This window comes from Nansenia antarctica (assembly GCF_963989245.1).
Source record: "Nansenia antarctica genome assembly, chromosome: 11".
NCBI lineage: Eukaryota > Metazoa > Chordata > Actinopteri > Argentiniformes > Microstomatidae > Nansenia > Nansenia antarctica.
The window spans coordinates 27060849-27132937 of record NC_137681.1 but is presented as its reverse complement, the minus strand read 5'-3'; the positions used below and the strand labels follow the sequence as shown (position 1 = coordinate 27132937).

Sequence of the window (72089 nt, the reverse complement as noted above, 5' to 3'; positions counted from 1 at the left end):
TTTCCTCTGGCCTAGGCAGTGAAGCTAGTCAGAGGAGAGGAGCAGTAGTGAGTCTATATATAGAAGCCAAGAGGAAATTGAGGGGAAGAGCTTCACTTTATCACCCCCTAGGGCAGGGATGGATTTCTGAACAACCTTTCCACGGCATACAATATCTCTCTCTGCATCGGGCATATCGGCTTACCACCTAAAAAGGGATATGAATGAATTGCATCATGCTAGATGAATAGGACTCACACCTGAGGGATCTTTGCTGCAGCCTACACCCTAGAAATGTGACTTGATGTGGCTCCACGGCATTAGGTATGAAACTAAACCAAATACGGTATGTCTTCTGTCTAGTTTATCCGTTTACCACCTTTAGGCATATGCCCTTTAAATGTACGCAACGTCATTTGTTCACTTTGAATCTATCCTTCCCTAGCAATTCGACGGATAGATTGACGAACACAGAAATTCGTATTCAAGACAGTGCTTTGATTTATTAACTTTTCAGTGTTACAAAAATGTTAACAACTTTGTAAAAACAGTCTGTTCATTCAGCTGAAACGTAACCTCTGTGTTGTGAGGGGAATGCACTTAGGATCGTTCTACTCCGATGCTATCAAAATAAATACAATTTATCCAAAGCCTTGGTGTCTTCTCCTATACCAACACCTCCAACTGATAGCATTAAAAATAGGTGTCCTTATTTGAACACAAATACATACAAAGACAGAAGAGTTCAAAGTTCAGGATAACAATAACACTTTGTTGTGGAGAGAGGAAAAACAAGTGAGTGAGACCAACTTTGTGCAGGGTATAATCTTGTGGTAGCTAGAGTCTATCCTCAGTGTTGTGTATTCCTGCTATACAAAGGGCAGCTGCTGGGCTCATAGAACGTATGAAAGACACACAGCGTATAAATACTGCTGCATGTCACATTAAGGTCAAATCCATTTGCGTTGACCCCTAGGGCCCATCTGGAAGTGTTCCTTTGTTGTCCAAATAGCCCTCCATTCGAAAGGACTCTTCCTCTGCTCAATAAAGAGTCTCATCATCAGTAGATGAAATGTCTTTTTGGCCGCACACCTGCGTCAAATACATGTGTCAAATACTATCAAATACTGTGTATTAAGTCGGTCTGCAGTGGAACCCCATGGAGTCTTTACGAAAAAGTCCCAAACTCCAAGCGAACTAAAAAGGAAGCACACCTTGAAAACTCACTCTCCAGTATTTGGCACAAGTATCTGACCCCCAGGACTGCCTCCTCCTCGGTGGAAGAAACCCTCAAAGTCTCACCGTTTCCTAGTTTTGCTGTGTTTCACCATCTTCTTCCTCTTCAGGATCATCTCGTACAGCTTCTCCAAACCCGTCTGGAGGCCCCGTCCGTCCACGGCGCTGCAGCTCTGCACGTGGCTCAGCGTCGACGCGCTCAGTTCGTGGACCGCCAGCGCCTTTTCCACCTCGCCCACCGACAGCGCCGCCTCCAGGTCCTGCTTGTTGGCCAGCACCAGGACCGGCACCCCCTGGTTCTCCGAGGTGCGGGTGATCTTATGGAGCTCCACCTTGGCCTCCTCCATGCGCTCGGCCTCGGTGGAGTCCACCACGAACACCATGCCGTCCGTGCGGCGCGTGTACGACTTCCACAGGGGCCGGAGCTTCTCCTGGCCTCCCACGTCCCACACCTGGAAGGTGATCCCCCGGGGGGAGTTGCCCACCGCCACTTTGACCTTCTCCGTGTTGAAGCCCTTGGTGGGGATGGTCTTGACGAACTCCTTCAGCTTCAGTCTGTAGAGCAGCGAGGTCTTACCCGCCGAGTCCAGGCCGATGACGACCACGTGTAGCGACTGGAAGCTGGGCAGGAACGGAGTGTTGGGGGCGATCTCGGTCAGCTGGTTGCCCATGGTGACAAACTGAGATTCTCTCTCTCTCTCTCTCTCACCTGGGGAGAGTGAGGTGAAGTGAGGTGGTAGCGTGGATTTCCCGGGGGTAATCCTGTTAATAGTTTGGCATTTGCTCCTTTCTTTCTTCTTCTTCTTCTTCTTCTTCTTCTTCAGCGGAGGAGGAGGTAGGCTGGAGGGCAGGGGAACCCGAGTGACCTTATCAAAACACAAACATGACGTTGAGTTAATATTTAATGAAGAGACAATGCGTTTGTACTTTTAGGTATCACTGTAGTTGAGACACTATTTGTGATATCTTCCTAATATAATAATGATGAGCGGACAGCGGGTAAACATTAACTGGTTTATAGTAATAAGTGCAGAGCATTACAGAGCATGGCCGTTCCCCACATTAGACTAACCCGGAAGCTATACTGCCCCCCCACGGGACCTTCCTGACCCGGCAGATAACCTCTACTACATTCCTCCCCCCTTAAGCTATGAGCTTCTTCTAATAAAATCCAAAAACAAATACCCACACAGTATATACTCCATGAAACAAAACAACTACCTGTGCATAACTACCATTAACTGTCCCCTTCCCTATATATATATATATATATTTTAAACATCAAAGTCCTTCAAATAACTTGGCCTGGACACTCTTCTATGCGACTGTCGCACAGGAGTGATCCGCTGTTGTGACTGCACTGGCGTGCCTGGAGGTAGGTTGTCAGTCACTAATGTTCCCGACTTGTCCGGAGCAGGTTCTGCAGGTCCGGGAGAGTTTTCCCCTGGAACACAGCTGTTTCCCTCAGGAATGGAATTATCTGACATTGCAACAGCTGCTGATGGCAATTCAGGCAGCCCCGGAGGGTCTCTAATCTTCGGGTCCATCAAGTCCTTGTCCTCAGGTCTGGCCAGTGTCTGGTCGACGTGTCTGCGCACAATGTTGCCATCTCCCAGCATGACCTTATAGGAAACAGGACCTGTGATTTTGATTATGATCCCAGGTATCCACTTAGGCCCATGACTGAAGTTCCTTGTGATCACTGTGTCCCCCTCCTGGAAACTTCTCCCTGTAACTTGCTTGTCATGATGCTTCTTTTGGATGCCTTGTTTTCGTTCCACCCTTGTTCGACGGTCTGGATGAATTTGGTCGAGTGTGGATCTTAACTTTCGACCTTGCAACATTTCAGCAGGCGACAGCCCTGTGGTGGACTGTGGTGTAATGCGATAACTAAACAACACTCTTGACACCTTAGTGTTGATGCTCCCTTCACCTGCCTTTTTCATCATTGACTTGAATGTCTGGACTGCACGCTCAGCACAGCCATTGGAGGAAGCATGATAGGGAGCAGAGGTGATGTGCTCAATGCCATTTTTCTGCATAAATTGTTTGAATTCCGTGCTTACAAAACATGAGCCATTATCAGACACAATTGTCTCTGGTAGCCCCTGAATGCTGAAGCTCTTCCGTAGACATTCAATGGTGATGGCTGAAGTCGAGGCTGTCACCGGGTAAGCATCCATCCATTTTGAATGCGCGTCCATCAGGATCAAAAACATGTGTCCCATAAACGGACCTGCATAATCAATGTGCAGCCTTTGCCATGGTTTGCTTGGCCACTCCCATGGGTGAAGTGGTGCTGGAGCTGGCGAGTTGCGGTGTTCTTGGCATGTGACACATCTCTTGACTACAGCCTCGATGTCCGCATCCAACTTTGGCCACCAGAAGTAGCTCCGCCCCAAGGCTTTCATTCTTGTGATGCCAATGTGACCTTGATGTAGCTGCTGTAACAAAGCGTCTCGTCCAGGCGGCGGCACCACCACCCGTGAGCCCCACAGTACGCAGCCATCTTGCACACTTAACTCTGTTTTCCTAACAGCATACGGTTGGAAAGCTGGGTCTGGGACTTGTGACGGCCAACCATGTTGGACAAACTCTGTCACTCTGGACAACACAGGGTCCCTGCTTGTCCATTTCCTCATTTCCGCTGCCGAGACGAGGGTCACATTCTCCATCATCAGCACTCGTTCTTCTTGCTCTCTCTCTGTGGACTGATGAGGCAGAGGGAGTCGACTCAGGGCATCTGCATTGCTGTGGTATTTCCCTGGCTTGTAAACAATCTCGTACTCATACGCTAGCAACGTTACTGCCCACCGCTGAATACGAGGGGATGCCATTTGAGGCACAGCTTTCATCTCATTGAAGAGAGATAGTAAGGGTTTGTGGTCAGTGCAAATGACGAACTTCCTTCCATATACATATTTATGAAAGCGCTGGATGCCAAACATCACCGCCAGACCTTCCTTGTCCAGTTGTGAATAGTTGGATTCAGCCGACGTCAGTGTCCGCGACATGAAGCTGATGGGCCTCTCCTGTCCATCTGGCATGCGATGTGACAACACCGCCCCCACTCCATACGGAGAAGCATCGCATGACAGGATCAGATCTTTTTGGCTGTCATAATGCATTAACACCTTAGATGACTGCATAAGTCGCTTCGACTCCTCAAAAGCTCTCTCCTGTTTTTTCTCCCATTTCCATGTTGTCTCTTTCCTCAACAGTTCATGTAAAGGCGATAACAATGTTGACAGGTTTGGCAGTTGTAGTAGTTGAGTAGGCCAAGGTATGCTCTCAGTTCTGTGACATTGGTCGGTGCTGGTGCCTTCTGTATGGCACTGACCTTGTGTGGTAGAGGATGTAATCCCGAGGCGTCCACCTTATGTCCTAGGAACTCTGCTTCCTGTTCCATGAATGCACACTTGTTGCGTTTCAGACGAAGGCCAGCTTCCTGGAGCCGCGTCAACACCTGGTTTAGTGTGGCCAGGTGATCTTGGTCGCTCCGCCCCGTCAGCAAAATGTCATCCAGATAGACGGCCACATTTGGAATGCCGGCCACCAGACTCTCCATCATCCTTTGAAAAATTGCTGGGCTGGAGGAGACCCCGAATGGAAGACGATTCACCTGAAAAAGACCTTTGTGCGTGTTAATAGTGACATATGGCTTGGATGCTTCATCAAGTGTCACCTGTTGATACGCATGGCTCAGGTCCAGTTTGCTGAACTTCTCCCCGTCGGACAACTTTTCAAACAAGTCCTCCAATCTTGGGATTGGATACTGCTCGAGCTTCGACACCTGGTTGACAGTGACTTTGTAGTCTCCACATATGCGCACTGAATTATCAGACTTTAACACAGGCACGATCGGTGCTGCCCACTCAGAGAACTTCACTGGTTCAATAATTCCCTGGTCTGTGAGTCTCTCTAACTCGATCTCCACCTTCTTCCTCATGGCGTAGGGGACTGGTCTAGGTTTATAGAACTTTGGGGCAACGCCTTCCTTGACATAGATTTTCGCTGGTGGGCCTACCCAGGTTCCCAGTTCCTCTTTGAACACATCCTCATGTTGCTTTAGCACATCCTGTAATGTCAGTTGTAGCTGCTCCATTTTATTCACCAGCACACAGTTCATTCCTAGCTCTTTGATCCATCCCCTGCCTAACAGGTTGGGTCCTGTGCCTGCTACGACCACTACTGGTAGCTGTTTTACTTGGTCTCTGTACTTTACAGTCACTTCTGCTACTCCCAGTGTAGGTACTTTTTCACCTGTATACGTTTTCAGAGTCACTGAGCAATCCTGCAGCTGTTTTGTGCCCCCTGCTGTCCATAGCTTGGCATATTCAGTCTTTGTCAAGATTGTCACACTGCAGCCAGTATCCACTTCAAATTTAACAGTACTCTCATTTATGTTAAGCTGTGTGGTAATGGGATCAACTTTTGTTAACTTGGACTCTGTTAGATTGTACATAGTAAACACATCTTCGTCGCTTGAAACATTCTCAGGAGATTCACTTATGTGATGGGCAGACTGCTTTTTATCATTTCTAAAACTCTTTTGCTTGTACTTCCCTCCTCCCTTAAGCTTAAGTTGATCCGGAGTTGAGGATTTGCACATTTTCTTCACATGCCCATTTTTCCCACAGCCATGGCACTTTTCATTGAGAAAACGACAGTCCCTTGCCATATGTTCACCCCCACATCTATAACATGCCAACAATGGAGTTGTTTGTCCTTGCCACTTCTGTTTTTCCTTCACATTATACACTGGCTCATGGGGTACAGCTTTACTCACAGTACTGTCCAGCGTTCTCGGTCCCAACTGCAGATCCTGCACATCCCTATTTGCAGTTTCCATGGCTTGCGCGACTGTCAAGGCTCTGTCGAACGTTAGCTCCGCCTCCGCCAACAATCTCCGCTGTATGCGATCATCTGCTATGCCACATACGAGCCTGTCGCGTAGCATCTCTTTCAATTTGTCACCGTAGTTGCAATGTTGAGCCAGCTCTCTTAGTACTGCCACATACTCCGTCACAGTTTCCTTTGCCGCTCTAATCCTTGAATTAAATTTAAATCTTTGGACTATCTCGCTGGGCTTCGGGTTATAATGCGACTGAAGCAGTGCGGTCAAGACGTCATATGTCTTCTCACCAGGCTTGTCCGGGCTTAACAAGTTCCTCATTAACCTGTATGTCCGACTGCCTACAGAGCTTAGCAATATTGCCCGCTTCCTATCCGCATCCGCAATCCCATTTGCAATGAAAAAATGTCCCAAAACTTCGACATACTCCTCCCACGTCTGGGTGTTACTGTCAAAAGCAGTGAGTGTTCCGACCATCATGGTAGCCATCTCGACGTCTGGGTTATCACTATTAGCTCCCTCGTCCTCCGACATTAGCCGAGTTGTCCGCGTTCTAGAACTCACAAGTTGTTCGTCTTTTCCACAACTTCCTTCAAGTTCACCGTTTATCTCGTCGCCAGATGTGATATCTTCCTAATATAATAATGATGAGCGGACAGCGGGTAAACATTAACTGGTTTATAGTAATAAGTGCAGAGCATTACAGAGCATGGCCGTTCCCCACATTAGACTAACCCGGAAGCTATACTGCCCCCCCCACGGGACCTTCCTGACCCGGCAGATAACCTCTACTACACTATTGCACAATAATAAACAAGGGATATCACCATCATAGGTGGGAAACTGTCATTAGATACCAATGACCAGGGCAGACGGAGCCCTGCTATCTGCCCTGCCACAGTGCACCACAATAATCAATGATTTTCCTAATACGGTTAACCAACAAACCACATTACTTAACAGTGTTCATCCATCACAATACTAATGCTTAATGCAATGTGCAAGTAACCAAGTAACATTTTGAGCTCTGGTTTTGAATAAATATATATATATTAAAAAAACAAAAACATACAGTAGTAGCCTACACAGAAATAAAAGTCACACTTCAAAGGGCAGTGTATTTGCACAGGCTCACAACCAGAGACATGATGACGCTCAACAGCCAGACAAGATCTTTTTTTATTATTATGAATTGATCCAAACAATAAATGTGCTCGTTTTTAAGACGAGGCTGCGGTCACAAACTCACATGTCATTGTGATCGGTGGCCTGAGGTGGTGCTCGCTGTGTGCCCCGTCTAATCCCTTAATCCGCTAAACCCAAATGGCTTTCTTAAAGGCAGATTGATTTCAAATGGGATTCTGTGCCATGCATCTATTCATGTGTATACTGCATTGCTGAAAACAGCCTGTCAGCGGGTTTTGATTGCAGTTGTAATCCTGGTGTTGTTGTGAGGAGAGTGATGTCTGTCAGGTAAGGATGTACACGGACAGGATACATTCTGCAAAGCCTTCTAGATAAACATCCAACTGTGCTGTAATATTTCTGCGCATGAGAAAAGCGCTACAATGTTGGTTCTTCTGTCATCCACAGCCTGAAATAAGTGAGAGCAGGAATACTGCAGACATCTGCAGAAATGCCATGCATGCATCCTACTGTAGCCTGTCAAAGCCGGGTAGATATGTTACCTGCATGACGCTGCTGAATATATCCTTGGGCAGATGTCACCGCAGTTTACAATTCACTACAGTTCATATTAATAATTTAAATGTGCGGGGGAAAAAAATGCTCTCTGCAAAATCATATTAATTCTAACTTGGAATGGAACATGATTTCTAACATGTGTATTTGTTTCCAAAGTATTCATTTACCTTTCAGGCTTTCTCTTGAACAGACGTCCTCCGAGTTGCAGCAATAGATCCACACACTCTTTTTCCAACAAATAACGCAATGCACTCTCCGCACGCGCAGCACAGGTCCGCTCCTCGCGTGCTCTGACGGAGCGTCGAAGTGGCTCCGCGCGCAAGACCTACAACAACAACCCGAAGTGACGTCACGGAGGAATCTGCACCCTGGTTAGACTCCCTCTGCTGGTCACATTGCTTCACTTAATAATAATAATAATAATAATAATAATAGTCACACTATTATATAATAATTATTATTATTATAATAGCGTTTATTTGTATAGCACTTTCCTGCAAACGTTGCAGCTCAAAGGCCTTTAACATATCCACACAGCATAAAAACAATAATAGAACAATAATAATCAATAACACACACAATAACAATTATATAAACAAAATAACTAAATAACATAAGAATCACTCTTTAAACAAGAAGTGTTATATAGATTAATCAACTAACATTAAAATACATGTTTTTTTATTTATTTTTTGATATAAAAGTGCAAACAAACAAACACTTTAATGCTGTGACATGTGTACACATGTAATAATATAGGCCTACATTTTGAATGAAGACGCTATACCACATCTCAATGCATTACACATGAGAGACCACAGCTGTTTCACTTTTTTTCATAACCTCTGTATTGGGTCATTTCCTCTTCACGACATTAATATTTAATATTTTCAGTTCAGTCATGAATTATTTTTATGAATCACTCATTTAGTGCAACTTGGGACGCTGGGCTAAGAGAAACTACAGATCCAGTCTAAGCCGACAGCAACCACCAGATATCTGACATGTTCCAGACTTTGGTGACACCTTGTGTCCGTCTGTACCACTTGGATCAATATTTGGAAAGAAATTGGCTATTTGGAGTCAGAAAAAGCTGTTCTAAATCTACACTAGGACGGCTCATACTGATTTTACCCAAAGGAAATCAGGTGAAAATGCGCCAATTTTGTTTCAGAATCCTCCTGTGATGTCACAATGGAGGTTGCCGAGCGACACATCAACTTGTTTAGATTTGGAGGACAGTGAGGAGGTCAGAGCTGTTTTCACTACCTGCTGTCCTTTCTCTGTGAGCAGAGGGTCATACATAACAGGCAAGTCATATTTCCACCTCATATAGAGATAAGAAATCAACACAGGGGAAATCGTGGATTATGTTTGTCTTTATTTCAGATTCGGTCACATACACACAAAGTTCAGCAATGTTTTGTCATTTCATATCACCTACACATTTACATTTACGTTTACATTTTTGGCATTTATCAGACGCCTTATTCCAAAGCGACTTACAATCGATACATTTGACTAAGCAAGTGAATCATCAATTCACCAGTCGTAGCAGGAAGAGTAATCTAGCTCAGGCCAGCGGCCATTGGCAGTCGTCGTGAGTTTATTTGATTTTTTTCATTTAAAGCTGTGGCTTTTTTTTTTACTTCTACTAATATAGGAGGCTTCAGTATATCAACAGTCAGGATTGTCAGCAGGCTCACATTTGTGTGGTAATCCTAACGAGAAGGCTTCCCTCTCCCCCAGGGTGCTGGAACATGGCAGCTATGCACTGGGAGGCAAGGCGCAGGCAGGACATAATCACCAAGCGGTTGTTGGTCGCTCAGAAGGCGAGGGACAGCAGTCCTCCACCCGTCAGCGATAACACCGTATGAGCTGCTCTCTGATGACTCTTACAATCATCATCATCATAATAATAATAATAATAATACTAATACATTTTATTTGTAATGCACTTTACATTTGGAAATCTCAAAGTGCTACAGATTAAAAACAAGAAAGTGCCAAGAATAACAATTTCAATAAAAAGGCTAATAAAAAGCATAATTTAAAAGCATCCACAGTCTGTGGTGCCCTTAGGTGGTCAGGGAGAGCACTCCACAGCCTGGGAGCAGCCCAGCAGAATGCCCGATCCCCCATGGTGCGGAGCTTGGTCCTGGGGGGTCCTTTCAGTCAACGTGACAATGCTACTCTAGATGACTTGCTTTACATGTCCATAAGATATACAAAACAGCATGTACTATCCACAACAGCTATCAACATACTAGTATTGTGTATTTTGTGACTTTTGTATCTTTACTGTCTGGTGTGCTTTCTTGGCCAGGTCTCTCTCGCGAAAAAGAGATTTGAATCTCAAGGGACCTCCTGGTTAAATGAAGGTTAAATAAACTAAAAACAATAAAGAGGCAGGTTTAGTAATGGACATGTTCTCTTCTCTGTTGTGTGTCTAGAAGGGGACATGGGTACCAGCTGCTGTGGAGCCTGGTTCTGAGGTGCCCTCCGCTGTGCCAGTCCTCTCCCCTGAGGCTGCGGTCTTGGAGAGACCTTGCGGTAAAGCTTTATCACCAACTCATACACGTACTGGATGAACACGGCCATGTTCACATACTATTGAAATGTATCCTTCCTTCCTGCCTTCCTTCCTTCCTTCCTTCCTCCCTTCCATCCTTCCTTCCTTCCTTCCTTCCTTCCTTCCTTCCTTCCTTGAGGTAATCGCTGGTCCTGACATGACTTCATTGGTGAAAACAACAATGTGGAATATGACCAACCCAGTCATGTTAGATCAGTAACTTCAAGGATATAAGTATTTAAACAGGGCCTTCAATCAAATACTCTCTGGTCTGAGTCAACTGAGTGAATATTGACATCTGAGTGAATATGGTCTTCTCTTATCTTTCAGAGTCTGTCACCTGCACATGTGTGCTCAACAGCAGCAACAGCAAGGAGCAGTACAGCGCCAAGATTGCCAACAGATACTCTGTGAGTTGAGTTCTCCTCCTCTGCTAATCTAGCCCTACTAAAGGACCACAGGTGTCAGGATGATAATCGTTCACAGTATTCAAACTGTAGAAAAAAATGATAAGTGATTCTTATAATTCCCCTTTGACTAACAATGTATAACAGTATGATGAAAGGCGGTGTAAGGAAAATGCAGTAACAAAAAAAAAAGGAAAAAAAAAAGAAATCACAACAACAAAAGTGATTATTTTTTTGTTGGTCTAAAAGAACAAAGTGCACTGTCATTGTTGAACAATGGTTGTTTCCTGTGCTGCAGTCTATCCAGTACTCACAGCAGTGGTGAGTGGGTGTGTGTGGTGGTGTGGTCCAAGTCCAACATCCTCAGACCACGAGATGACACCTACAGTTGACTACAGTTGAGTCTCCATGGCAACACACAACCTCTCCTACAGTTACAAGCTCGCCATGGCAACACCTGTGACCTCTGTTGCTGTCACCCACCCACCATCACACACAGAGACACGGAGAGAGCAGCCCTAACAGTGGACATCCATGAACAACAACCAGGGGAAATAAACAGACCACAAAAACTAACAGAGCATCTCATGACATTTTCTTTAAAACTTGTGCACGGTAGTAATGATATGAATGCTATTCCAGTCATGTAGATAGATAGATATATATATATAGATAGATAGATAGATAGGTAGATAGATAGATAGATAGATAGATACAGATATCTGGAGGTGTGGAAGGTTCAGTGACCTAAACCCTGTCCAGGAAATGAACACACTGACAAATTCCTCCCTGTGCAAAATGAAGGCAACCATGATCAGTACTCCTCATGTACTCACTCCCTTATAGGCCTAACTCCCAGTGACTCAACGCAGTCAATTACACAGCATTGCTTGAGATGTATTCATATGTTTTCAAAAATCATCATGTCAGGGCGTACAGAGCGGTCCAACATATAGACGTTTATGATTGTTATGATAAAGATCTACAATAGAACAATTTGAGTTATTTTTTCCAAGTCAACACATCATTGATGGGGTGGGGGACAGTGGTGTTGGCTCCACAGTCAATGTACTCATATGCATCCCTGGAGATCTGTTCTGAGTGGGCCAGGTAGGACATGTCCAGCTTCATCCTGTGGAACAGAAAAGGGCAAAGCGGCAGATTCATTAACACTAGAACAGCCGTGCCTTTTTCACCTACTATAAGAGCCGCCTCAGGGGGTCAAATGACCATAGTCTTTACAATGGGAAGCTGCTATTTACACACAACGACCACTAGTTAGCCGCCTTGTAAATTAGCCTGCCTCCTACACAGAAAAAACTGCAAAATAGCTTTAAACTAGCTTATCTGGATGTGATTTTGAAAATGTAAGGATACTGGGTGGTAGAACGCACATATCTAGGAAAAGTAATGAAAGGAAGGTCCTGAAATTTGATCGAGTGCAAAGATATCAAAAATGTTTGACTCACAAGGTCAAATGACCCCACCCATGGCTGTTAGTGTGAAGGCAGTTAAGGCACAGATAAACTGTCAATGGAGATTCTCCACTTAAGATGGATGCTAGGAAGCTGAAGGAAAGCAGCCCTTGGAGACCTAAGATGCACACAGAGTTAAGCCTCTGTAAACAAGTAGGATTGTATGTGGGCAAAGTTGTAAATGTTTGGTCCACACCTTACAGTAGGTTATTCTACATGAATAGAGAATCAACGGATGTGAATTGAGTTGGTTTATTTGGTTTAGAGGACAGTGTGAACATGCATTAATTGTCTACAGGAAACCAGAAGATGGGTTTATGAGCTACAATGGAGGTCAATGGTTACTCTTACTAGTGTTACTGCTTAAGAATGGTTAATCTCAAACAGACACAAAGCACATGAGTACGTGACTCAACATGCTCCGTTTGTGACTCAACATGCGCCGTTTAATATACCCCATACTTTTGTTTGATGCTGATCACTGCGTTGAGTATCGATGAGGATCACAATGGAAATAAGTCCTGGACTTATTATTGTGTAATATCCTGAGGGCCGGTTTCACAGACAAGGCTTAAGCCTAATCCTAGACTAAAAAGCAACTTCAATGGAGATTTTACATTGAAAGTGTGATTTAGTCCAGGACTAGGCTTAAGCCTTGTCTGTGAAACCGGCCCTGAATGTTTCTATTCATGTACATGAATGTTTTTGTAATACTATTATACATATTATAAATACATATTATGTGTGTTTGGTTTTCAAATGGTAAAATGTGAGGTAGTTTGAGGCAGAGAAAGATAATAATAATAATAATAATTCATTACATTTATATAGCGCTTTTCCGAGGCTCAAACACGCTGACAATATGGGACAAACAGAAAACACAGAAACAACAAGCAACAGATAACATGAGCACATAGAACACAGAGTTAACGAACGGGGAGGGGGGGTGGTAGGGATAGGGGAGATGGTTAGGGGTAGGGGAGGTTGTATGCATGTCCAGGGGGGTGGCAGGGTTAGGGGAGATGGGTAGGGGTAGGGGAGGTTGTATGCATGTCAGGGGGGGAGGGGGGTGGCAGGGTTAGGGGAGATGGGTAGGGGTAGGGGTAGGGGAGGGAGGGGGTGGTAGGGTTGGGGGAGATGGTTAGGGGTAGGGGAGGCTGTAGGCGTGGGAGAACAGGTAGGTTTTGAGGTGGGATTTAAAAGTGGGGAGTGAGGGTGAGTCTCTGAGTGGTTGAGGGAGAGAGTTGACGATCAATACACCAAATACACCAAAAATAGACCAAATAGACCAAAAACCATCACAGACATTCACAGACAATCACAGACAATCATGGACAGTGACAAGAATCGTCAGCAAGAGGAACAGGATGTTAATCATTTCTCTTGTCTCAGGTGAAGATAACGGGCCAGTACATAGTGTGTACAGGATGTGCAGGAGGAGTTACTAACAGATGCAATGCAATGCAATGCACACACACACACAGACACACACACACACACACACACACACACACACAAGCACACACACACACACACACACACACACACACACACACACACACACACACAAGCACGCACACACACACACACAAGCACACACACACACACACACACACACACACACACACACACACACACACACACACACACACACACACACACACACACACAATAGAATGTGACACTTACTGCAAATGCAAGAGCAAGGTGTGAACATTGCCATTCGTTGACTTGCAGTATTTACTGAAACAGAAAATCTATTGTTAACATCCAGAATCTAGTTAATGTTACTGTAGACATGTAAGCCTAAAATCATGCAATAATTCAAGACAGTTCTACAGATAATGTTCTCCCTTCTGTAATGATGGTAATGGGGAAGACTGAGCACATTTCACAGTTAGGGTCAAATCAAATCCAATCATTATTTATGTCGTCTGTAAAGCACATTGTGTTGTACCTGTGTATAAAATGTGCTACATAAAGAAAGTTTTGATATTTGAAATAAATTGTCACGCTTACATCAGGTCAGGGTCGTCAACGACAAAGTGAATGGCAACGGTATACTGTAGGAGTACATAACACAGTCAATTACAGCAAATGAGAAACTATTTCATATGGGGATGCAACTTGTACTTAAATTGTGGTATTTTTATATGATTATTTATGCAGCACTGTATTAAACTCACCGACTTCTGTGAAGCGGATTTGACCGCTGTCATATTGGAGATCTTGGTGGAGCCAGCAACTGTCTGGAAGATCAGAATCTGAATGTTCAGCTCCAGGATTTGAACATCAAAGAAATTCTCATTGCTGATGTTGAGGCTGTTCTGGAGGAGGAAATGTGTAGGTCAGATGGTCACATGGGTCTCCGGTAACAGAACACAGAGGGCACCTGCACTGGCAGATCTGAGAGGACTGGAGCAGCAGAAGCAGGTTGGTTCAGATTCCTCCTAGCCTCAAAGGAGGAAATGTTCTGACTTTTATTCTGAAAAATGTAAATACATTTCAATGGAAAATCAATGACACACTCGCTAGTCAAGCCAAAACACTGCAATGCAATGGATTCGGTGAGTAATCCCCCACTACTATGTAGTTAGTGTAGAGTAGAGGGGATTACTCTTTTGGATTGACTAGCGAGTGTGTCATTGATTTTCAACGACGTTGACATTAATAAAAAAAAATCAGAATAAAAGTCAGAACATTTAGATTGGTTGCCAGCTTATTCCCGCTTTCACCAGCTGCTGTCACATTTCGCCAATCCTGTCAGAGGCAGTCCCACTCATATTTTTCATTTTATTGGACAGATACAGTGAAGACAGACAGGAAAGTAAGGAGAAGAAGGGAGAGAAGGAGGGCATGTCAGCAGGGCATGGGCCGCATTAGAACCCATGCCGACATGAGCATAGGACCTGTGACTGTCTTTGACGTTTAATGGGGCTGTGTGACCACAAACACTTACGGTGACGGTGAAGTTGACGCTGTCTGGCCCGAAGTAGACGAAGGCTGAGAGGACGGAGACGGGCGTGAGGGAGACGGTCCGCGGGAACAGGAAGAACAGGATCAGAGAGCAGACCAGGATGCTGACCACTATGGAGATACACACGTAGCACATCCTGGGAGAGGGAGACACACACTGCAGTTATACGAGCCTCCATAAAATAACTGACTGTATGTATGTAGAGTACAGTATGTCCATGAAACACACCACTACACACAGTCACATGGCTCCATGTGGTTACTGAATGCACAGCATCACACATACAGTACATTCACACAATCACACATTCATGAGTCAATCATTTGTACCAAAGAAAAGAGATTTGGTGAGGCTGCATTCTCATTTTATGCACCCAAATTGTGGAATGCACTGACAGTTTACATTAGAGATGCAATAATTTTATAATTTTGCCATTTAGCAGACGCTTTTAATCCAAAGCGATTTACAGGAACATTCCCCCTGGAGTAACTGAGGGCTAAGTGCCTTACTCAAGGGCACACTAGTAGTGGTGTGGTTTCAGGCGGGATTTGAATTTACAACCTTCCGATCACAAGTCCAACTCACTATCCACTAGACCACCACTACCATTACAGATGCAACCTCAGCAAATATTTTCAATTCAAGCCATTTTTTAAATATTTCCTTTAAATGACTACGGTAAATCATTTGAAAAATTATTATATATAATGATTAAAGCACTTTGAGCTGCAACGTTTGCAGGAAAAGTGCTATACAAATAAGTTATTATTATTATTATTATTATTATTATAATTATTTAAATCATCCACATTACATGGATGATCAAGCTATCTCTCTTTGACTCTCTCCCCCCCTCTCTCTCTCTCCTCCCCCTCTGTCTCTCTCTCTCGCTCTCTCTCTCTCCCCCCCCCCATTTCTCTCTCTCTCCCTCCCTCCCTCCCATGTCTTACGTGCGTCTGGGTTTCAGTCTTTGGTCAGTGCAGGGTATCACAGCGACCAGCTTATCTTGGTGGCCTAAACAGACAACAACAGAAATGACCAGGTATTTATTCAGTGACATAGTGAACAACAGAAAGCTATTTATTCAGAATGACAGTGAAAGTGAACGTACAATAACTGTTACAATTAGAAGGTACAGTTACAGAGGGTGTTATTTGCGTGTAAGTGTGTGTGTGTGTGTGTGTGTGTGTGTGTGTGTGTGTGTGTGTGTGTGATATACTGTATACCAGTGGAAATGCTCCCATAGAATAAAGTACAACCCAGGCAGATGAGAGAATTACAACATAGCTAGAAATAGTGGTCTTTTAGTTTTACAATAATTTTAACAATAAATGAAAGTGACAAAGTTTCATTTCTCTCAATCCCCAGATGGATTATTATTACAGATGTTTTAGCATGACAAAACATAACCCCAAACGCCTTCATCAAGCCTTTAAAACCCAAGAGTCAAAGAATCAACATCAACAACCACTACTGTTGAAGTGAATGGTAGTAACTGACACAAGATAACGCTAACAGCGCTTAGGTTGTGGGTTCGATTCTCCCTGGGACCTCATTTACTGAAAAATGGATGCACTCACTGCAATGTGCGTCGCTTTGGGTAAAAGCGTCAGCTAAATGGCGTATATACAGCACAATTCAAAAGGAATATACAGTACATAGCGTGCCCATAGAGCTAGACCAACAGGCACCAACAAGAGAAGTGAGTCCATTCCACATACCTCTAGGAATGCGTCCTATTCCTCTACAGGTGGGGCAGATGTCGCCGTGGTCCCCCCCCCAGCTGTCCCCCACGAAGGTGCCGTAGGGGCCGAAGGAGTGGCTCCGGCTCCTCTTCTTCTCCGTGTCTCCGCCGCCTTTCTCCCCGGGCTGAAGGGCCTCAGTGTCCCCCCCGATCGACTGACTCAAATGTCCAAAAGTCACCATGACGCGACCACGTAACGGTCCCGCTTCAGCTCCTGTCTGTGGTGAGAGAGAGAGAGAGAGAGAGAACACAGGCGTCACGAGGAACTAGTCTCAACCCTCTTCAAAGATCGCCCAAGCAGGTCGTCACACAGCCAAGCACCTGTGAGAGATATGCTGCGCTACAGTAGTAGATGTATATGGTCTAGCGCTACCAACAAACCGCCTCTGAGGGACAATAAAGTTATAATACCTATAATACACCATAACACTCCCTTAGACCTTCAAACTGCCTCTATAAAATCAGAGAAGGGCAAAGTCTTCCTGTACAACCACAACATTTTAGCTTTTTAAACCATAACACTGTTTTTTTAATTATTATTTTTAAATGACTGGACTTTTTAAATAGGCACTATATTTTATAAACACTGCTATGTCTCTCTGTTTTTATTGTATGTATTAATGTAGGTGACCTATGTGTGTTTTTAATGTGGAACTGTATTCTTGAGCTGCACTTCTGCCTGTCGAAGGAGAATTTCTGTCACTGTGTGACAGACAATAAAGCAATCTTGAATCTTGACATGGTTGAAATAAAGTAGACAGACAGACAGACAGACAGACAGACAGATACTTTATTGATCCCAGAGGGGAAATTCAGGCGTTACAGCAGCTCAGACCACAAAACAACAACAACAAAATAAAATGACAATTGAATAATAGGTTAAAATAAAATAGATACAAATAGAAACTAAAGATAGACCAATAGACATCCAGGACCTTATATAGTACCTTATACAGTAGCCCCACTGACAAGTCTATTATCTACAGCAGGTGATTGCTACTGGGTTATGTAATTAGATACCATAGTTTAGAGTTTTTTTTAATCGAGTTTTATTATGTACAACACAGCCACCTCTACATACTGTGATATGCTGTGAAATCATGTTGACTGAGGAATGTTATTGTAATGGAAATGGAGGAAAGTGACATATATATATATATATATATATATATATCTAATACTTAAAATGACATGTCATCATTTCATACCATGTGAGAAGTCTTCAGTTACATAGAATGTAGTAGAATGTACTAATCGCCTTCCCTAAAAAAATGTTTTAAATAGGTTAGGTTAGTTTTTATAGGATAGACCTACAGTTCTAGTGCTACATCGCTGATAACATGCTGACATGTCCTTATTCAATCTGAAACCAAGGAACCTGACTAATAAGCATTATTAGGACACTTGATAGTCTCTCCTCTCTCCTGCGCACTTACCTCAGCCAGATGATCAGGTCTTCATCTTGTTTATTAGAATCCACAAGCAAAAGAGCCTTACTGTATCTGTATTCGTGTCAATCGACCTATAAATGATAAGTTTCACTTCTATTGCCTGATGCCTGTCTGCTACATGTGACAACACAACACTTCCTTCTTCCAGTTGGTGCGTAATTGCGCAGAGGTGCGTCAATGCTTCCACCTAGTGGTTAATTACTGCACTGTAACTATTATAAAATGCTTATAATTTAGTTTTATTTCGATATCCTCTCTATTATAAACAGAGCTGGTCAAATTCTTCTCTACCTCCTATAACAGATGCCAAGTGACATGCCTGTAGTACACGTTTAGCTGACCAGACAGGGGATTTTTTTTTAATTGCCATGCAATTAGGGGTTAAGTGCCTTGCTCAAGGGCACATGAAGCTCCCTCCTGAGGCGGGGATTGAACCAGCAACCTTCCGATTGCTAGCTGGGCTCTCTAACCTCTAGGCTACCGCCGCCCCAGGTTAGATCAATGCTTACTAGCCTTAGATACTAGCTACTGCCTACTGCACTTAGCATAAATAACCCGTAGTTAGTTTTGCTTTACATTTCAGCCCCAAAGACACATTATCCTATGTTTAGCTTAAAGTCATCAAACCCCAGGAGGACACAGTCTAAACAGACTGACTTATACAGCGCCTTATTCCAAAGCGCTTTACAACGGCCTCTCATTCACCCATTCACACACACATTCACACACCGATGGCGGCAAGCTACAATGCAAGGCGCCGGCCCGCTCCTTGGGAGCAATTTTGGGGTTCAGTGTCTTGCCCAAGGACACCTCAACATGTGGCCAGCCAGGGTTCGAACCGCCGACCTTGCAATCATTAGACGTCTACCTCCTGAGCCACAGCCGCCCCTGTGTCTAGCATCCCAGACATCAACAGTAGAAGTCAGTGTCATGAAGAGGAGGCAGTACAGGAGTCAGTATGGGAGAGATCAGAGTTGCGCAATTGGTTTATTAGCTGATTAACAATGTCAGGCTACACAGACGCTCAATGAAAGGAGAAGATCCATACATATACCAAGCACTGTGAATAGAATCAGCCTTTTCCTAAAGCATGATTTCAAAACAAAGCTTTTTTTTTTTTAAACAAATAACACAATCCTCAACATAATAAATGTTTCCAGTCACAAACTTCCTTACTCATTCTTTAAAAGCATACAAGTTTCTCTCTCTCGCACACACACACACACACACACACACACACAATTAGATCTATGCACTCACGTGATCAATGTAAAATGCTTATGTCAAATAAATCACAAAACATTGTAAAAGCTTTAAATCAGCGACCACTGATTATATCATTCATCAAACAAACAGATAACAAGAACAACAAGAAACTTGGTTCCATTAAATTGAGGAATGTCTCTTTTAGAGGTCATCGTTGGATAGATAGATAGATAGACAGACAGACAAACAGACAGACAGACCGATAGAGAGATAGAGGGATAGAGAGATGGATAGAGATAGAAAGATAGATAATAGCTTTGTGTACATAGTATACCGTGTAGAGAAAGTGTGAAAAGGTGTGTGAGTGGTGCAATGCAAAGCGAACATGTTTAACTGTGACTTCTAAGAGAAACCAGGAGAACAGAGCTCCTTCCTGGTGTACCTGCCATGCAGGCGTCTCCTACACAAAGCCATAGAAAACTTCAACAACAGTCCTTTTTCCTTCCCGTAGTGACTTTTCCTTATACATTCCACATGTCCATGGTTGCTTGCCGTAACATCGAAAATAACAGTACTTCTGATACGTACAAGATTGCATTGTTTAGGCAGATTCACTATTACTGTACATTAAAGAGAGCAATCAAAAGGAAATCAGAAATTTAAGTTACTTTTTTCATTCCTATGTCCTATTTATACCCCCCATCTGTAAATCTAGCATTTAAAAAAAGAAAACTTTTCATCTTAACAAGAGTTGTTCCAATACCACTCAGCCGGGGATAAGGAGAAGATTTTAACTGGTCAGAGCACTTCTTACTAACAATCAAAATGGAGCCCCTCTTCGTGCTCTTTGATAAGAGAACGCCCCCTGCCCTAGCCAATGGGGGAGGGCGAGGACGTACCACAACCTAGGGATTTGTTTTAGACGGAGCCACGGCAACCGGCTGTGTGTGGTTGTATCTCTCTCTCTCCCTCTCTCTCCCTCTCCCTCTCTCCCTCTCTCTCTCTCTCTCTCTCTCTCTCTCTCTCTCTCCCTCTCTCTCTCCCTCTCTCTCTCCCTCTCTCCCTCTCTCCCTCTCTCTCTTTCTCTCACTCTCTCTCCCTCTTTCTCTCTCTCCCTCTCTCTCTCTCTCTCTCTCTCTCTCCCTCTCTCCCCCTCGGTGGTTGGTAGCCCCCCCCCCCCCCCTTAGTGGCGGGTGGTGGTGGTGGTGTTGGGCCCCCCCCCCTCCCTGTGGGTCAGCTGGACCAGCTCGTTGACGGTGTGGGGCAGGCTGTAGCGGTGCTTCCTCAGCAGGCGCTGGTTCAGACCCGGGTCTCTGAAGCCCATCTCCAGCAGCACCGCCATCATGGAGGCGTCCTGGCTGGCAGGGTCGATGCCGCGCTGGGGGTGAAAGGTCAACGTTTAGCGAGAAAGGTCAACGTTTAGCGAGAAAGGACAATGTTTAGAGAGAAAGGTCAACGTTTAGAGAGAATGGTCAAAGTTTAGAGAGAATGGTCAAAGTTTAGTCTGGGTTTCTTTTTTTTCTTTTTTATATACATTTCAAGTTCAGACAGAGTCTGGCCAAGCATGACCCCCCCACCCCCTGGGTCTACCTGTATGGTGGGGGGGGAGGGGGGGTCTACGTGTGTTATTACATAGCGCAGGATACTATTGCTACTTGCACAGAACTTTATGTTCAGCACTTTATGTCTCTCATGTCCTGTGTCTTTTTATTGTTACTATTGTCTTTTTCTGGCACAGTGTACAGTGTACATTTCATTTCGCTGCATGTTTTACTTTGTATTTCTGTGCATGTGACAAATAAAGTACCCTTGAACCCTGTATGGTGGGGGGGGGGGAGGGGGGGTCTACCTGTATGGTGCTCTGGCCTGTGAAGAGAGCCTTGTAGGCAGACGCTGCCACCGACAGAGCCCCTTTGACCAGGCCGTCTGTGAGGCCTCCATGGCCCCTGAGGAAACACAACACAGAGCGTTAAGCGTTATGGAACAAGAAGCCGTGGGATATCCTGGATATTAGCACAGCTAGCGGGGTGGTTAGGCAGACGCTTTTATACAACGGTTACCACATTTATCGATCAATATTTCACAAAAGACAAACTTTGAATGAATGTATTTTAATGTAACTAGATGTTTTATTGTAAGTGTATTCATCCACTGCTGAACAGTTGTTTATCGGTTGCTAAGCAACGGTAATAATGTAACTTCGATATCGGTAATATATACAAACGCAGAGTAATATGAAAAGATGTGTCAACATTCCATTTAGCCGTGCGTATATCATGGATATCGGCACGGCTGGAACGCAAACTGACCAATAGAGACAATGGACCGGATCCATCCAAGCAATATCACACGAGAGGGAGTGCTGTTATACTGAATATCAGCACGGCTGTGATTCGGTCGTAGGTACGAGGCCGCAGGCCGAGTAGGAAGACAGTCACAGCCATGCTGATATTCAGTATAACAGCATGACCTCGAGTGTGATATTGCTTTTATACAACAGTTCTACAGTGCCATTTATTAGTTAACAGTAACAAGCGACAACAGATTATGATTTGTTTGTTTATTTAATCATTTATTTCGGCTCCGCCAACAAAAAATTGTTCCGCAACTGAACTTCAACTGGACTGTAATGTGGGTTAAGCGCCCCCTCCCCTCTCTGTTGTCTACAGGGAACACTCTGTTCCAGGGACAGACACTGTGGCTGCGGCGGAGGTTGGCGACAGCTTTCGTCACCACAGTGAGCGTGCCACCGCCGAGAGCGACAAGAGGTTGTGTGGCTCACACATCACACTGTTCATCAGTGTTCATGCCACGCGACGTTAGTTCCGTAAATGTGTTATTATTATCATTTTGTCTCACTCTGTGGCAGTTGCATCACCTACTGGGTTTATCACGTGGTAAAAATATGGTAATACATGAGACAGGAGACATTCAAATCAATTCAACTGGTAGACACAATTCAACTACTACACTCCCATCAATTACATGACACTTGCTGTCAGTTTGACACGTAGGTATGTGTAAAAGCATGTGCCTGAGGCTTGTCAGAGGGTAGTTTCAAGTTTCAGTTTCAAGTTTATTGTCACATTACACAAGTGTAAGAGAGTAAAGTTCTTAAGGCCAATGATTTTGTCGTACCGCCGAATTCGATTCCATTGTTTTGAATGAGACCCAATGAGACCATGCACACGGCGTGCGATGCGATATTGTCGCACGACAACATTCGATTCTCCATTCACATTCATTCATTCATTGGTGTGAATTGAGAATCGAATGTTGTCGTGCGACAAAATCGCACGCCGTGTGCATTGGCCTTTAGGCTTCAATTCCTGACATTGCAGCATAAGGCAATAGGCATAACACAAGACAATAAAAAAATAAGTGACAATTATTTACAATTAGCAGTATTTTGCAATTTACAAATGTTTTGGGAAGCCCCACCTTGGGTGCAGGGTGCTGCTGCCTCTGGGGCTGTATGTCTCAAAGGCGCTGGCCGAACCTGCCGGTCTGGTTGGGCCCGACACTGGGACACACATGGGAGAGAGAAACATGCTGGGTGAGAGACAGTCACGACTGCTGTCAGGACTGCAGAGTCACTACGTATCTTCTGTCAGGACTGCAGAGTCACTACCTATCTGCTGTCAGGCCGCAGAGTCACTACCTATCTACTATCAGGACTGCAGAGTCACTACCTATCTTCTGTCAGAACTGCAGAGTCTCTACCTATCTTCTGTCAGGACTGCAGTCACTACCTATCTCCTGTCAGGACTGCAGTCACTACCTATCTGCTGTCAGGACTGCAGTCACTACCTATCTGCTGTCAGGACTGCAGAGTCACCACCTATCTTCTGTCAGGACTGCAGTCACTACCTATCTGCTGTCAGGACTGCAGTCACTACCTATCTGCTGTCAGGACTGCAGAGTCACTACCTATCTGCTGTCAGGACTGCAGAGTCTCTACCTATCTTCTGTCAGGACTGCAGAGTCACTACCTATCTGCTGTCAGAACTGCAGAGTCTCTACCTATCTTCTGTCAGGACTGCAGTCACTACCTATCTGCTGTCAGGACTGCAAAGTCACTACCTATCTGCTGTCAGGACTGCAAAGTCACTACCTATCTGCTGTCAGGACTGTAGAGTCACTACCTATCTGCTGTCAGGACTGCAGAGTCACTACCTATCTGCTGTCAGAACTGCAGTCACTACCTATCTGCTGTCAGGACTGCAGAGTCACTATCTATCTTCCATCGTAGACTGAAGACATGTGTCTTCAGGCTACACCTTGACTGTCCCTCCTAAATACTTCTTCATCCCCACTACCCCCCTGTACAGTTTCTCTACTGTAAAAAAAGAAGGAACAAGTGACTCTTCCACAATGCTTATAGCATTGTGACTGCCAATGGCCCCTGTTCCTAAATTTGTTTTTCTTATGATGACTGATGTATAGATGGTTCACTAACTTTAGATAAATGTATTTGTTGTAAGTTGCTTTGGATAAAGGCATCTGCTAAATGTCTTAAATGTAAATGAGAGGTACTGTAGCCATACAGTGTAGAGCTACGGCATGCGCGGAAAATAGGACGAGATACTGAAACAGAGATGGAGAGAAAATAGTACTTTTTGAGCGTTAGATAGATACACACGTTTTGCTGAAGTAAGAGGTCTTGAAATTACTTTTCAGTTCCTGTATTTCCAAAAGGGGAACACATGTTTCCTTTTTGGCCACAGAAGATGAAGTAAACAGATCCTCAAAATTATATACAGTACATGGCCTAAAAACACACTGCCTAAAGGTCCTTGTTAAGAATTTTTTTTTATTATAAAAAAAAAGAGTTGCGGAAGTCCAATGACTCAAGTAATAGAATGTCAGTTTACTGTGTGGCCTTTGAGACACATTGCTAATGTGGCTAATTATGTGACAGGGTCTGGTCAAAAAAGTCCTCAAGTAGGGCATGGTCATTTTTCTGTATTTTTTCAGGTTATGAAAGTGCAAATTACGTGTCATACATTGAACTATTGACAATTGTTGAAGAAGATATGCTTATTTGAATGTTGGTCCACCTCAAACCAAATATCTCTCTGAATCAAAACACACGCAAAACAGCGGCCAGTAGGCTAGTGCTAAAAAGTAACATTGATATGAACATCTTACTGCATGTTTAGCACATCTCAACACGCTGATCGAACATCAACATGCTAAAAACACATAACTACACATAACTAGATGATCACACAGTCCTTGCTTTTGAACACGTCCTAAAACGTAAGTTTGTTTACAAGCCATGTATCACTAACCCAGTAGCCTATGGCAGACGAGACAGTGAATCCAATTCACAAATTATCTATTGACGAACATTTTTGACATGCGTCCCTTTTCACCAGACCATGTCACATATGTGTACATACCTAATTTTAGATATTAGTCTAATTTATACATCTGTATCTATACCACACTGTACATAGCTACCTTAACTGTACATCATTTCGCTGCCTGGTACTTGTCCTCTGCAAAGACAATAAAGTTGAATCTAATCTAGCCTAGCCTAACCTAACCTAGCCTAGCCTAGCCTAACCTAGCCTAGCCTAACCTAGCCTAGCCTAGCCTAACCTAGCCTAACCTAGCCTAGCCTAGCCTAACCTAGCCTAACCTAGCCTAGCCTAGCCTAACCTAGCCTAACCTTACCTAGCCTAACCTAGCCTAACCTAGCTTAACCTAGCCTGTGGTTGGTGCAGTGAACAGTGAAAGGGGTACAGGTGGTGATGAGAGAGAGACCCACCACTCAGATGGACTCCAGGGTGACACAGCTGCACTGCTCCAGACTGAGCACCAGACTGAGGACCAGACTGAGGACCGGGCTCTGCAACATACAGCGCTTCTGACCTGAGAACCAAACAGAATGACACTGAATTAAAGACTGAATTAAGACTGAATTAAAGACTGATTATACAATAGTTAGTTCCGGTCAAGTAATTTGATTGTACAAGAGGCATTTCATGAGTGCCGATATACAGTATAACAGCATTCCCTCTTGTGTGATATTGCTTAACTAACAAAAATGTGCTTTCTATAATTAAAGTCAGCTTTCTATACATAAAGTTAGTTTTCTATAACTAAAGTTAGCTTTCTATAGTTTAAGTTATAGAATAAGTAAAGAAAACATGTTGGGCTGGTTTCATGGACGCAGATTAAGACTAATCCTAGACTAAAGAGCATCCTTAATGGAGATTTCCCATTGCCAGTGTGATGTAATCTGGACTAAGGGCTCAAACCTTGTCTGTGAAACCGGCCCGTAGTGTGTTAGCTAGTTAAAGTGAGGTAGTTGTTCAGTGAGGTGTTGGTATCTCCCTGCTCACCTGTTGTGTGTGTAGAATCCTGCAGGGGGCAGCAGAGGGATCGACGGTGGCGGTGGCACCACCTCAGGGGTGAGGGGCACAGCGTCCAGCGTCTGGGAGGCACACAGCATCTGGTTGACGCTGCTGTGGATGGGGGGAGCCGCCGCTGGAGCCGCCTCCCCCCCGTCCTGCCCCCCCCCTTCTGGGGTAGCCAGCAGGACCTCGCCTCCCCTCTGCGCTCCCTCCATCTCTGAGGAAACAACCCCGCTGCCCTCATGCCCCGCCCCTTCCGGCGTGGCCCTATCCAACTCCTCCAGATCCTCTGGCTCCTCCTCTGGCTCCTCCTCCTCCTCAAAGTCAAGCCCCTCCCCTCCGGGCTGCGAGAGGGCGGAGCTATACATGGACTCGCCCAATGGCCTGCTGGTGTCGAAGCAGTCTGGCAGGACGATGATGTAATCGTCACAGGAGGAGGACGAGGACGAGGCCTGGCTGCTCACCTCATCCCAGTCACCCAATTCTTCTACTACTACTACTACTACTTCTTCATCATCCTCCTCCTCCTCCTCCTCCTCCTCATCATCTTTCTGGTCCTTCTTCTCCTCCTCATCCTCCTCTTCCTCGGTCAGTGCGTCAACCTCCGGGACCAGAGGCACATCTGAGGACAGAAGGCGTCATGGTTGAACAGACATCCGTTGACAACCGATCGACAGTCGCAATCAAAATGATTCAACCCCCATTGATCTATTAGAAGCCAAATTGGCACCAGACCTACAGTATGTGTAGCTCCCATAGAAATGTATCAAGGACATTGACACTATATTGCACATTAGGTTTATTGCCAAAAGTATACAAGTTCTCAGCTGTTTGCAATAAACAAATGACACAAGAACTGTTTAAATAGTTCAACGCAACTAATATTACAAGTTTTTTTTTATCCAGATTCAACACAAAATGCTATTTTAATGACTACTGCAGTTTCAAAATTATTCAACCCCTTCATGACAAGCATCTTCAGTACTTAGCCAGCCCAGGGCTGTGTTCGGAATGGTATACTAGCATACTGCATACTAGCATACTCAATGAGTATATACTGCATACTACCTACTAAATTCATAATTAAGTAGGTTAAGTATCCGAAAACCAGCCAATCATTATGCATATTGCATACCTCCTCCCAGAATGCCTCCCAGAATGCATTTCGCCGGGAACGGCGAATTTAAACCTCCATTTTAAACCTCCATTAGCTATATGTAATTTTGGCTTTACAAGTGTTAACATGTCATTTTATGAAGTTTTAATATGTTTTCAGGCGAGAAAGTAACCACATATATTCCCAAAATGTGTCCAGTTTACCAAAATAACCCGTTTATATATCTGATCTGACGATTTTTTGCGTCTTCCGTTCGCTAGCTGCGTTCGTAAATTCGCCCTGGAAATATGATCAGCACTCATGGAATGCCTCTTGTCCAATCAAATTACCTGGTCCCTTTATGACGTTGCACCCAGTGTGCGCTTCGGCGCTCTCAGAGCGATTTTACGAACGCACCCTACGTTTACCTTCACACACTCGACAGAAATATCGTAACATAATTACAACACGTTGTAAAATGATTTGGGGGGCCAATATCTTAAGTATATCTCAAGTAACTAGCTTACTATATTGTTGTCTTAACAGTTGGTAAAATAACATGATTAAAATAAATATATATGAGCAATAACATATCGTGGGCTGCAGCAAGCACAATAACAACCCAACCTGTCCGTCTGACGCTACAATACTGGGATCATTCGTGATTGGGCTACTAGCAGTCAAATACTAGGTGAACATGTGTGTAAGACACAAATAAACGTGGATGTCATGCATTTCAAGTGGCATATTTGTAATCATGACGACTAGCCTGGTCTAAGAATGCATTTCACCATGTTAATGTAGTGAAAATACCACCGCTCATCCGTGATCAGACTTGATCAGCTGGGGTGCTGCAGCTGAAGAGCATCAAATAGAGTGCAAGAAAGCAGCATCTGCACACTCAAATATGTGCAAAAAACGATGTTTATTGCAAGCTTTCGGTCCCCAGGCTATCGGACAATGTAAACAAAAGCTGTATGAGTTTGACGAGGCTGAAAGCGCACAGGGTTGCCAGATGGGATTGACAATTTACAGCCTAAACTTTCTATAACCTCAAAATCAAGTAGCCCATTCGGCGGTAACCCGCCCCATCTGGCAACCCTGGACGCAACTCTGCAACTCTGGACGCGAAATGCATTTAGGGAAATAGGAGACGAGATAGTGTCCATCAAAACCGACTTCAAATTTCCCAGAAATAACTGCTCGCCTACTAAATTTCTCGCATACTCAAATCTCGCATACTGTACGTTCGGAACGTACTACATACGGTACTCAAAATCTACGTCATATCTAGTATGAGTAGTATGCTAGTACGCTATTCCGAACACAGCCCAGGTATTATGTGTTCTATCTCAAGCACACCTGAACTAATGAAGGCCCTTGATTAAGCTCCAGGTGTGCTTGAAACAGGGGGTTGGGTAATTGATTTGATTAGATCCCTCTGGTCCTAGGTGACTGACAGTGTTTAGTAGTGAACGGCTTCATCTTAACTTAACTACCAGGGGACGTATCACGGACGTCTTGAGATGGGGAAGGTGGGGGAAGTTTCTCTTACCCGGGACGGTGTCCCCCTCCTCCTCCTCCTGCAGTGTGATCTGAGGGGGGACGAAACAGGGGGGTGGACACTGGACCCTCATAACCCCTCCAAACCTGAGGGGAGGTCCCCCTCCCCCCTCCACCTCCGCCCCTGCAGCTCTCTCCTCCACCTCCTCCATGTCCCTCTGCCAGCTGAACCCAGAACCTGGGGGGGGGAGACACACAGTTCGTAACTAAATAAATATCCTTCATTTAACCAGGAGGTCCCTTGAGATTAAAGTCTCTTTTTCGAGGGAGACCTGGCCAAGAAAGCACACAACGTACGCAATTTTAAAGAAGCGCAGCCCTTTTTATAAATAATGCTTACGTCCGTTTAGAAAAATGTGCTTACGTGCAAGTTAAAGATGACGTTCAAGTACGTTTTTAGAAATGAGGCCTCAGATTATTAAACTGTAGTGTGTTCTGGAGGTTATTCCATGACCAGATTATTAAACTTTAGTGTGTTCTGGAGGTTATGACCAGATTATTAAAACGTAGTGCGTTCTGAAGGTTATTCCATGACCAGGGCGCGAAATAAGAGAAAGCTGCTTTGCCAAGTTCCAAGCGAGACCTGGGTACCTGGTAGAGCAACCATCTAGTTTGGAGTATGTTATTAGAACCAAAGACAGAAAGCATAAGGCTAACATTGTTCAGTTGAGCAGTGTTTCCTCTACATGCATTTCATCGTGGCGGTCCGCCACGATGGAATTTCCTCCGCCACCATTCAGATTTCTCAACCCAAAAAAAAAAAAAAGATTTAGGCCGCTTTTCAGACCTTCACAGCGCTAGACACACCCACAAGCGCGAAGCGACGCGCTTGCAAAACTGTTTTGTGATTCCTCATTTAAATTACGTTGTACCTGTTACAATGACAATAAAGATCATTCATCTTCATCAAGATGAGAGATGGAGCGATCCGCTCACACAGCTGTCCCGCATCCGCTAATCAGCGCAGCACCGAACCGCCGGGCTCGTTGAGCGGATGCGAGGCAGCTGTGCCCGGGACCGGCCACTTCACATAAAGGAAGGAAGGAAGGAAGGAAAGAAAGAAAGCCGTGCACAAACGAGAGCTAAGTCAGACCGGGACGCTGCCAGTATGTGTGAGAGCCGGACTGCCGGCGTGAACATTTGAACCGTGTCATTTTATTTAATGGACCATTTCGTTGTCTGGTACCTGTACTGTAGCAATGACAAATAAAGTCCATTCCATTCCATTCCAGAGAGGGACGGACGGACGGACTACCCTTGTTTTTAATTTACAGGAAAACATTTTATTTTTTTGGGCCATCCTCGAGTTTTGGCTGAAATTACGTAGTTGTTTTGAGCGCGCGTGCGCGGGCGGTCAGCACTACCCGCCACCATTGTAAAAATTCCTGGAGGAAACACTGGTTGAGCATTATTATGGTAACTTATTTGGCACACCTCTGGGTGTGTGGTGGCTGGGTCTGGGCAGGTGGCTGGGTCTGGGCAGGTGGCTGGGTCTGGGCAGGTGGCTGGGTCTGGGCAGGTGGCTGGGCCTGGGCAGGTGGCTGGGTCTGGGCAGGTGGCTGGGTCTGGGCAGGGCCCTGCACAGGGGTCTGTGTTCGGGGGCCTCTTCCATGGTGAGGGAGCGCACCACCATCTCACACAGGAACTGAGCCCCACTTATGTCCTCGTCCCTCTCTTCAGGAGACGGGGGGTCGGGGTGGTCTCCCTGGAGCCCCCCATGTCCCCCTGGACGCCCCCAGACAGACCAAAACACACACTCATTAGGTAGTGATATCATATATAATGATATAATATGATATGACGATTCACGGCTTTACCTAAGAATCTCAAGGTCTCAAATCATCTCCACTATTTAAATCAATAACAAACATTGCAGCAACTACTAAAAATACCATTCATGACTGTTATCCCTTGTTTAGGGAACAGGAAGGGAGGGGGATGCAGGGCTGGCCTCCACACACTCTTACCTAGGAAGTGGTTGTGCCCTTTGACCTCGTCGGGGTCTCTAGCCAGCGCAGGGCTGGCTCTCTCCAGGACCGGACCCTCGTGAGGCAGGGGGGACATGCAGGGCGTCAGGTCTACCCAGGACACACACAGGACAAGCTGTCACTAGTTGCAAGATAGCGACTAAATACAGACACAGTACCTGCAGTCTCACACGCCATATCGGGAAGGGCAGTGGTTGAATACAGTTATAATAACACTTATATATATATATTTTTTTTAATTCATTGTCTATTTCTATTATATGTATTTATTTTCTATATATACAGTATATATGTGTATCTATTCTTGACCCATCCTTTTTCTGTATTTTTTTATGCTATATGTAAAGCACTTTGAATTGCCCCTGTTGTATGAAATGTGCTATACAAATAAACTTGCCTTGCCTAGAATAATAGGCATGTTCAGATTTTAGCAAAGGGTAAAGAATATCTATCACATGGGTGTAAACTGGTGTGAACTGGTGATGACCATATTTCTTTTGCCTGAAAGCAAAGAAAATGATCAATGCGCGAATGCAGATCTACATGATTCATGTGCATGACCTATTTTGAGGTAAAAAAAAAAAATAAAGGCAGATTTTGCCAAAGGTGACAAGTTTGCACCCTTGTTATCACGTGTTGTGGTCTTGTATATTTCTTACCAACTGGAGTATTGTTGGGGACTTTCTCTAACTCCTGGACAATGTTTATGTCGAGTAACTCAAAGGACAACAGGTCCTGAAAAGGCAAAAACAAACATATTTCAGAGACATCAACAAACTGTAGGGCTTAAACAAGCTGAACACATTATGCCCTGACCTATGACCTATGACCTGTCCTGAGTGTCCAGGGGGGTATTCCTAGAAGGGCGATTAGAGCCGATCCTGGCTAGTTTTTCTAATTTGTAATAATTTCAGCTCAAGTTCCGTTCCATGAATGTGGCACAAATAACTAGCTGCTTGGTTGCTATGCAACCAATCCTTCAGAACAAACCTGGTAGCGACCAGGTTTACGGTCAGCTCTATCAGGGGCATCAGGGGCTAGGGGAGGCAGCTCTATCAGGGGCTAGGGGAGGCAGCTCTATCAGGGGCTAGGGGAGGCAGCTCTATCAGGGGCTAGGGGAGGCAGCTCTATCAGGGGCTAGGGGAGGCAGCTCTATCAGGGGCTAGGGGAGGCAGCTCTATCAGGGGCTAGGGGAGGCAGCTCTATCAGGGGCTAGGGGGGGCAGCTCTATCAGGGGCTAGGGGAGGCAGCTCTATCAGGGGCTAGGGGAGGCAGCTCTATCAGGGGCTAGGGGAGGCAGCTCTATCAGGGGCTAGGGGGGGCAGCTCTATCAGGGGCTAGGGGAGGCAGCTCTATCAGGGGCTAGGGGAGGCAGCTCTATCAGGGGCTAGGGGAGGCAGCTCTATCAGGGGCTAGGGGGGGCAGCTCTATCAGGGGCTAGGGGAGGCAGCTCTATCAGGGGCTAGGGGAGGCAGCTCTATCAGGGGCTAGGGGAGGCAGCTCTATCAGGGGCTAGGGGAGGCAGCTCTATCAGGGGCTAGGGGAGTCAGCTCTATCAGGGGCTAGGGGAGGCAGCTCTATCAGAGGCTAGGGGGGGCAGCTCTATCAGGGGCTAGGGGAGGCAGCTCTATCAGGGGCTAGGGGAGGCAGCTCTATCAGGGGTTAGGGGAGGCAGCTCTATCAGGGGCTAGGGGAGGCAGCTCTATCAGGGGCTAGGGGAGGCAGCTCTATCAGGGGCTAGGGGGGGCAGCTCTATCAGGGGCTAGGGGAGGCAGCTCTATCAGGGGCTAGGGGGGCAGCTCTATCAGGGGCGAGGGGGGCAGCTCTATCAGGGGCTAGGGGAGGCAGCTCTATCAGGGGCTAGGGGAGGCAGCTCCATCAGGGGCTAGGGGAGGCAGCTCTATCAGGGGCTAGGGGAGGCAGCTCTATCAGGGGCTAGGGGAGGCAGCTCTATCAGGGGCTAGGGGAGGCAGCTCTATCAGGGGCTAGGGAGGCAGCTCTATCAGGGGCTAGGGGAGGCAGCTCTATCAGGGGCTAGGGAAGGCAGCTCTATCAGGGGCTAGGGGAGGCAGCTCTATCAGGGGCTAGGGGGGGCAGCTCTATCAGGGGCTAGGGGAGGCAGCTCTATCAGGGGCTAGGGGGGGCAGCTCTATCAGGGGCTAGGGGAGGCAGCTCTATCAGGGGCTAGGGGGGCAGCTCTATCAGGGGCTAGGGGGGGCAGCTCTATCAGGGGCTAGGGGAGGCAGCTCTATCAGGGGCTAGGGGGGCAGCTCTATCAGGGGCTAGGGGGGGCAGCTCTATCAGGGGCTAGGGGGGCAGCTCTATCAGGGGCTAGGGGGGGCAGCTCTATCAGAGGCTAGGGGGGGCAGCTCTATCAGGGGCTAGGGGAGGCAGCTCTATCAGGGGCTAGGGGAGGCAGCTCTATCAGGGGTTAGGGGAGGCAGCTCTATCAGGGGCTAGGGGAGGCAGCTCTATCAGGGGCTAGGGGAGGCAGCTCTATCAGGGGCTAGGGGGGGCAGCTCTATCAGGGGCTAGGGGAGGCAGCTCTATCAGGGGCTAGGGGGGCAGCTCTATCAGGGGCGAGGGGGGCAGCTCTATCAGGGGCTAGGGGAGGCAGCTCTATCAGGGGCTAGGGGAGGCAGCTCCATCAGGGGCTAGGGGAGGCAGCTCTATCAGGGGCTAGGGGAGGCAGCTCTATCAGGGGCTAGGGGAGGCAGCTCTATCAGGGGCTAGGGGAGGCAGCTCTATCAGGGGCTAGGGGAGGCAGCTCTATCAGGGGCTAGGGGAGGCAGCTCTATCAGGGGCTAGGGAGGCAGCTCTATCAGGGGCTAGGGGAGGCAGCTCTATCAGGGGCTAGGGAAGGCAGCTCTATCAGGGGCTAGGGGAGGCAGCTCTATCAGGGGCTAGGGGGGGCAGCTCTATCAGGGGCTAGGGGAGGCAGCTCTATCAGGGGCTAGGGGGGGCAGCTCTATCAGGGGCTAGGGGAGGCAGCTCTATCAGGGGCTAGGGGGGCAGCTCTATCAGGGGCTAGGGGGGGCAGCTCTATCAGGGGCTAGGGGAGGCAGCTCTATCAGGGGCTAGGGGGGCAGCTCTATCAGGGGCTAGGGGGGGCAGCTCTATCAGGGGCTAGGGGGGCAGCTCTATCAGGGGCTAGGGGGGCAGCTCTATCAGGGGCTAGGGGGGCAGCTCTATAAGGGGCTAGGGGGGGCAGCTCCATCAGGGGCTAGGGGGGGCAGCTCTATCAGGGGCTAGGGGGGTCAGCTCTATCAGGGGCTAGGGGGGCAGCTCTATCAGGGGCTAGGGGGGGCAGCTCTATCAGGGGCTAGGGGGGGCAGCTCTATCAGGGGCTAGGGGGGGCAGCTCTATCAGGGGCTAGGGGGGGCAGCTCTATCAGGGGCTAGGGGGGGCAGCTCTATCAGGGGCTAGGGGGGGCAGCTCTATCAGGGGCTAGGGGGGGCAGCTCTATCAGGGGCTAGGGGGGGCAGCTCTATCAGGGGCTAGGGGGGGCAGCTCCATCAGGGGCTAGGGGGGGCAGCTCTATCAGGGGATAGGGGGGGCAGCTCTATCAGGGGCTAGGGGGGGCAGCTCTATCAGGGGCTAGGGGGGGCAGCTCTATCAGGGGCTAGGGGGGCAGCTCTATCAGGGGCTAGGGGGGGCAGCTCTATCAGGGGCTAGGGGGGGCAGCTCTATCAGGGGCTGGGGGGCAGCTCTATCAGGGGCTAGGGGGGGCAGCTCTATCAGGGGCTAGGGGGGCAGCTCCATCAGGGGCTAGGGGGGCAGCTCCATCAGGGGCTAGGGGGGGCAGCTCTATCAGGGGCTAGGGGGGCAGCTCTATCAGGGGCTAGGGGGGGCAGCTCCATCAGGGGCTAGGGGAGGCAGCTCTATCAGGGGCTAGGGGGGCAGCTCTATCAGGGGCTAGGGGGGGCAGCTCCATCAGGGGCTAGGGGGGCAGCTCTATCAGGGGCTAGGGGGGCAGCTCTATCAGGGGCTAGGGGGGCAGCTCTATCAGGGGCTAGGGGGGCAGCTCTATCAGGGGCTAGGGGGGGCAGCTCTATCAGGGGCTAGGGGGGGCAGCTCTATCAGGGGCTAGGGGGGGCAGCTCTATCAGGGGCTAGGGGGGGCAGCTCTATGAGGGGCTAGGGGGGGCAGCTCTATCAGGGAATAGGGGGGCAGCTCTATCAGGGGCTAGGGGGGCAGCTCTATCAGGGAATAGGGGGGCAGCTCTATCAGGGGCTAGGGGGGCAGCTCCATCAGGGGCTAGGGGGGCAGCTCTATCAGGGGCTAGGGGGGCAGCTCCATCAGGGGCTAGGGGAGGCAGCTCTATCAGGGGCTAGGGGGCAGCTCTATCAGGGGCTAGGGGAGGCAGCTCTATCAGGGGCTAGGGGGGGCAGCTCTATCAGGGGCTAGGGGGGCAGCTCTATCAGGGGCTAGGGGGCAGCTCTATCAGGGGCTAGGGGAGGCAGCTCTATCAGGGGCTAGGGGGGGCAGCTCTATCAGGGGCTAGGGGGGCAGCTCCATCAGGGGCTAGGGGGGCAGCTCTATCAGGGGCTAGGGGGCAGCTCTATCAGGGGCTAGGGGAGGCAGCTCTATCAGGGGCTAGGGGAGGCAGCTCTATCAGGGGCTAGGGGGGCAGCTCTATCAGGGGCTAGGGGGGGCAGCTCCATCAGGGGCTAGGGGGGCAGCTCTATCAGGGGCTAGGGGGCAGCTCTATCAGGGGCTAGGGGAGGCAGCTCTATCAGGGGCTAGGGGAGGCAGCTCTATCAGGGGCTAGGGGAGGCAGCTCTATCAGGGGCTAGGGGGGCAGCTCTATCAGGGGCTAGGGGAGGCAGCTCTATCAGGGGCTAGGGGAGGCAGCTCTTTCAGGGGCTAGGGGAGGCAGCTCTCTGTGTTAGGGGCTTGGGGGCAGCTCTATCAGGGGCTAGGGGGGCAGCTCTTTCAGGGGCTAGGGGAGGCAGCTCTCTGTGTTAGGGGCTTGGGGGCAGCTCAATCAGGGGCTAGGGGGGACAGCTCCATCAGGGAATAGGGGGGCAGCTCTATCAGGGGCTAGGGGGGGCAGCTCTATCAGGGGCTAGGGAAGGCAGCTCTCTGTGTTAGGGGCTTGGGGGGCAGCTCTCCTCACCTGTGCAGTGAGCAGGTCTACAGAGGGCAGGTAGAAGCCTCTATGGTAGCGGTCAAAAGACCAGACCAGACCACTGTCCCTGGAGCTGGGGCAGGACGACACCTCCTCCTTCTCCTCCTTCTCCACGGGCCTCCCCTCTTCTCTCTACAGCAGGGAGGAACACTCTCATGAGCAGCGGTTGGGACAACAACTGCAGCTGAATTCCAATAGCCGGAGGTATCATGAATGTATTCTTGTACTATTTTCTTGTCACCTGTGTTGAGCCAGTCAAACACAACCACTCCTTTTAACATATAGAGCTCTGATCGAAAGCACGTCAGGATCAAAACGCATCGGGTTGATGATGTCATAAACACCCTTGAGTGTGTGTCTGTACTAACTAAAAAAAACTCCTCTCTGAATCCAGGCAGACATAGAGACATAGAGACACAGAGACATACATAGAGACACATAGAGACATAGAGACATAGACATACATAGAGACATACATAGAGACATAGACATACATAGAGACATACATAGAGACAGACATACATAGAGACAGACATACATAGAGACATAGACATACATAGAGACATACATAGAGACATAGAGACATAGACATACATAGAGACAGACATACATAGAGACATACATAGAGACATAGAGACATAGACATACATAGAGACATAGACATACATAGAGACATAGACATACATAGAGACATAGACATACATAGAGACATAGAGACATAGACATACATAGAGACAGACATACATAGAGACATACATAGAGACATTAGGGATGGACGGTTTTTCGGTTAAACCGAAAACCGGGGTTTATAAAAATAGAAACGTTTTTTTATCAAAACCGTCTGAAACCGTATTATTATTATTATTATTATTTTTAGAAGAATAAAATAGAATAAGAATAAAACTGGAACATGTCACATGTTTGACGTGTGTGAAAATAACAATGATACAGTCTGAATCTGCCGCGCAATGAGTGAGAGGTTTGGTCAGTTGTGAAGAATAACTGAGGATTAATATCTAATTGGGATTATATTTAAGGGTAACGAATCACTCTATGGGAAAGATAGTTGCCTTCAGTTATTGGTAGATAGGAAAGGTTTTTTACAATTACTCGCTTACATTTAATAAGATCATTTTCGCTGCTCTCTGTAAAGCGCATTGGGTCACTTTTGTGAGAAATGCGCTATAGAAATAAAATGTGATTTGATTTGATATCAATCAATCAATCAAACTTTATTTATGTTCTATAGCACAAATCATGCATTGAATGTAACTCCAAGTGCAGTATTTACTAAACCACAATATAATAAAACAAGAGCTATACGGATCAAGAGTGTTTGTGCACAGCGCCACTGTGTGTGAAGGCGCTACTGAAAGTGATGACAGAACGCATGTCTCAGAAGATACGCGGTCACTTAGTGACGCAAAGGTAGTTCTGTATTTATCTCTATCTGTATTAGTACATTTATTTTGAAAGCTCTATTTTGACAGCTCTACCATGGGCACTTTTATTTTGATGGGGCATTGTTTGTTGATTGACTTACGACAGTTCAGGACGAGTCAGTCTCGCGGCATGTGGTTTTTATGAAAAGCGTATGTTCACTGCATAATTCTAAGTCTAATATTTCAGTGATTATTGAGCAGTATTCAAATATTTAAATACATTGAGCAGCAGCTGAAACTTTGTCTAAGAACCAAGATATTGAGAAAGCAGTTCATTCAATGAAGACGCTGTTCCAAGAGATGATCTTCCGTGCAGGCGTGCACCCTGGATCAGCGGAGCTGGTGTGTTAAGTGTTCATGTGTTTTCATGTATGGTGTAGCTTACAAAAGTCTGCCTTTCCACTTATATTTGTGAAACTAAGTAGCCTAAATGTGTTGCGACTGTGCTTACGGTGTTTTAATGGTGTTCGACATGAGTGTATTGTAGCAGTAGGGCTCAATTATTTGAAATTGGCGCTCTTTTTTTTACTGTATTTTTCGGTTAACCGGAAAACCCCGGTTTTACTCTCTGACGGTTTTTCGGTTTCAATAATTGGAAACCGTCCATCCCTAAGAGACATAGACATACATAGAGACATAGACATACATAGAGACATAGACATACATAGAGACATAGACATACATAGAGACATACATAGAGACATAGACATACATAGAGACATACATAGAGACATAGACATACATAGAGACATAGACATACATAGAGACATAGACATACATAGAGACATAGACATACATAGAGACAGACATACATAGAGACATACATAGAGACATACATAGAGACATACATAGAGACATACAGACACACATAGAGACATAAAGACATAGAGACAGACAGAGACATAAAGACATAGAGACATAGAGACAGAGACAGACATAGAGACAGAGACAGACAGAGACATAAAGACAGACCTTACTGTTACCTAGTTAACTAGAACACTACTTTACATTGTTAGCAGGCTCACAAAACAAGCTGTGTTAGCTGACTAGCGATGTGTCGTTGATTTTCAACAACGCAGAAATGTATTCACATTTTTCGAAAGAAAAGTCTGATCATTACATCGGATCCCGATATGAGGACCAAAGCATTAGAACGTCACATATCGTTAGCCTCAGCATAATTGCATAATAAGTCATGCTTCACTTGTGGTCAGCCGAGCCATCTCTGTATGTAGTGTCAAAAATGTCAAAGAGATGACTTGGGCAGATAGTGATATTGGAATGTAACAAGCATTCTGATAGGCTGACGGCATAGGCAACAATGCACAGTGAATCAGCAGTGTTAGGAGAGTAGTGTTAGGCAGATATCTCAATTTGGCCAAAATATGACTTTTATCATATTTATGCTATGAGGCAATTATGCTATGAGGCTAACGATCTGTGTATTAGAACGTGACCCAGGCTGGTAGACTTGCCGGGCGTTTGTTCTGAGGCCCGCTGTCCTGTCTGTCCTGTCCGCTGGCGTCAGTGTCGGTGCTGGGCTCCACCACGATGCTGCACCACACCCTGGGCCCGAACTGCCCCCCACGGTGCGCCAGGCGCCAGTGGGACGTGTAGGTGCCCCCCGTCGCCGGCGCAACGAAGGTCACGCTGACCACGCCCACCTGGCCGGGCTGCAGCAGGGGAACGGCGACCTCACGCCTCTCCTCCGACGCCAGGGGGAGGTTACCCCACATGAGCCTCAGCTGGGGAGGGACACACACGCACGCACGCACGCGCACACGCGCAGACACACACATGCGCACGCAGACACGCGCATGCACACACACGCACACGATCCACATTCACGCAGATACATACACACACGCACATGCACGCACACGCACACACACACACAAAACATCAACGGTGCACTTCAACTGAGAACAAAGGAGTGCTTTACCATTTATGGTTTAGACAATGAGTGTGTCAAATATTCACTAATGGTGGAGTTAGTTAGTTAGTTAGTTAGTTCTAGTACTCAGGTTAGAGACAGCAGGGGAGGCCTGAGCCTGTAGAGACAGCTAGCGAGGAGGAGGAGGAGGGGGGGGCAGGCCTGTCCTGGTGGGGTACCTTGGTCTCTGAGCTCCAGCTGAGGCTCCCAGAGTTCCTCATCTTCCAGTGTTTGATGAACTTGCTGCCAGGCTCCAGGCGCGTCCCGTCAGGCAGGTTTTCGTCCAGAAACAAGGCGTCCATAGTGGGCACCAAGGGGGGGTGGGAGGCCTCGGGAGGGGGAACCCTAGTTTACAGTGTACAGAGCATTGTTGTCAAACAGCCCTGGTTTCAATCAGACCTTCCACCTCTTCTATCTTAGCTTCTACGAATCAGAAAAAAAAAGCAGGATCCTTCTTTCTTTCTTTTTTTTTTTTTTTCTCTCTCTCTCTTTTTGTTTTTTTTTGCAGCTCAAAGCAATTAGAGAATTTCTATGAAGCAGCAGCAGTAGAAAGGCAGCAGATTCACATGTGTGTGAGGTAGGTTGTTCCTTCATCATCATCATCATCATCATCATCATCATCAATCATCATCCACCACCACCACCATCAGCCAGCCAGCCAGCCAAGTCAGCGAGCGATTAAAACTCATACAACTATTACAAAGATGGCAGATATAGTATCTTGAGAAAAGACTGTATTGTTTTTCCATGCTGGGTTCAAAGACTAGAGCACCCAGCACTCTGTGACGCCCTCCCGGAGTGTGGCGCTTACTCTGGGCTGGAGGCCTGGGGTTGTGGGGCCTGGGCCGGGCCTGGGGCTGGGGCTGGAGCTGGGCCTGGGGCTGGGGTTGGGCCTGGGGCTGGAGTTGGGCCTGAGGCCAGTCTTGGGGCTGGTTCTGTGGCCAGGGCAGGGGCTGAAGCCTGGGAGGAGGAGGCGGCAGCCATGTTGGACGTGCCAGAGGCGCTAGGGCCGTTCCCCTGCAGGCCCCTCTTCTCCAGCCTCAGCTTCTTCTTGATCTCCTTCACCTCCGCCTTCAGCTGCTTCTTCTCGGCTTTGAGGCGCTGTCTCTCGGCCTTGCGCACGATCCGGTCTCCTCGCCTCGGGAACCTGGGTGAGAGAAAACCAGAACAACATGAATGAAACAGCTGTCCTGCTTTTTCACATAAGGCTTGCTGTGTTTTCAAGAGCAGAGAGTTGTGGGTGCTATAAAGACACAAAGCTGAATGTACTATATTTTACTTGAACACACACATGCATGGACTGTATTAAGCCCAATTTATACTTCTGCGTAAAATCTACGCCGTAGCCTACGCCGTAGCCTGCGTAGGCTCACACGCACCTGTCCAAAAATGTAACTACGCGGCAGTGCCTACGCAGACCGTAAGCACTGTGATTGGTCCGCTTGGTAGCACATGATTCTGACATGATTCCGACTCTCTCGTCGGCCAAAATGCGGAAGCCATGACAGAAATGTCATTTACTTTTTCTGTAATTACTTATATAATCTATAAAGATTAGAAAAATTATGATGACCATCGTATTATCTTAGTTTAATGTCATTTCAATGCATCATATAACTTTTATTTACAACAAGCATAACAAAAAAATCGCTATTATGCCGCTATGAGTACACTGTTCCAACGGAGCGCCCCATGGAAGCGTCAAGCACAGCCTTCCCATAAGGAGCGCGATTCACATTTACGAGATGTACAATCCTGTTTATTTAGAAATAAATGATTACCTGTGGCGTTTGACAGCGGATGACGATAAGACATATTTAATGTAAAGTTATCTATAAGAACTGTGATTGGTCCGCTTGGTAGCGTCACATTCTGACTCTCTCGTAAATGCGGAAGCCATGACAGAAATGTACCGTAATTTACTTTTTCTGTAATTACTTATTAATAAAGATTAGAAAAATTATGATAACCATCGTATCATCTTAGTTTAATGTCATTTCAATCCATTATAGACATTTTCTTTTCAACAAGCATAAAAAATAAATCGATATTATGCCGCTATGAGTACACCGACCAACGCGACGCAGACCGATCAACGCAGAAGTATAAATTGGGAGAGCCCTTGCGTAGGCTACGGTGTAGCCGCGTGTAAATTCGACACAGAAGTATAAATTGGGCTTTACTTAGGTTAGGCTGTTTGGCTATGGAAGAATGTCTGCTGACAAAGGGGTGTTTTATGACATCTTGTAACACATCCTTTTGTCTCAAGAGCCATATGTTTTTGCCTCAGGAAATGGATGTCCTTATATGGGCATTTTAGGATGACTTCCTGTGAATCTGCCCTGACCTTTAACCTGGAACAACATTAGGCCAGAGTGACATCATATGTGAATGCCCCTTTTTCACACTCAAGTCACCAACTACAGTAATTGTAATAGGCTATTGTTTGAAACTGTATTTACATATTATTGTTTATAAATAGGGGAGTGGGCCCAAGGGGACCTTCTCTCTGATCCCAGCAACCCCCAGCAGCAAGCTCTCATATATTTTGTAAACCTGTGTACTTATAATCGTCTTAAAACTCTATATAATATTCTTGATTATTGTCCAACAAGTAACTTAAGAAAGATACAACATGAACAAACACATTCATATCGTCACCTTCTTCAAAATAATGGCTTACGTCACTTTTAAGGAAAATTATGTTTTTCATATATTCTAGATTTGGTTCTGTTTATTCTGTATTTCGCAAAACTTGAAAATATGACTTGGGCCGTTCTTTTAAGAAGGTGACAATATATAACATATTATATGTAGGATGCAACATACAGCATAATCAAATCAAATCAAGTTTTGACAAAAGATTTTCACAAAATGTGACCCAATGCACTTCACAGAGAGCAAGGAAGATTACTAAGATGGACATTTAAAGCTACATGATGACAGAACACTTGTGATATACAGTATATATATATATATGGATTCACTGAACATGAGGTTCACTGTGGGAAACTTCACCACAAAATGGCAAAGGCTCGAGAAGGGCATCATGGCAGGATGTACAATATCCGTGGTTCTGTTCATCGCCGCCATGAATCTACTACTAAAGGCAGGAGGGATGCAGTGTAGAGGGCCAAAAGCAGACGACAATACAAGACACCCGCCTGTAGAGCTTTCATGGATGATATAACTGTGATGACTCCATCAATCCAGGGAACACTAAGCTCACTGGAGAAGTTGGCTACATGGGCACGGATGCAATTCAAGGCAGGAAAATCTAGGAGCTTAAGTATCCTGAAAGGAAAGCTAACAAAAAACATCTTCAACATTCAAGGTTCTGAGATTCCAACGATTCAAGATCAAGGGATCCGATGCCTTGGAAAGCATTATGACAGCACGCTGAGGGACAGCGGCAACCTCAAAGACACCAAGGCTCAGCTAAACGTCTGGCTCAAAGCAATTGACAACAGCCAGCTGCTTGGGAGGTTTAAGGTGTGGAGCTTTCAGTACGTCCTCATACCAAGACTACAATGGCCATTCCTGCTGTATGACTTTCCCATGACTCAAGTGGAAGCGATGGAGAGACTGTGCAGTAAATTCGTTCGAAGATGGCTGGGCGTCCCCCCAAGTTTCAGCTCGATTAATCTGTATAGCAAGACCTCCAAGCTCCGCTTACCAGTTTCATCGGTCGTGGAAGAATTCAAAGCCACCAAGGCAAGAGCAGTCAGCACACTGCTTCTTTCCAAGGATGAGAAAGGTTGTCACGCTAACAAGGCCATCAAATGCGGCAGGAAGTGGAAGCCCCAGGAAGCAGTGAAGGAGGCAGAAGTGCACTGGAAGCACCAGGAGATCATTGGGGTGGTCTGTCAAGGACAGCTAGGACTTGGAAATTACAATGCCAAGAGGTGGAGCAAGGCCAGCGCCAAAGGCAAGAGAGAGCTTGTGGTGCAAAGGGTCAGAGAGGCTGCTGAAGAAGACCGCCGTGTGAAAGCAGTAACACTCGCCTGCCAGGGACAATGGATGCAGTGGGATCAGGCACTTGAGCGGCCGCTGTCCTGGATGGAACTCCGGGGCACTGACCAGGGAAAACTGAGCTTCCTCCTGCGCGCTGTGGCTGATCTTTTGCCAACTCCAAAAAACGTAAAGATCTGGGGCAAGGAAGAAGATGCAGCCTGCAAGCAGTGTGGAGCAACCCTTTCCACACTGAATCACATCTTGACTGGATGTCCCAAATCACTTGGAGAAGGGCGATACCGTTGGAGGCACGATAAGGTCCTTATGGAAGTTGCCAAATGGGTGGACCAACAGAGGGAGAAAGCAAACAAACATCAGGCATCACCACCCAAATCTGTCAATTTCCGAAGGCAAGGGGATATGACTCCTATGGCAAGAACAACTGCAAAGAACCTGCCCTCCACTTTGTATCGGGCTTCCGACTGGGAGATGCAAGTGGACCTAAAGAAGAAACTTGTCTTTCCGGAGGAGGTGGCGGTAACCTCACTCCGACCAGACTGATTGATTGATTGATTGAAAACTTTATTAGAAGATTTGCAGAAGTAGGTACATGAAAGTACATATTACATACAAGGTCAACTAACAGGATAAAAACCCAAGAAAGCCACTGGCTTATTTCAATTGGGGTCCTTGATTCTCAATTCATCGTTACATGTAAGACAGACAAAAAAAACTAGTACTATCTACAAGATAATACAGACAAATAACTATTACTATCTACAAGATAAACACACATCCATCATGGGAAGAACAATACAACAAAACATAAGGTATGTACAGCGGGTGGGACAGGTGGGGACATACACCACAGGTGGGGGCGGGGGACAAAACACAAAGTATGTACAGTGGGTAGTTCGGGTCTTTTAATCTGATTTTTGATTTAGAGGGTCCAGTTACGGATTGCAGCCTCCTGTAAATGTTTTTTGAGAGTGGTTTTGAAGGTGGGCAGTGTTTTGCACTCCTTTAAGATTATAGGAAGGGCGTTCCACATTTTTACTGCATAGTTTGCAAACGAGTTTAACCCCTTGTTTGTGGTGCAACGCGGTTGAACGTGGTTCGTGGAGCTTCCTCTGGTGTTGTATGTGTGGACGTTGTTCACTTTTTGGAAGTATGTTGACAGGTACTTGGGTGTCTTTGTGGTGTAGCGTATCTTGAAGACCAGGCCCAGTGCAAGCTGCTGCACTCTGTCAACTACTCGTAGCCAATCAAGGCTCAAAAAATGAGCAGCGGTTAGATGTGTCCTAGGGTTGAGGCCTAGCAGAAGCCTAACCAGTTTATTTTGGGCTGTCTGGAGTCTTGTTTTATGGGCCTTTGTGGTTCTATAGTACCATGATGTTACAGGAGCACAAAAACCATCATAGTAGACGAACTCACAGTGCCCTGGGAGGACAGCAGGGTTCACTAGATGATCGTGAGTGAAGATATTATCAAAGCGTACGTGTGATTAACAGGCACGTACGCTTTGATAATATCTTCATTCACGATCATCTAGTCTAGTCTCGCGCCTGTGCCGTCTGTTGTTCTTCCTGCACACAGGTAAAAATATCTGGGATCTAGCAGAGTCGTCGGGCTCGCGCAAACAACCCCGGCGAATGTTTTACTTGGTCCGGCCAAGTAAAACGGCGTTACTGTCGAACCCTGGACAGGCTAGCCATCTCTCACCAACTGAAGGAAGCAAAATACCAAGATTTGATTGATGAGGCTCTTCTCAAAGGATGGCACGCAACTTTATTACCAATTGAAGTCGGCTGCCGTGGTTTCCCGGCAACATCAGTGCGCTATTTCTTACAGAAGGTTGGCTTGGAGCCAAAAAATCTGAAGACATTTCGGGAGATAGCCATGGCAGCTGAAACCAGCTCAAGATGGTTGTGGTTGACGCAGTTGGAACCCTTCCGCAGGCGAAGGTTAATCTTTGCAGCCCCACTCAGGCGAGGCGTACAGGCTAAGGGGCGAAACGCTGGTGACCCTGAGATACCTGCTGAGGATGCAGAAGGGTTCCCAACAATGCGAACGCTCTGACACTTCCATCAAGGAACACCGCCGTGACGGAGGAACCTGCAACATTGTATCGTAGCTCCTGCAGTTTTCTGCTTGCAGCAAAGCACAGGGTTCCCACACTTTTTCACCAATGATTTTCCAAAACTTTTCCATAACTTTTCCATAATATTTTACCTAATTTCCATAACTTAGTTTATAGAGCGCAATAATGAGCCTCAGCAGTGTAGCAAAAATGTAGCATGGTTAATGTAAGGGAAGTTGTGTCTATCCAACATTACCACCTATCCTGGGGCATTGCGCAATGGCGTTGGAGTCTATGGCACCCATACAGGTGCAGTGCAATAAATTAGAATATCGTGGAAAATGACTTGGATTCTGTGCCTCTCCGCTCTTCCTCCAGCCCCGACCAAATGAACATACTTTTCAGAAGGCGGACATTTCTGTATTACATTTTTTTTATTGGTTTTATCATTCTAATTTTTCTGAGATACTGACAGACAACTTACAGCTCATTCGTTTTCATGAGCTGTAAGCCATAATCATCACAATTACAAGAAATAAAGGCTTGCAATATGTCACTTTGTGTGTAATGAATCTATAGCCTATTATATGAGTTTCACTTTTTGAATTGAATTACTGGAATAAATTTACTTTTCTTTTTTACTTACATGCTTTTCCATGATATTCTAATTTATTGAGCTGTACCTGTATTCTTGTATTCAATTATGCATTGAAGTGAATGTAGCATTTATCAACAAACTACAACAAATAACCAAATGCTACAGTATTTACATGCTCAAGAAAGCAAAAACATTGAAGAGGTAACAGATGGCATTTAATATATTCAAGACAATCAGATATTCAACAATTACAAATAATTGTTCACTTCAGTAGCTCACATGTCAATCAATCAATATCATATATCAATAAAATAGAATAAATTACAGTCTGTTACAAGAGCAATCAATGCCTCATACAGCATTAGGCTACACAACAATCTGAGACTAAAACCTGGAACATGGAATCTGGAACCGCACGTATACTAACAAGGGCTAGGCTACTGTAGGCTGTAATGAACAGGAAAAACCACCATGGCCTACCATGACAAATCACTCAACATAACAGTATAAAACATAAGTGGAATGCGACAGATATACTTGCTTTAGTTTTAACAATGTGTATGCACATACAATGACTACCGAGTGTCTCCTGCTTTCGTTGCTGTTTGGTACTAAACTGTGTCTACTCACTCTTCATTTCTTTTAGTTTCTCATCGATTTGCTTTTCAATGTCCAGAAGACTTGCTTTCTTTTCTTTGGCTGAACGGCGCAGGCTGTTAGACTTTGACAAGACTCCGATGACAAACCACTGCTTGCAAAAGGTTCCTAGGCACGTATTGAATGTGCACAAACTGGCATAATATATGCTATCTCGGCTGCATTCTGAATTGAAGCGGTTTGAGGCAAATTCGCGACAATCGGCGTCAGGGGGTTAAATACTATGTCAATGTATGCAGGAACACTCACTGCCACTTTATAAGGTACAACTACGAATGCAGTCTAATACAACAGTCCTGTAATAAATCTCTCTTCATAATTGTTATCCCTGTTCACTTCAAGTTGAAACAGTTTACAAGATCATTTTGAAGGATGTAGGCTAGTTAGTGATGCTGATGAATTATGAATGATGACCAAAATAATAGTAACACATGTACAATGTGGCCCTGTCTAATGTTACTCTAACGATAGCTTACATTTTACACTGTCATGAACATTGAGAGAGAGAGAGACATAATTACATAATTTGTATTACCTTTGAGCAGCTGGTACATGTCCTCACTCATGAATGGTAGCATTGGCTTGTCGGTTTGGTACTGGACGAGGAAAGGGGTGACCTGCTTGGCTATGCTCAGGAATACTGCCGTTTTCACCGGGAAAAGAGGATCTGCACAGGCCTTCTTGATCTCCTGGAAAGATTTTATCTTTGGTTCGGGTAATTCACCTCGTGAGACTGCATCGACGTAGTTAGGGATGTCCCGATCCGATACTGAGATCGGATATCGACCCGATATTGGTCCTGAATGCTGGATCGGAGATCGGACCAGAAAAAAAAAAGGCTCCGATCCGATCCTACTGTCATCCGCAGTCAAACTTATGTGTATAAGCGATGAGAGAATAAAAACAGTGAACAGAAACACGTGTCGCAGAAATCCTTCACGCAAGTCCTATATGCGCTTAAAATGCGCATAGCGCTTCACGCGAGTCCTATATGCGCTTAAAATGCGCATAGCGCTGCGCTGTGTGCTTCCGGTTTCATTACAAAGAGGTTAACCCTATGTGCCTGACGTCTAACAACATTCAAATTACTCTAACTTCATATTTTTTCGGATTTCAATGTATGACACATCATTTGAAAGCTTATGATCCGTAGTTCCAATCCACAACACGTCGCATTTGTTGCTTTAATAAAGGCTGGCAGTCTTTAATTTAACTGTTGTTGGTGTGGACTATTGGGGAGGTATTTGAATGAATGAATGAATGAATGGTCTTTATTGTCATTGCTACAGTACAGGTACCAAACAACGAAATTTAGGAGGGGTGGCTCCCCTGGTGTTAGGAAAAAAAAATAAATAAATAATAATATTCAGGGGTCAAAAAATTTATACAAATATCGGATCGGTATCGGTATCGCCGATACCCGAAGCCCAGGTATCGGTATCGGTAGTGAAAAAGTGGGATCGGGACATCCCTAGACGTAGTTCATCACATGAGGCCACAGCATCAACCCTCTCTCACAAACCTTGACATTTTCAACCCATCGGTGCTGGCAGAATTTAAGCATGCGTGTGTCGCAGCCGGTGAGTTTTATGAAGTCCTCTCTGCGCGCGGGGCTGTTCTTGAAGAGCCAATACAGGCTGGAGAGGGTATGGTCCACCTCCCATCCGCTTGCCTTGTATCCATCTCTGACGGCGTTATGGAGAGTGCAGTCCGCATGACCCGATGTTCAGTAGAGATTTATCTATTTGGAATAAGTCCGATTGTATTAAATCGAACACTTTCCAATTCACGTTGGGCCCGTCCATTGACACCTGCACAAGATTCTTCATCCCTGTTTCAGAGAGGATATTTTGCATCCGCTCTACAATGTCCAGGGCAGTTGCGTGTCCAAGGAATTCTGAGCCTATATAGCGGGTTTTCACCTCCCCGCCATCCCAAATGCGTACGTGCAGATCCATCTGTTTGAGCTGGAGAGCTTTATTCAAGCTTTCATCGAACATCATTACGTAACCTGCCTGCCTGGACACCTCTCTGACCAGGAGTGATTTGAAGTATGGAGCTAATCCAAATGTTGCTAGGTATGCAGACTTAGTTTCCCCACACCTGAATTTGGAAGCTATTTCGCTGTCGGGAAACATTACTCGGAAAACGTCACCTGTGTTGGCACAGGAACTGTAGGAATAATGCGAATCCATTGCCTTTAGAGTCCACATCACTTCAGCTGATAGCACATCGTTTGAGGCAGCAAACTGATTGAGAGTCGGTTGTCTTGCAGATATGCTTGCCGTGTTAGTTGAACTCGAAGGTAAAGCTGTAGGCCGATCTGGCTTGGCTGCAGCAGGCTGGGGGGTGAAGTAGGTGTTGACGCTGGCGGTCTGTTCAGCCGCCTTTCGGTTTTCTAGATGTTTCTTCCCTTTAGCATGGCTAACGAGCGCCGCTTCTCCCATGTTACTAACATCAAACGTTTTCACACACACTCTACATGCAGCACGGCCAGGGTCTGCCTCTCTCTTGAGCCATGTTTTATATTTGTTGTCCAAAAGCCATAAATTATTGAAGGAACATTTTCCAGGCATTTTTCTGCAGCAATAGATAGCTACTTGTAACTATGTCCATGCACTTTCTAAATTCTGCCACGAACTAGCTTTCCCGCCAACTAGCTGATTACATATGTTATATCACGTCATATTAGTTTGAACAGTCTATTGGTGCAGGATTGCGGTAACACTTTTTACCAAACATCTTTTAGGAATTTTAACCCCCAGGGGTCTATTGTTCTATTTTCCCAATTTTATAATAATAATTCTAATTTGTAATAAGCTTATGTAATCCCAAATGGAACTATCAAGTGTTGCATATCATTGTATTCAGCGCAAAATGCTCTTTTGTGGTATGTTATCATATATAATTTTAGGAGACTATGTGTATTTCAAAATGACCACAAAAGCAACATACAAAATAAAACTAAAAACAGGTCTAAAACTTTGCAATATGTATTGATTACAATACATAATCGCCCGCAGACGCAGCCCGCAGACGCAGAAGTATAAATTGGGAGAGCCCTTGCGTAGGCTACGGCGTAGCCGCGCGTAAATTCGACACAGAAGTATAAATTGGGCTTAAGATGGACATTTAAAGCTACATGATGACAGAACACGCAAGCAAGGGCGAAAAACCTGTACACTGTGCATCCAGGAGAATTCCCTTGCAGCCCTCTACTCATAGAGAGACTACCTCCAGTTTGCCTACCAGCACACAGCAGCAGCCCCCAAACCCCCCCTCCCCCCATGGGGGACATGAAGGCATGGAAGCGGTAACAGGGGAACAGAGAACCACCTTAGCAGCCAGTGGACTGACCTTAACTCCCCAGACATCCCGTGCTCGGCTATGGAGAGAGGGGTCTTGGTTCTGATCAGGTTGTGGCTGGGGTCGTGGCTGTCTCTACACAGCTGACACAGGATGCAGGCGGGACACACACTGGAGAGAGACAAGACCAAGAGGTGACTTATTATTGCCCGTCCAAAGGTAGGAGATTATTCTATTTTCAAAAGAAAATCAATGAAGTCTCTCTCTATCTTTTGTTATTTTACTTTTTTTTTTTTTGTCTTCTTGCTCTTTTCTTTTTATTAAAAAAACTGTTAAACAAAAAAATAAATAAATTAAGTCTTTAATTTTTTCATTTTTTTAAAATACCTAATAAAAAAATAAACAATGGCAAATTGAAACAATTCTGCCTTTTCAGCCACTGTAACTAACTCATTACAACACTGTAACTAACTCATTACAATACTGTAACTAACTCATTACAACACACCCAGAGTGCCTGCAGCGCCCCTGTGTGACTCCTACATCTCACTGCATTATTCATCAGGGCAGAGTGAGCCCAGTCAGTGTTGGTAGGTACCTGCACTGGTACGCCCCCTCTGAGGTGGACCTCTGGCAGCTGCTGCAGACAGGGGTGTAGAGAGACGTCCCAGTAGAGAGGGCAGAGCTGGAGATGACCTTTGACCCCGAGGCGATGGCAGGGGCACCCCCGGCCGCTCCGAGGGTCTCGGGGGTCTCGTCGGGGGCTTTGTGGGTGCAGCACTGGCCAGAGAAGTCATTACACATCCTCTCCACCACCTCCTTCACCACCTCATCCTTGAACTACCAGAGAGAGGAGGAGGAGAGAGACATAAGGAGGAGAGAGACATAAGGAGAAGAGAGGAGGAGAGAGAGACATGAGGAGGAGAGAGGAGGAGAGAGACATAAGGAGGAGAGAGGAGGAGAGAGACACATAAGAGAGGAGGAGAGAGACATAAGAGAGGAGGAGAGAGAGACATGAAGGGGACGTAGGGACTCACTTTGTGAGCTGTCTGTTCAATTATATTGATTATTCAATTAAATACAGCAATAGAAAATATTTGTATGACACTGATATACACCTATTGACAGCCAACTTATGAAGAATTGAATTGTCATTTCTATTTGGTTGGAATGTGCCTTTGTACGTTATTTATGTACATTTTATTAAAATAATGACTTACCTTTTCCATGTAGGACCTGAACCAGACTGGAGGAGGTTCATCCTCAGGCTTGGTCACCTTACTGTCCTTTACAACCACCTACACAAACAACCAGTCACTCAATCAATCAATTACAACCACCTACACAAACAACCAGTCACTCAGTCAATCAATTACAACCACCTACACAAACAACCAGTCACTCAATCAATCAATTACAACCACCTACACAAACAACCAGTCACTCAATCAATCAATTACAACCACCTACACAAACAACTAGGGGTGTAACGATACATCGATTCACATCGATGCATCGATTCATTGACTAACGATCTGATTACATCGACGCAATGTAAAAACATCGATCTATATCGTCATCTTAAAGATACACCTTTATTTTGAAATGGCACATTCTGCGTGACTGTCACCATTTCCGTGCAGCGCGCGACTAGCAGCGGCAAACTACAAAGTCAAAGAGCGCTGCACACTGTGAAGGTCAAGTCATGGCGAGTAGCAGGGATAACGACGACGAAATTCGCTCTCCTCTCGGTAATAAGTCGGCGGTCTGGAAATATTTCGGATTCCGCAGCAAAGACGGCTCTACAGACAAAACACTCACCATATGCAAACAATGCCAGTGCGAGTTGAACTACTCGGGAAACACTACAAACTTGACCGCGCACCTAAAGAAAAAACACAATATTGACCCGCATGCTAGTGCTAACGCTAGCTCCAGCGTTACCGTGCCAGAAGCCTGCACACCAGCTTTGAGCACTTTCTTTCAGCAAAAACTGAACAACAACTCCAAAAGAGCGACGAGTATCACAAGTGCCATTTCATATTTTATTTGCAAAGATATGAGACCTTACTGTGTTGTCGAGAATGATGGCTTTCGTGAACTACTGCACACTCTGGAGCCGAAATTTCGTTGTTTGGTACCTGTACTGGTTTGGTACCTGAAATTTCGTTGTTTGGTACCTGTACTGTAGCAATGACAATAAAGTCCATTCATTCATTCGAAATACAAAATACCATCAAGACAGCACTTCAGTGAAACGTGCATACCGAGACTGTACACTCAAGTAAAAGACGAAGTTAAACGTGAGTTATTGCATGCAGACAGAGTCGCTATCACCACAGATGGGTGGACGTCATGTACAACACAAGCCTACGTAACTGTAACCTGCCATCATATTGACAACGACTGGCAAATGAAGAATTATGTTCTGTAGACACGGATTTTGGACGACGCACACACAGGAGTAAATCTTGGCACAGTTTTGAAGGAGGCATGCGTGGAGTGGAATATAAGCGACAAAAACCCCGCGCTTGTAACGGATAATGCCAGCAACATGTCCGTCGCCGGAGTAGAGGCAAGTCTTTCACCACACATAAAATGCTTCGGGCACACTATTAACTTGTCCACACAGAAAGCCCTGAAATGCGCTGCTGCGCGTCTTTTGGGCAGAGTGAGATGGGTCGTGTATTGTTTTTTTTTTGGGGGTAGAAAAACTATTAATCATGAATATATTAATTACTTTTTTCAATTGTTGACATGATTTACATTTGCTTTTGTGTGTGTGTGTGTAATCTACAGAATGGCACAGTGGCACAGGTTGAGAATACACCTCCTCACTCATCTGATGACCCAACACCACCTCACTGTGATGACCCAACCTCTGATCAACCTGACTTGGTGCCTGCTTTCCAGGTTCAAGCTCCTGAACAAGGTGTGTTTCCTTTGTGTGGACAGTGTTTGATTCAGTGTCATAGACAAGTGAATGAGATAATTAACAATAAGCTTATCTCTCACACACACACACACACACACACACACACACACTCTCAATCAGTCAGTCACTCAATCACTCGCCCACACACTCACTCACTCACTCACTCACTGTGTTTGATTCAATGTCATAGACAAGTGAATGAGTTAATTAACATTAAGCGTATGTGTTTGGAGTGTACAAACAAGACATTTTGCCCGCCTAAATATTACAATCTTGTGTTCTGTGTCATTTTAGATTATGTCCCAACCTCCAAGAGGTCAAAGGCACTTGAGGATCTCTTTGGTGACACCTTCTTCACTGTGGACCCTAGCCAGACTGTCAAGACCTCCAGAGAGCTAGCCCAAGCTGAAGTGGCTAAGTATAAAGACACTGCATCTTTGATGCTGGGAGGTAGTGTGTTAGAGTGGTGGAAGAGTCATCAGACTGAGCTCCCCCTCCTGGCCAACCTCTCCAAAACGTACCTATACATCCCTGGTACCAGTGTACCCTCTGAGCGCGTCTTTAGCACTGCAGGTGACATTGTGCATTCAGAGCGTAGTGTTTTGTCTCCTGAACATGTTGATAAGTTCGTTTTTTTGAAGAAAAACCTCCCAAAGAAGAACACTGGAGGATATACTTAGTGATCTGTCAATATGCACTAAGAATGCGGAATTGTTTACATTTGTTTTGTTCTCCAGCTGAAATTGCTTATTTTGGTTAAGAAGAATGTATATAAGATGTACTGCACTGTACTGCATTTGCACGTATTATTTATTATTATTTTATTATTATTTATTATTATTGCACAAATATACTGTAGGTTAAATGGTGACCTTGGTTCAGTTCTAACTGTTAAAAATACTGTGTTTATGAGACAGTAAAAAAGTGAACGTTTACAAAATCCTGCCTTAAAAAAGGGGGGACAAGTTCTTCCAGTTTTGTTTCATAGGACATTAATGTTTTAAAGCTGAATATCTCTTGTTTGTGAGACTAGTGAACGGGTCTATTTTTCTTTTTGTAACAGAAGAATACTGTATAATACAATATGATTTAAATGCTGGATACCTGGAAGAGCTCACAAATAAAATGGTCAAATCATATTCTAGTTGTTTTTGTGAGTTGATAATTGTGTTAGATTGGCATATGATATCGCGTCATATCGTCATATCGATCTTGAATCGAATCGAATCGAAATCGTATCGTGACTGACATTGTGATATCGTCAAACATTGTATCGTCATACAAACAAATCGATATAATATCGTATCATGATGAAGCTGGTGATTTACACCCCTACAAACAACCAGTCACTCAATCAATCAATTACAACCACCTATACAAACAACCAGTCACTCAATCAATCAATTACAACCACCTACACAAACAACCAGTCACTCAATCAATTACAACCACCTACACAAACAACCAGTCACTCAATCAATTACAACCACCTACACAAACAACCAGTCACTCAATCAATCAATTACAACCACCTACACAAACAACCAGTCACTCAATCAATCAATTACAACCACCTACACAAACAACCAGTCACTCAATCAATCAATTACAACCACCTACACAAACAACCAGTCATTCAATCAATCAGTCAATCAGTCAATCAGTCAATCAAAATTCACATTGACTTATAGCTGTGTGTGTGTGTGTGTGTGTGTCTCCTTACAGCGTCTCTCTCTGGGGTGACCTGCGTGCCCTTGTCCACAGTCTTGACCCTGGAGGGGTACGGGGGGGCGGGGCGGAGGTCTCCCTTCAGCTCCTTCACCTCCGTCTTCAGAGGCCCCCCCAACACCGGGCCCTTCATCTTGTACACGTTCATGTGCAACTGGTTCCCCTGCTTCTCTGCACTCTGCAGGGAACACGGCACACAAAGACACGCCTTTGGCATCCAGAGTAGAATAGGCGTGCACTTGGCATGCTGAAGAACTGGTTTATAACTATGTATTTGTGATTTACACAATGGGTTTGTCACCATGTTTGTGACATGCAAAATAATATCTGAATACCTTGACTGCCTCTTCATATTCCTCTGAAAATGTACACAAAGAAAGAATAATTTTGTGAGGGTTGAAATTATAATACTAGTGATAGAATATGATTGTAGTCAATTAAATGGCATTTCTCTGCTACTTGGTTATCTTCTTTTTTCACATACCATGACTGTTAATGGATATCTGGAACAAGGAGAAAGACAATGTTACAGGCTTTGTCTTCACACTGAATCTACATCACCTTGATTATTAACACTCAGAAGTATGAGGCATCATTTCATTATCAGACGCCAACACGGAAGCTGTCCACTCACCTCCTCGTTGTCCTCGTCAAAGTACTTCACTTGAAAATGGTTTATGCCAAAAGATGCTTTAATCTGTGTGAAGAAGAATCAGCATTACATTATCTCATCACATGAAACGTACATAAAGCATGTCTTGTTTTGCAGCTAGTGGCAGTGGAACAGAGAACCATTCATGGAGACCAAGACAGACAAACTCAATTCCCTTTAGTCAAACAACCACTCAGTCTATTATAACACAGCAGATCGCACGTACATGTACAAGACAAGGCATCTAACTAGTAGGATGGCTATGATGCCTTAATGTTTCACTTTAACGACAGATCGCGGGCAAACGTCCTTCAAGTGGTCCAATGTTTGTAATAATAATAATAATAATAATAATAATAATAACCGTTATTTGTATAGCACTTTGCAGCACTTTGCAAAGGTTGCAGCTCAAAGTGCTTTAACATATCCACACAGCATAAAAACAATAATAGAACAAAAGTAATCAATATTATAATATAAAATACATAATAAAACAAGAATAAACCATACAATCCAAGGGGCATAGGACAAAGATAAACAAATAATATAAGAATTACTAAAAGATGTATAGTATGTGGAAGAATGTAGTAGTATGTATGTAGGCCCCAGCGAGGCCCCTCAGCTGTCCCCAGGCCTCAGCTCCACACTCACCCAGCTCTCCACCGCCTCCCACTCAGACATGTCCAGATCTGGAGCCACGAATCGCTTGACATTTCCCCTGAAATTAACCTTGATAGTTACAGGGAGCCCCATGGCTGTTCGTTGGGTTTAAATGAGGGCTATCATTGGAGAAAACAGCGGATAATTCGGACCTTCGCACTCCGTCTACCGTCTTGTTTACATCGTCAGCTGCGTTGGAGAAGAAACATACGGTGGATGCGTTCGTAAATGTGCTATGGGAACGCCGGAGCGCACACTGGGTTCAACGTCACAAAGGGACCAAGTAATGTGATTGGACAAGAGGCATTCCATGAGTGCTGATCTGATTTCCAGAGCAAATTTACGAACGCAGCCGGTGACGCGTTGGTGGAATCTTCTTCTTCTTCTTCTTCTGTTGGATTTAACGGCAGCTTGCATCCTTAGCGTTGCACTACTGCCATCTACTGGAGTTATCCAACTCCTACAGTGTCCATCTCGTCAAGTCTCCCTATCAACCCAGTTCTCTTGTCAAAGTCTCTTGTCAAAGTTACACATTGATAAAATGTATTATTTATAATAATAATATAGCACTTTTCCTGCAAACGTTGCAGATCAAAGTGCTCCAATCATTATATAATCTATATTAGTCATTTAAAGGAAATATTAAAAAGATGGGTTTTTAGTCTTGACTTAAACATATTTGCTAAAACATATGTTGCATCCCTAATGTGACTACTGTTGTGTCCTGTTTATACCGCCAGTGGGCGCTAGTACGATAGTGATGTATGCAGTGACGGAAGTGATGTATGCACTTCCGGAGGTGAAGAACGGGAGTTGAATAAATGGCGAATTGAACAGCAGCTGCGTGTATCCCGGTCTCATTCTTTTACGAACTACTTTCTTACTACAGAATACCACATTTTTGGCGACGAGGATGGCTATTTCCGTACCCTTACCTACACCGTTCATGCCTGTGCCAGGCGAACCTGCTATTTCTTTTCCTACTTGGTTGAGAATGTTTGAAAATTACATGCTCGTAATTGATGCTACCGGAGAACAATGGCCGGAGGAAAGAAAGCGCGCGATTCTTCTTCATGCACTGGGGACCGAAGGACAAAGACTGTTCTACACTCTAAAGGATACGGGTGTTACCTACACTTCTGCCGTGGATGGACTGAAAAAGTACTTTGTTCCTAAGGTGAATGTGATTGCTGAACGTCACAAATTTCGACAGAGAGCTCAGGGTCCTGACGAGACGGTTAATCAGTTCCTTGCTTCATTACGCGAGCTAGCTGCAGCTTGTGAATTTGGCGCCATGGAGGAACAAATGATTCGTGATCAACTGATTGAGCGTGTTGCTAATACACGCATACGAGACAGACTTTTGCTTGAATCGGATTTGTCTCTGGACAAAGCTACTTCAATGGCCTTACAAATCGAGGCTGGACTACGGAACTCCAACGTTCTCTCTGGAGCTACAGCTTCGGTGAGAGCCATCGAGAAACAGCCGACGAGGAGGAGGTTCGACAAGGGCAAGAATAAATCTCCGACGACGACTGCACCTGCCACGGTCTACAGCCAGCCAGCTACAACTGGGAATCAGCGCGCCTGCTTCCGATGCGGATCCACGGGACACTTAGCTAACAAGCCTACATGCCCGGCGGTTAAGGTGACTTGCAATACATGCGGAAAAGTTGGACATTTTTCCAAGGTGTGTAGATCGGCTCAAAAAGAGGTGCGTGAGGTAGTGGTGAATGACGTTACTGTGCTTTACATGCAGGGGGCCGTCGTGAATGATAAAATTATGTGTACTGTACGAGTTGATGCAAATTATCATTCCCATGATGTTGAGCTGATAGTGGATACAGGCTCATCTGTTTCTATTATTCCAGAGAGTACTTACCAGACACTTTTCCATACATGTGTCCTTGCTGAGCCTACAGTGAATCTGATTACTTACTCCAGAGAGAAAAGTCCTGTTAAAGGTTGCATGCATGCTACAGTTGTTCATAATGGACATTCAGTTACAGGTTCATTGATAGTGGTTGAATCAGGAAATGCATTGCTGGGACTAGATTTATTTGTAGCATTGCAGATGTGCATTGAGGGTAACAAAATTATTACTGTTAGCTCTGCTAGCTCTCCTACTGTGCTCCGAGCACCTACTGTACAGAGTACCACTCCACAGACCGAACCAGAGGTTCTAGTACAGGAGTTAGGGTGTGCAAAAGGTTTTATGCACAAAATACAGGTTAAACCAGATGCTGTGCCAGTACAGCAGAAACTGAGGAGGCTTCCGTTCTCAGTGAGGCAGGCTGTGACCGATGAGCTCGCAGATCTACAGGAAAAAGGCGTTATAGAACGTATAGACGCATCTCCATGGGTTTCCCCTATAGTTGTGACCCAGAGAAAGGGGGGAGGAAAGCCTCGCCTGTGTGTTGACCTCAGAGAACCTAATAAGGCAATCATCAGTGACTGTCATCCCTTACCGCACATGGATGAACTGTTCGCTGAGCTCCGTGGAGCCACAGTCTTTTCTACTATAGACTTAGCCTCTGCTTATCACCAGTTGCCATTGCATCCAGATAGCCGTGATTTAACTGCGTTTATCACGCATGAGGGTCTCTTTCGTTTCTGCCGAGTGCCATTTGGCCTCGCTTCTGCTCCTTCAGCTTTTCAGAAAATGATGTCGACTGTACTGACAGGCCTGCCAGGCGTACAGGCCTACCTGGATGATGTGATTTGCTACGGCATCACACAGCAGGATCACGATGTCAGCCTACGGAGAGTGCTACATGCTCTAAATGAAGTGGGACTTAAACTGAACATGCACAAGTGTAAGTTCAACCAGAAAGCTCTGCGCTTCCTGGGCCACACTGTGTCCAAAGATGGTCTTCATCTTGACCAAGACGGGGTCAGTGCTGTGGCGAACGCGCCTGCCCCGCACGACACATCCTCCCTGCGGTCCTTCCTAGGACTTGCATCGTGGTATAGTAAATTCATACCTGACTTCTCTACTGTGGTGGAACCGCTACGTGCTACACTCAGGGAATCTACTGACACTAAGTTTGAATGGACAGCGGATGCAGAGTCCAGTTTTACTGAGGTTAAGAGACTGATTACTGAGAGTCCTACCTTAGCATTATATGATCCTGAGTTACCTACTTATGTCACTACCGATGCTTCTAACTCATGTGTACCCTGTCAATACAATGACAAAACAGCCAAAACTGCGCCTGCACCACTTACCCCAGTGGAACTGCCAGGTGGACCATGGGAGAAGGTGGCCATTGACATTGTTGGTCCCTTTGACTGTGCGACATGGGACTGCCGTTATGCTATTACACTCACAGACTATTACAGTAAGTGGCCAGAGGTGGCGTTTGTCTCTACTGTAACTACAGAGGCGGTTATTAGCTTCTTGACTACAGTGTTTAGTCGTGAAGGTAACCCTTCCTTCCTGGTCTCTGACAACGGATGTCAGTTTACTTCCCATGCTTTTGCAAGCTTTCTGGGAGAGAGAGAGATAAAGCACCTGCGTTCCAGTGTTTATTATCCAAGAGCCAACGGGGCTATTGAGAGATTTAATCGAGTTCTCAAAGAGTGTATTCAGACGGCTGAGAGAATGCACAAGCCATGGAAACATGCAGTAACAGAGTTCTTACTGAACTATCGCGCTACGCCGCATGCTACTACAGGAGCTACTCCCTTTGAGTTGCTGAGGAACAGAAAGATGCGTACAAAACTAAATGTCCTCCCTGTCTCACAACAAATTAAGTCACATGAGAAAGTGCAGGAGACAGTGAGACGCAAGCAACAGGAGAGTAAGGAGTACACAGACAGAATGAGGGGAGCGAAAGTGCCCATGTTCCAAGTGAATGACACCGTACGTGTCCGCAGACCGGAGCATGTAAAAAAGGGATCATCAAGATTCACAGAACCGCTGACAGTAGTTAGTAAAGCAGGACAGAATACATACCTGCTCAGTGATGGTCGAAAATGGAATGCATCCAAGCTTACACGCTTCCCCAAGGATGCTCTGTCTGGCACCAGTGGTGAAAAGGAGATCGAGCTAGAGGAGTTCATGGTGCCCGAGACAGAGAATGTGTTTAATGAACCAGGTCCAAGAAGGAACCTTAGAGTCAGAAACCCACCTAGGTGGCTGGTAGACTTTGTGCCGTAGAGAACGTACTAAAAGGGTAGGATAGAACACGGTTCTAACTTAGTACAAAAAGGTCCTACAATGCAATGACAAAAGTGAATGTTCATTTCATGTTTCACTGTCATAAACTGTTTATTGTTGTTATTCATTATGCTGATTCATTCATTTTCATTTCCTTCGTTTTCATTTTATTTCAATTGTACTGTAATTCCTTTAAGAAAGGGGGAAATGTTGTGTCCTGTTTATACCGCCAGTGGGCGCTAGTACGATAGTGATGTATGCAGTGACGGAAGTGATGTATGCACTTCCGGAGGTGAAGAACGGGAGTTGAATAAATGGCGAATTGAACAGCAGCTGCGTGTATCCCGGTCTCATTCTTTTACGAACTACTTTCTTACTACAGAATACCACACTACAGTTCCTTGTTTTACTACTCGTGAATGTATTTCCATTATTTTATATATCACGTAAGTGGCGAAGCCACTGCCACCCCAGTTACACAGACCAACTGATATAATTTGTTGTATTATTATTATTATTGGATCTTTATTTTTATTTTTAATTAGAATTCAGTGTAAAATCCCCAAATTCTCAAGTTTGAAAAATAAACTGAGTGTTCCACCCCTACGTCCCGAATGGTTGCACCCTGTTTCACCCTCTGAATGGTTGTACCCTGTGTCACCCTCTGAATGGTTTCACCCTGTCTCACCCTCTGAATGGTTGCACCCTGTGTCACCTAGGGATGGACGGTTTCCAATTATTGAAACCGAAAAACCGTCAGAGAGTAAAACCGCGGTTTTCCGGTTAACCGAAAAATACAGTAAAAAAAAAAAAAAAAATTTTATTTTTTAAAAGAGCGCCAATTTCAAATAATTGAGCCCTACTGCTACAATACACTCATGTCGAACACCATTAAAACACCGTAAGCACAGTCGCAACACATTTAGGCTACTTAGTTTCACAAATATAAGTGGAAAGGCAGACTTTTGTAAGCTACACCATACATGAAAACACATGAACACTTAACACACCAGCTCCGCTGATCCAGGGTGCACGCCTGCACGGAAGATCATCTCTTGGAACAGCGTCTTCATTGAATGAACTGCTTTCTCAATATCTTGGTTCTTAGACAAAGTTTCAGCTGCTGCTCAATGTATTTAAATATTTGAATACTGCTCAATAATCACTGAAATATTAGACTTAGAATTATGCAGTGAACATACTTAAAGCTTTTCATAAAAACCACATGCCGCGAGACTGACTCGTCCTGAACTGTCGTAAGTCAATCAACAAAGAATGCCCCATCAAAATAAAAGTGCCCATGGTAGAGCTGTCAAAATAGAGCTTTCAAAATAAATGTACTAATACAGATAGAGATAAATACAGAACTACCTTTGCGTCACTAAGTGACCGCGTATCTTCTGAGACATGCGTTCTGTCATCACTTTCAGTAGCGCCTTCACACACAGTGGCGCTGTGCACAAACACTCTTGATCCGTATAGCTCTTGTTTTATTATATTGTGGTTTAGTAAATACTGCACTTGGAGTTACATTCAATGCATGATTTGTGCTATAGAACATAAATAAAGTTTGATTGATTGATTGATATCAAATCAAATCACATTTTATAGCGCATTTCTCACAAAAGTGACCCAATGCGCTTTACAGAGAGCAGCGAAAATGATCTTATTAAATGTAAGCGAGTAATTGTAAAAAAACTTTCCTATCTACCAATAACTGAAGGCAACTATCTTTCCCATAGAGTGATTCGTTACCCTTAAATATAATCCCAATTAGATATTAATCCTCAGTTATTCTTCACAACTGACCAAACCTCTCACTCATTGCGCGGCAGATTCAGACTGTATCATTGTTATTTTCACACACGACAAACATGTGACATGTTCCAGTTTTATTCTTATTCTATTTTATTCTTCTAAAAAAAAAAAAAAAAAAAGGTTTCAGACGGTTTTGATAAAAAACCGTTTCTATTTTTATAAACCGCGGTTTTCGGTTTAACCGAAAAACCGTCCATCCCTAGTGTCACCCTCTAAATGGTTGCACCCTGTGTCACCCTCTGAATGGTTGCACCCTGTGTCACCCTCTGAATGGTTGCACCCTGTCTCACCCTCTGAATGGTTGCACCCTGTGTCACCCTCTGAATGGTTGCACCCTGTGTCACCCTCTGAATGGTTGCACCCTGTGTCACCCTCTGAATGGTTGCACCCTGTGTCACCCTCTGAATGGTTGCACCCTGTGTCACCCTCTGAATGGTTGCACCCTGTGTCACCCTCTGAATGGTTGCACCCTGTGTCACCCTCTGAATGGTTGCACCCTGTGTCACCCTCTGAATGGTTGAACCCTGTGTCACCCTCTGAATGGTTGCACCCTGTCTCACCCTCTGAATGGTTGCACCCTGTGTCACCCTCTGAATAGTTGCACCCTGTGTCACCCTCTGAATGGTTGCACCCTGTCTCACCCTCTGAATGGTTGCACCCTGTGTCACCCTCTGAATGGTTGCACCCGGTCTCACCCTCTGAATGGTTGCACCCTGTGTCACCCTCTGAATGGTTGCACCCTGTGTCACCCTCTGAATGGTTGCACCCTGTGTCACCCTCTGAATGGTTGCACCCTGTCTCACCCTCTGAATGGTTGCACCCTGTTTCACCCTCTGAATGGTTGCACCCTGTGTCACCCTCTGAATGGTTGCACCCTGTGTCACCCTCTGAATGGTTGCACCCTGTTTCACCCTCTGAATGGTTTTACCCTGTCTCACCCTCTGAATGGTTGCACCCTGTGTCACCCTCTGAATGGTTGCACCCTGTCTCACCCTCTGAATGGTTGCACCCTGTGTCACCCTCTGAATGGTTGCACCCTGTCTCACCCTCTGAATGGTTGCACCCTGTGTCACCCTCTGAATGGTTGCACCCTGTGTCACCCTCTGAATGGTTGCACCCTGTGTCACCCTCTGAATGGTTGCACCCTGTCTCACCCTCTGAATGGTTGCACCCTGTTTCACCCTCTGAATGGTTGCACCCTGTGTCACCCTCTGAATGGTTGCACCCTGTGTCACCCTCTGAATGGTTGCACCCTGTTTCACCCTCTGAATGGTTTTACCCTGTCTCACCCTCTGAATGGTTGCACCCTGTGTCACCCTCTGAATGGTTGCACCCTGTGTCACCCTCTGAATGGTTGCACCCTGTCTCACCCTCTGAATGGTTGCACCCTGTGTCACCCTCTGAATGGTTGAACCCTGTGTCACCCTCTGAATGGTTGCACCCTGTGTCACCCTCTGAATGGTTGCACCCTGTGTCACCCTCTGAATGGTTGCACCCTGTGTCACCCTCTGAATGGTTGCACCCTGTGTCACCCTCTGAATGGTTGCACCCTGTCTCACCCTCTGAATGGTTGCACCCTGTGTCACCCTCTGAATGGTTGCACCCTGTGTCACCCTCTGAATGGTTGAACCCTGTGTCACCCTCTGAATGGTTGCACCCTGTCTCACCCTCTGAATGGTTGCACCCTGTGTCATCCTCTCAATGGTTGCACCCTGTCTCACCCTCTGAATGGTTGCACCCTGTCTCACCCTCTGAATGGTTGCACCCTGTGTCACCCTCTGAATGGTTGCACTCTGTTTCACCCTCTGAATGGTTGCACCCCGTGTCACCCTCTGAATAGTAGCACCCTGTTTCACCCTCTGAATGGTTGCACCCCGTGTCACCCTCTGAATGGTTGCACCCTGTCTCACCCTCTGAATGGTTGCACCCTGTGTCACCCTCTGAATGGTTGCACCCTGTGTCACCCTCTGAATGGTTGCACCCTGTCTCACCCTCTGAATGGTTGCACCCTGTGTCACCCTCTGAATGGTTGCACCCTGTCTCACCCTCTGAATGGTTGCACCCTGTCTCACCCTCTGAATGGTTGCACCCTGTGTCACCCTCTGAATGGTTGCACCCTGTGTCACCCTCTGAATGGTTGCACCCTGTCTCACCCTCTGAATGGTTGCACCCTGTGTCACCCTCTGAATGGTTGCACCCTGTCTCACCCTCTGAATGGTTGCACCCTGTCTCACCCTCTGAATGGTTGCACCCTGTGTCACCCTCTGAATGGTTGCACCCTGTCTCACCCTCTGAATGGTTGCACCCTGTCTCACCCTCTGAATGGTGGCACCCTGTGTCACGTGACAGATTTGAGTTTGCCTGCTGAGTCTCTCTGCTACTGTGCCGTGTGGAGCCTGTTCAGGTAATGTTACATGTGGTTTTAACTCATTATGTTATTACGTTTAGAATTCATTACCTAATGGATATATTTAGTAAATTAATGAATGTTTTGTTCATCAATGTAACGTTATTTGCTGAGTTATGAAGCGAAGACGTTTTTGCAGTTCAGCTGTTACCACTAGCTAAGTTCGCTAGCTATTTAGCTAGCTAGCTATCGTTAGCTACACAGATACAGCTTTTACTTACTGTTTAGCTAACGTTAGAATTATTATAGTTAACTTATGTCATTGTAACAAGATTTTAATGTATGTTGAAAATATGTTGCAGGAAGGGTAGAAGAAGCAAAATGAAGAGGAAGGGTGACATCAGCCAGAAGGGAGTCATGACAGTGCAGAGGCTGAGGAAGAGAGCCCAGGATCAGTTCTCTGAGGCTGGTATCCAGTGCAGGGATCTCAGGAGTGGTATAATGTGTTCAAACGTATTTGTTTTTGCTAGGACCCTAGCAGTGGCGTTTTGGATGAGCTGCAATTTACGAACAGCTCCTTTAGATAGGCCTGTTAGTAGACCATTACAATAATCAAGTACTCGAAACATATGCATGTGTTACACCCACCATATAGGTCCCTAGCATAAGAATGACAGTTAAGAATGTACTTTAAATAGCAAATAGTTTTATTACATTAGTTCACAATCCAGGCCCACATTGACCTCTCTCCAAAGAACCTCAGTTATTGTTACCAGGGCAGGGGTTATATTCACTGCACACCATAGGCTACACACTGTAGAAAAGGGTTGTTCACTGCACACACCCGTAGGGAAATACTTTGACACTCTGGGTGAACAAGTTTACACACGTGGTAGGATTCACTGCAATCATTTATCAATATAGCACACTTAAACCTGCCCTGGGGGTCATTCCACTAAAGGTGGATCAGTATAGCGGCGCTATAAATAAATGCGGCGCTCAGGGAACTCGAGATTGGAATTCAAGCCTCAGGTGATTCCTCGAACGAGGATCAGCCTTGTGTCATCAGTGTTCACAGAAGACAGGCTTACAAATCTTCGATATGGGCGCGTGCACGCAGACATACGCAGCCCAGAAGAGTCGATCTGTCGAAATGAAGATACTCCACTCTGCAGGGGTACTACATTTGCGCAGCATTCCGAATTATTGATTTTTATGAAGACGGAGAAATAAGATGTAAAATAGTGCAATACTGACGCAATTAACAAGGCGAGGGAAATGGTTTGGCAAGAAATTGCTGACCGATTAAATGCGTAGGTCATACTAGCCCCAGTTATTGTTATATGTTCATATTTTAATAAATGAATATTACTACTGTGGTGATATCAGCAGCAGGCTACAATCTGTCATATCGCCACAATGGCCTAGTGGTACCGACCGCTGCCACAGGATTTATTCGTCATTTTTAGATGTGGTTCGAATCCCGCTTCAGACGCACTTTTTACTGCATTTCGTTGTCTGAATCTAATCTAAAATCTCATCTAAAAAAGTATGTAGGCTATAAAATTATGGTGCAGGCTAATTTACAAGAATTGACACGATTACAATGGTGTTTGAAGCCTTTGCATGAAATCTTAAAAAAAAAAATTACTTAGTCAAGTCTCGTACTCGCAACCTTTGGACCTCGAGTTGGCTGCCTTAACCACTACGCCAGCTAGACCGCTGTGATGACAGCAATGCAAGTTGAGACAATTACTTTTTTTTTTACACTCTTTTCTTCATTGATCTATCGATCTATCTATCACACTTTCAAAATATCAAGTTATCTATCACACAATCAAACTATCTATCGATCGATCACACTTTCAAAATATCAAATTATCTATCTATCACACAGTCAAACTATCTAATCTATCTATCTCGTGTGAAGTGGGAACTAATATTTCCTAAAAGACACAATGAGGAACTGTCGTTCGGGGTTTAGTTTCCGCCTGTGAGCCTTTTTTGACGCACGGATGACTATAGCCTGTGTTTTAGCCTGGTCGGGACCAGGCTAATTATATCTGACTCAGAAGGAGCTCAACCAAGCAGCGAATTATTTGAGCCACATTGATGGCACCGAACGCAAGCTAACATTTTCGAGGCTTAGAACTTTATCGAGGCTTAGAACTTTATCGAGCTTTGTGGAATAGGGCCCTGATGGTCGAACTGGGATTAACCCGGTGAAGTGGCAATGGTGGGGGGAAAGCGGATTTAAATAACAAACAAACAAACAAACAAACAAAAAAGAAAAACTAGTCCGCCCCGCTACCGGCACACTTGCCCAGGCGGACTAGATAAGAACATAATCTATAACTGTCCCGATCCAACTGTTCCTAGTTGTCATGGTAAGCTCAGGGGGTGTTGATTGGCTACCCAGGGTACATGGGGGAGTGGCTTGCCTGTTGGCGGGTCTCTCGAAAGGTATATGACAGGTGCTCATTTGTTACCTGGGAGTCGAGAGAGTTGAGAGTGGAGTTATCTGAGAAGAGAAATACTGATTGAGACGCCTTATCTAGAAGAGAACCCCTTGAACAATTATTATCAAGACTATTACCGTGTGGAACGTTGGATTACCCCGGAGGTCGTGTTGTGTCGTGTCCGGTTTTGTTTGTTTTGTTATATGTCAATACTGAACGGGAAGGAACACCCCACTGAACGAACGTGCGGGCTGTTCAGTATCCCCGCGGACCACGCCACGATACATCGGAGCCAGGTAAGCCATTTCCCCTTTACATCTACCTGGGGGTCATTCCACTAAAGGTGGATCAGTTTAGCTGCGCTATAAATATATGCGGCGCTCAGGCAACTCGAGATTGGAATTCAAGCCTCAGGTGATTCCTCGAACGAGGATCAGCCTTGTGTCATCAGTGTTCACAGAAGACAGGCTTACAAATCTTCGATATGGGCGCGTGCACGCAGACATAAAAAGCCCTGAAGTGTCGATCTGTCGAAATGAAGATACTCCACTCTGCAGGGGTACTACATTTGCGCAGCATTCCGAATTATTGATTTTTATGAAGACGGAAAAATAAGATGTAAAATAGTGCAATACTGCCGCAATTAACAAGGCGAGGGAAATGGTTTGGCAAGAAATTGCTGACCGATTAAATGCGTAGGTCATACTAGCCCCAGTTATTGTTATATGTTCATATTTTAATAAATGAATATTACTACTGTGGTGATATCCGCAGCAGGCTACAAACCGTCATATCGCCACAATGGCCTAGTGGTATTGACTGCTGCCATAGGATTTATTCGTCATTTTATATCAGTGGTTCGAATCCCTCTGCAGATGCACTTTTTACTGCATTTCGTTGTCTGAATCTAATCTAAAATCTCATCTAAAAAAGTATTGTAGGCTATAAAATTATGGTGCAGGCTAATTTACAAGAACTGACACGATTACAATGGTGTTTGAAACCTTTGCATGAAATCTTCGGTTAAATGTAAAAAAAAAAAAAATGAATGACTTAGTCAAGTCTCGAACTCGCAACCTTTGGAACTCGAGTCCGCAGCCTTAACCACTACGCCAGCCAGACCGCTGTGATGACGGCAATACAAGTTGAGACAAAAACTTTTTTTTTTACACTCTTTTCTTTATTGATATATCGATCTATCTATCTCACTTTCAAAATATCAAGTTATCTATCACACAATCAAACTATCTATCGATCGATCACACTTTCAAAATATCAAATTATCTATCTATCACACAGTCAAACTATCTAATCTATCTATCTCGTGTGAAGTGGGAACTAATATTTCCTAGGGAGGAACTGTCGTTCAGGATGTAGTTTCCGCCTGTGAGCCTTTTTTGACGCGCGTCTCACTATAGCCTGTGTTTTAGCCTGGTCGCGACCAGGCTAGTTATATCTGACTCAGAAGGAGCTCAACCAAGCAGCGAATTATTTGAGCCACATTGATGGCACCGAACACAAGCTAACATTATCGAGGCTTAAAACTTTATCGAGGCTTAGAACTTTATCGAGCTTCGTGGAATACCCCCCTGAGTGCTGTCAGCTAACCCTGAGCTAATCTACCTGTGTCCGGCCTCGGCCCTGTATGGGAACGAGCCCATTGACTATCAATGTACGCACATTGCTGTTGGGTCGTGACAATAACCAAACAAAAAGTCTCGCGGCAAGAGCAGCTGGCCGCACTGATGCTCTGGAGCAGGGGTCTTCAACCTTTTTCAACCCAAGGACCCCTTGGATGAGAGACAAATAGAACAGGGACCCCCACATGTAATATATATTTTTAAATGTCTCACATTTTAAAGCCTATAATAACTTTTATATTTACTTCATTCACCTTTTATTTCACTGTATTAACCTATTTATAAACTGGGTTATTAGCCTATATGTGTTTATGATTGATAAAACATTCATGCATAATTATGATTGGTTATTATTATTATTATTATTATTATTGTTGTTGTTGTTGTTGATGAGCAGTGGCGGACTCAGGCTGTTTGAAGGGCAGGGGCGAAAAGAAAAAAAGGGCACCTACTGGACTACATGGGACCCCATCAGTGCACATGGTCAAGTTTAGACACTTTGAAGGGCAGCCAATAGGGCATATCCTCTAATTTTGCCACTCAAAAGGGCACTTTAGTGCGACTTTTTTCCACTGTGGGGGCTCATGGTCAGGTTTAGACCATTGGAGGGGCACCAATTGAGCACGTCCTCTCATTTTCGCCACTCAAAAGGGCACTTAAGAGAGATGTTTTTCAACCGTGGGAGCACCAGGAGGGGCGGTCGCCCCCCCTGCCCCCCCCTGAGTCTGCCAGTGTTGATGAGGCTTATATTTTCTATTATTATTAATTTTTTTCAACAATGAAATTTTAGCTTCAGGAAGCCAGGTATGCCTACCTCAGTGAGATGACTGGCCCTGGTGGGTGGTACACACCCTGTCTATTCTGGGGGAGATGGAGGTTGTCAGGCAGAGCATCATCCTCAGGCTGCAGTCTGGAACTGTATTTGCTCTTCAGGTAGGTGAGGGAGGATAATCCTCTTTCACAAAGATAAGTTGTTGCAAAACGCAAGAGGCTCACCATGGCCTTTGCTGTCAGTTGGGGGAAGTATTTCTGGCAATGGATCCAGAACTGGGTGAGAGGCTGTGACTCGTACACATTCTTGTGTGTACTGTCTATCAGCTGATCTTCCTCAGCGGCTGTCAGGTTTAGGCGTCGGATGCATTGTCTTTGAATGGAAACCGTATCCATGTCTTGTGCTTAGACGTTGGCACATGCACATCAGAAAAGTGCTTCTCAAATTGACTTTCGAGTGCCTCCAAGTGATCAACAATTGCGCATTTCACGTCAGGCGAGGGCACCGCGGAATCCGCGGAAATGCATTGAAATGCGCAGCCAGCTCCGCGCGGTTTTGGCCAACCAGAATCTCGTGGATAGCTGTGCGTAATTCAAAGATGCGCGCCAATGATCCACGGGATCTGACCTCGGAATGGTAAAGGAGCGGCGCATAGAGAAGCAAAGAGGCGGGTTTGTTATTATCAAACTAGTAACTAAATTAGTAACGTTATGCTAGTTATTAATTAACGTTAATTTCGCAATGAAGACCGAACTGCAGCGTTTTAGCCAACACATAGCTTGCTAGACAGGTGTGTTATTTTTTCCAGCTGACTTTATGGGCATAATGGGCATACTTTATTTTGTAAATTGTTTTTGTCAAAAGTAGTTTATTATTGCCTATTAATGCTTGTACTTTACTCAATATCATTTTTGTTATATTTTTAAATTCTCACTGATTATTTTGGTGAAAATTGTGAATTATTATGACAAAAATTGGCGGACCCCCTGCAGTACCTCTGCGGACCCCCGGTTGAAGACCACTGCTCTGGAGGAAACACAAATGAACAATCTTAGAACACTTTATTACCGACATATTAAAATACATAATGATTCAAGTTAAATGACGACTACTTTAAAATACCTGGTACGTCGATGGCAGCGTCCTACCAGCGACTACCAGCCGCCTTCAACCCAGCAGGGAAGTAGGTGACCTGTAATACATCACACAATCAATATTACATACAATCAAAGCAATAATATAAAACGCTACGCACAGAAAATAGCCATAGGCAGCGGCCTACCTCTTGATCTCTGCCTGTCAGCATGAAGTAAGGTGTGCAACTACCTCACCTCCGACCTGATCACACGGCTGCGCTCTGGCGTTCCCCCTAAGGTGAGCCCTATGTGCTTTCATTTGGGCACCTCCCCTTTTCCTATTGGCGCCACCCGCCACACATCCGTGTGAGTTTTTCACACATCCGTGGATGAGTTTTTCAAGGTCTTGCTTGGACATGAAACCTCTCATTCTTATTCGGTTGTTAAGTCTGACGTCAAATGTGATGTTTAGCAATTTCCGGGTCCAAACCAGAAATTCCCTCCACCAGAGTACCAGTGTACTACAGCGGTAGAATGACAGTTCAATCGTTTTTTAGACTCGGATCTATTCATACAACAATTGACACAGCACTTTCCCGTTTTTCCCATATTTGTCAGCGTCTTTGAGCCTCGGAAAAGCGCTATATAAATATAATGAATTATTATTATTACTGAGGCATTTCGAAGAGAGTGCCTCGGCCAACTTTGGACCCGGAAACACGTCACGACTTAACAACCGAATTATGTTTGTTCTGACGACCAGGTTCAGCGCGCCCACACTCCGTCGCGCATTGTTCATGTTCCTTGTTTATTGTCTAATAATTTACTGGATAAGAGAGAAACCTGTACACATACACACTGGTGTGCACACAATAGTTATATATGTAGCACAGGCAATAAGGGATGATAAATATACATATATTAATCACATATTAAGATGGCCCAAAAAAAAAGAAAATCACAAAATATTTTGCTCGATAATCATTAATAAATTGGTGTAATTTATAATTAATAATAATGGAAATTAGTTTGTCCACGTTATGTGTGAGAAATGAACTTTGCATTTGCCTTCGCATTGAATTTCGCAACGCAGTACGTCATGATGCAACAAGTTCCCATACGTTAGTGTAACCTCCAGTAATTCCAGGTTCCTTATACAAAAGTTCAAGTTTATTACACAGTTGTAAAAAAAGGTTCGCAGACCATGCTCGGAAAATGGCGAAGCGAGCGAAACGAAGCTTGGTGTGGGAGCATTTTGATCTGAAAGGCGACGCCGTTCATTGCAAACACTGCGCAGTGACCTATAAATACAATACGACGACGACCCCGATGAAATACCACCTGCAAACCGTACATCCGACCCTGATTGGTCCTTCGCTACCTTCTCAGCCCTCCATCATGTCTCATCTTATACGCGGGAGGTGTGATGCACAACGAGAAGAGAAAATAACGATGGCCATCTGTAAATTAATTGAAACAGATATTCTGCCGCTCAGTTTTGTCGAGGGTAGAGGATTTCGTGCGCTCATGCAAATAGTCGAGCCAGCATATCCTATTCCATCGCGACGTTCCATAACCAGGCGCATAGAAATGCGCTACCAGGAGTCGAAGCAGCACCTGCTAAAGAAGCTAGCACTAGCTAGCGACATGGTCGCCATAACTACCAACTGCTGGACGGCACTCAATACAGAGAGTTACATAACGATCACTGCTCACTTCATCGGAGAAGACTGGCAAATTGGCTCAGCCGTCCTGGTCACTGAAAGTCTGCCCAGTCGCCACACAGCTGACGTCCTAGCTGAGAAGCTAAATTACTCTGTAGCCCAGTGGAACATCGAAGGCCGCATTATTGCATGCGTCCACGACAACGCAGCAAATATAGTTGCTGCCAACAGACCCGGCCGAGTCAACTGGATTTCCATGGCATGCTTCGCCCACACCCTCCAGCTAGCAATACATGATGGTTTTGCACTGTACTTGTATCGTGTCATCTCTGCCGCTGCCAAACTCGTGAGCCACTTCAACCACAGTACTGTGGCGACCAAAGCACTCCAGAAGAAACAGGAGCAGATGGGCCTTCCAGCACATAAGCTTATACAATCATGTAAAACCTGATAGAAC

The 72089-nt window shown here is 45.4% G+C and overlaps 3 protein-coding genes across 3 annotated transcripts; all 3 read right to left on the bottom strand.

The window, feature by feature from the left end:
- Nucleotides 1-1277: 1277 nt before the first annotated feature.
- Nucleotides 1278-1886, bottom strand: arl4d (ADP-ribosylation factor-like 4D; the record flags this gene model as incomplete). The annotated part of the gene is made up of 1 exon (XM_080541729.1): nt 1278-1886. The coding sequence occupies one exon, from the start codon at nt 1884-1886 to the stop codon at nt 1278-1280; it is 609 nt and encodes a 202-aa protein (XP_080397855.1).
- Nucleotides 1887-11755: 9869 nt separating this feature from the next.
- tmem106a (transmembrane protein 106A) lies at nt 11756-18525 on the bottom strand (the record flags this gene model as incomplete). Its single annotated transcript, XM_080542541.1, has 8 exons — nt 18386-18525; nt 16927-17167; nt 16156-16219; nt 15188-15341; nt 14415-14555; nt 14248-14291; nt 13918-13971; nt 11756-11885 (listed from the first exon to the last, which is right to left on the bottom strand). Exons 2-8 carry the CDS (start codon nt 17129-17131, stop codon nt 11756-11758), a joined length of 792 nt encoding a protein of 263 aa, XP_080398667.1. The 5' UTR covers nt 17132-17167; nt 18386-18525.
- Nucleotides 18526-20789: 2264 nt separating this feature from the next.
- Nucleotides 20790-55845, bottom strand: nbr1a (NBR1 autophagy cargo receptor a; the record flags this gene model as incomplete). Its single annotated transcript, XM_080542540.1, has 21 exons — nt 55686-55845; nt 55017-55079; nt 54867-54885; nt 54718-54740; nt 54378-54560; nt 50940-51017; nt 50318-50559; nt 49771-49890; nt 39936-40271; nt 39304-39469; nt 38663-38936; nt 35738-35877; nt 31278-31353; nt 30598-30708; nt 30065-30355; nt 28623-28808; nt 25960-26593; nt 25383-25486; nt 23048-23129; nt 21456-21552; nt 20790-20984 (listed from the first exon to the last, which is right to left on the bottom strand). Exons 1-21 carry the CDS (start codon nt 55785-55787, stop codon nt 20790-20792), a joined length of 3522 nt encoding a protein of 1173 aa, XP_080398666.1. The 5' UTR covers nt 55788-55845.
- Between the last annotated feature and the right edge of the window lie 16244 nt (nt 55846-72089).